Source organism: Peromyscus maniculatus, chromosome 1, assembly GCF_049852395.1.
Source record: "Peromyscus maniculatus bairdii isolate BWxNUB_F1_BW_parent chromosome 1, HU_Pman_BW_mat_3.1, whole genome shotgun sequence".
NCBI lineage: Eukaryota > Metazoa > Chordata > Mammalia > Rodentia > Cricetidae > Peromyscus > Peromyscus maniculatus.
Window position 1 is genome coordinate 192,005,962 of NC_134852.1, and position 54,081 is coordinate 192,060,042.

The following is a 54,081-nucleotide window of genomic DNA, read 5'->3' on the forward strand; positions in this document are numbered from 1 at the left end:
CAGATGACATGATAGTATACTTGAGTGACCCCAAAGATTCCACCCAGAAAATGATAAAGCTTATAAACACCTTCAGCAACATAGCAGGATACAAGATCAACTCAAAAAAATCAGTAGCCCTCCTATATACAATGGACAAAGAAGCTGAGAAGACAATTATAGATACATCACCCTTTACAATAGCCAAAAATGACATAAAATACCTTGGGGTAACACTAACCAAGCAAGTGAAGGACCTATATCTTTAAGTCCCTGAAAAAAGAAATTGAAGAAGATGTCAGAAAATGGAAAGATCTCCCATGCTCATGGATAGGCAGGGTTAACATAGTAAAAATGGCAATCTTACCAAAAGCAATCTACAGATTCAAAGCAATCCCCATCAAAATACCAACACAATTCTTCACAGACCTGGAAAGAATAATACTCAACTTCATATGGAAAAACAAAAAACCCAGGATAGCTAAAAGAAACCTATACAATAAAACAACTTCTGGAGGCATCACAATCCCTGACTTCAAGCTCTACTATAGAGCTACAGTAATAAAAACAGCTTGGTATTGGCATAAAAATCGACATGTGGACCAATGGAATCGAATTGAAGACCCTGACATTAACCCACACACCTATGGACATTTAATTTTTGACAAAGAAGCCAAAAGTGTACAATGGAAAAAAGAATGCATCTTCAACAAATGGTGCTGGCATAACTGGATATCAACGTGTAGAAGGCTGCAAATAGATCCATATCTGTCTCCGTGCACAAAACTTAAGTCCAAGTGGATCAAAGACCTCAACATAAATCCAGCTACTCTAAACCTGCTGGAAGAGAAAGTAGGAAGTAGTCTTGAACACATTGGCATAGGAGATCACTTCCTAAATATAACACCAGTAGCGCAGACACTGAGACAAACAATCAATCAATGGGATCTCTTGAAACTGAGAAGCTTTTGTAGAGCAGAAGATACGGTCAAAAAGGCAAAGCGACAGCCTACAGAATGGGAAAAGATCTTCACCAACCCCACAGGTGACAGAGGACTGATATCCAGAATATATAAGGAACTCAAGAAATTAGACATCAAAACGACCAAATGTCCAATTGAGAAATGGGCTTTAGAACTAAACAGAGAATTCTCAACAGAGGAAACCCAAATGGCTGAAAGACATTTAAGGAATTGCTCAACATCCCTAATCATCAGGGAAATGCAAATCAAAACAACTCTGAGATACCACCTTACGCCTGTCAGAGTGGCTAAGATCAAAAACACTGAAGACACTTTATGCTGGAGAGGTTGTAGAACTAGAGGAACTCTCCTCCACTGCTGGTGGGAATGCAAGCTTGTACAACCACTTTGGAAATCAATATGGCGCTTTCTTAGAAAATTGGGAATCAATCTCCCCCAAGATCCAGCTATACCACTTTTGGGCATATACCCAAGAAATGCTCAATCATACCACAAGAGCACTTGCTCAGCTATGTTCATATCAGCATTGTTTGTAAGAGCCAAAACCTGGAAACAACCTAGATGCCCTTCAACTGAAGAATGGATAAATAAATTGTGGCATATATACACAATGGAATACTACTCAGCAGAGAAAAAACAATGACATCATACGGTTTGCAGACAAATGGATGGATCTAGAAAAAATCATCCTGAGTGAGGTGACCCAGACTCAGAAAGACAAATATGGTATGTACTCACTCATAGGAAGATGCTAGATGTGGAACAAGGATGACTGGACTGCTACTCACATCACCAGTGAGGCTACCTAGAAAACGGGACCCCAAAATAGACATGGAGAAATGGATGAGATCTACATGAGCAGCCTGGTCATGAGTGGGAGCAGTGAGGTGCGACGGTCGAGGGAAAGAGAGTGGGAGATCCTGGCTGGATCAGGAAAAAAGAGGGAGAACATGGAATAGGAGACCATGGTAAATGAAGACCACATGAGAAGGGGAGGAATCAGAGAGCTAGGGAGGCCCACGGAGATCCACAGAGATACCCCCGCAGAAGACTGATGGCAATGGTCGAGAGACGGCAGGAACTGACCCACTCTGGTGATGGGATGGCCGGACGCCCTGTTAGTTGTGCCATAAACCCCATCCAAGGAAGGTCTGAGGAGTCTGGATGCAGACATCCATGGCTGGGCCCCTGGTGGAGCACTGGGAGTCTAATTAGTGAGAAATAAGAGGTTTTATATGATCGAGAATTGTTGAAACTAAGGTTGGATAAAGCACAGGGACAAATAACCAAATGAATGGAAGCACAGGATCTATGAACCAAAGGCTGAGGGGCCCCCAACGGGATCAGGCCCCCTGAACGGGTGAGACAGTCATTTTGCTTGATCTGTTTGGGAGGCAGCTGTGTGTTGGTGCCGGGTCCTGGGCTCGTTGCATGAGTTGGCTGTTTGAATCCTGGGACCTATGCAGAGACGCTTGGCTCGGTCTGGGAGGGGGGGACTGGACCTGCATGGACTGAGTCTACCAGGTTGATCCCGGTCCTCGGGGGAGACCTTGATCTGGAGGAGGTGGGAATGGGGGGTGGGGTGGGTGGAGGGGGAGGGGTCGAGAGTGGGAGAACATGGGAGTCTGTGGCTATTATGTTGAACTAAATGATGTTGTAAAATAAATTTACTAAAAAAAAAAAAAGAAAAGAAATAGGAAGAACATGCTCAAACTCCTTCTCTGAATTCAGTGTCACTTAGATAACAAAGTCAGGTAAACATAACAAAAATGTGAACAATATGGCAACATCCTTGATAAGCATTGATTTAAAGATGTTCAGCAAAAATATTTGCAGACAGAATATACATCACAAATATTGTCCACCATTTTCATGACTTTATCCCTGAAATTCAGGGATATGCATCAAAAAATATAATAAATCACATAAGTGGACTTACAGATAAAACTCACATAATCTCAATAGTTGCAGAAGTAGCCTTTGAGAAAATCCAGTATGTCTTCATGATAAAAGTCATAGTGTGTGTAGGGCTAAAGAGAACATACCTCAACAGAATAAAAGCTATAGACAAGAAACCCACAGCCAACATCACTCTAAATAGAGAAAAGCTTGAAGCAATCCCACTAAAGTTAGAAGTGAGGTAGCATTGTTCACTGTGCCCATTCCTTTCAATCATTGTGCTCAAAGCACTAGCTGGAGAAATATGGCAAAATAAGGAAATTAAAGACATACATATGGGAAGGGCACCTATATTTTCTATCTGGGGATGACATTATACCACACATTAGCAATCCTAATTTTTTTTTTACCAGAAAACATCTAGAAATGCTAAACAAATTCAGAAATGAGGCAAGTTACAAAATCACCTTACACAAATCAATAATTTTTTCATATACCATTAATAAACAGAAGGAGCTCAGGAGTTCACTCCCATTAACAGGAATATGAAAGAAAATAAATTATCTAGGAACAAACTTTACCAAGTGAAAACTTTAAATCTCTGCAGGAAGATAGGGAGAGAGATACTAGAAAACAGAAAGACATACCTGTTGGCATACTTTCTTTGGACTTCTAGCTTCCAAATAATGACAACACCAACATCCACCCCATCTATGATGGGCTGGAACATATGAAGGGATTAAGTGTCTTACAGACCAAAGTTGCAGGCTCCCAGGACACAGGGCAACAACAGGCTTTCCAAGAGGAGTCCCAGTGAGTGTCCAGCATCGTTAGTGTAGCAGAAACAAGGGGCTTGAGACCAGACCAATGACTTTGCCACAAACACATGTAAGTAAACATATATGGACACCAGGTCTACTGCACGATTCACTGTGTCACACTACAGCTTTCATGATGAGATTTTTACTTTTTCTTTCTCCTTAATTTTTATTTTTGGGGGCATTTGCAAGAGCAAAGGGTGGATACAAAACAATGGGGGGATGAATGGAATACAGATGCCTGATGTAAATGAGACAAAGAATAAATTACAAAAAAAATAAAATAAAACTTGACAATTTTGAAAGATTTTCAAATAAAAAAATAAAGTCAATTTATATAGTTGAAATTCATTTAATCAAATCTTTAACACTTATTTATAGTGAAAAAAACCAAAATTCTTTGCCTTGCTTTTGGAAATATAGAGTACATTATAATTATTAGTATTTATGCTGAAATTGCACAACAGAATTTTTACTTCTATGTAACTATTAATTGCTATCCATTGATCAACTTTTGTTCATCTCCTTCTTACTTCTATTTTCCTCAAACTCTGATAAATATCATTCTATTTTCAATTTCTGTGAGAAAAACCTTTTAAAATATATACTCCACATGAGTGAGAAGATGTCAACTGCTGTCCTGTGACCCCACATATTTTCATTTAGCATAATGATTTCCACCTCCATTCACACCACAAATAAGATTGTCATTTCCTGTGTAGAATAGTTAGCTGTTTTGTCTAAACACATCCTCCTGTGTGGTAAGATTTAAGAAAGAAATGAAACATATCAAATTCAGAAATTAAATAAAAAAAATACACAATATACTCTACTTTATTAAATAAATTGCAGCAATTGTTGAGATGAGATTTTGCAGTAGATCAATCTGCCTCTGGGAGTTGTTCAGGAAACTCTAGGACTGCAGTAGTCACCTATGCTGTGCTTGGCTTTTTGGTGATACAGCTACTTTGAGTCATGCATGTTACTCTAACAAATCTCTCTGTAATGCTCATGTAAGTAACCTGAATGAACGCCGTGGTTCACTATACTAGACCTGGATAGAATTATTTTCTTATTCTGCTGAACATGCATTGTTTGGGTTGGTTAGACTTTTGTTTATCTCTCCTCAAGAAAAGTCATACAAAACAATTGGTGGTGAAACATGGTATGTGTGGGGAGTAGTTCCGTTACCCCCAAAGAAGGTTGAATCATGCAGCTGAGGTTAAACCATGTGAAGGTGGAATGTCCTGCGGGGGGCAATCCCAATATGGCTACCTTTCCTCACATGGTGCAGGATGCTATGCCTCTTTACTACAGCTGTGACTACAGATTTACTGTTGTGGGTTATGAGACATGACACCAAATCCAAACCAGAGTAGTAGTATCTTTTGGGAGACTCCAAGGGTAGATGTCTTCTCTCTATGCAGTGGCATGCCTTGACATAAAGTATCCTTGTACATATAGAGACGCCCCAAAAAGTCTGATTGACAAGAGAAAAATATTACAATTCTTGAAGTTAGCACATACAGCATTGGGTTGTGAGCAGGTTGTATTATCGGTTATGAAGCTTTTCTTGTGGGTTATAAATCATGCACTTGAGGAGCTGTCATTCCTGAAAGAACTTGCCTACATCAGGAAGGATTATGATGAGGAAGGCATGCAGAGCTTATCTACTATGTCAGGAAGAGCTGGTAATAGAAGAATGAGGCAGATGTGTTGGTTTTTTTATTTCTTATAGCTGGCAGGATTTAAGGGAAATTGGGTACAAATTTCACCTTTGTCCAAGAGACCATACTGGGACCCCAAAACTTGGAATATACTGGCAGAATCAGTGATAAAGAGGAAGTGAATGGGGTAAATGCAATAGAATATAGTCGTCAGGCATGATCTCTAATGAGGGGAAAGGAGAATCTACGATTTAGCATCTAGGGGAGATAATAACAGCTCAATACCAGAAACTGATGTTTAGAAAAAACATATGAACTACTTGAACTAGGAAAGGCTTTCAAAGAAATGAAATAACTTATCACAGTCTAGCTCCCAAGAATATGTGACATGGGGATAGTGAACAGAATCAGTCTGTATGCCAAGTAAGCAGGAAAAAAAGGAATATAACTATTTACCCCTTCTTAAGACAAAGGCTGCGTAAGCTGAAGTGGTAGGAGGAAAACCAGTCCTTGACTGACTGAGTCAAAAGAACCATTAGTAACACTTATTTATAACCAGTGGTAGTCCCCAAGAGAATATTTATGTACTGGTTACTTTTTATTGTCATGATGACACAAATTTGAGTCACTTGGAAAGAGGGAACCTTAACTGGGGGAATTGGCTTGTGGCCATGCTTGTGAGGAATTGTCTTGATTACTGAGTGACACAGAGTTCCCAGATCATTGTAGCCAGCACCATGTCTAGGGAGATGGACCTTGGTTGTATAAAAATTCTAGCTAAGCATGAGCCAGTGGGGAAGTTACTAAGCAGTACTGCTCCATGACCTCTGCTTCAATTCGTGCCTCCAGTCTCCTTCCCTGACTTTGATGGACTGCTACCTGGAAGTGTAAGCTAAAATAAACCCTTTCCTCCTCAAAGTTGCAATGGTCATGGTGTTTATTATAGCAACAGAATTAAATTCCTAGCAGACAATAAAGGAAGGATAGGCATTGCAGAAGAGTTGGGAATGAGAATGTATTGTTCGTGCCCAGTTTACTGAGCCAGATAGTACCGTGTTCACAAAAGAATTAAGAAAGTTTTTCATCCAATAGGAACCTTTGGAATAGTACAGGGCTTTAGTGGCTTGCAATGTCCATGGTAGATGAGATCTTTATGTGGAAGGAGTGGCCTTCATAGATCTGAATGGCTTGAACTGGCATGTAAATTGCATTTCTAAAGTGCAAAAGAAAAAAAAACGGGTTATGAGAAAAGAATAGACAAGACAAAAGGAGTATGTTGGGGCTACTTGAAGGCAATGTATCATGCTATGTGTTGAGCTGGTGTTTCTAAGGGGATAAATGACAGGATGCTGAATGCTGTGTTATTGAGGCTCTAGAAGCCCTTCAAGACTTACCACCTGTTCATGAAAGACAAATATAATAAAACTGTACAGATATAGCCAGCATAGGTAGACTAAGCTCTACCTAGGTGTGGGATGTTATCCACTGAGAGTATGTAGTGTATATTTCTCCCCTGTAACTACGTAGTGAAGACTGTTCACCAAGTCAAAACCCCAAAAATCAGAAATCTATGTTCTGTGAAAGAACCATATGGATCTTGGAGAAATATTGTAAACCATGAAGAACTCAATAAGGTAAGGGCCCCATCCATGCTGCTGTATGAAACATTTTGTTTTTCACTGAAAAATGGATATAAATTATGAGACATTTTCATTGTTTTTGTTGATGTTTCTTTTTTTAAATTTTATTTTACAATACCATTTAGTTCTACATAACAGCCACAGATTCCCTTGTTCTCCCCCTTCCTGCCCCCCCTTCTCCCCAGCCTACCCCCATTCCCACCTCCTCCAGAGCAAAGCCCCCCCCAAGACTGAGATTGACCTGATAGACTCAGTACAGGCAGGTCCAGTCCCCTCCTCCCAGATTGAGCCAAGCGTCCCTACATAAGTCCCAGTTTTCAAACAGCCAACTCATGCAATGAATCCAGGACCTGGTACCACTGCCTAGATGCCTCCCAAACAGATCAAGCCAATCAACTGTCTCACCTATTCAGAGGGCCTGATCCAGTTGGGGGCCCCTCAGCCTTTGGTTCATAGTTCATGTGTTTCCATTCGTTTGGCTATTTGTCCCTGTGCTTTATCCAACCTTGGTTTCAACAATTCTCGCTCATATAAACCCTCCTCTTTCTCGCTAATTAGACTCCCGGCGCTCCACCCAGGGCCTAGCCCTGGATGTCTACATCCAGATTCCTCAGTTCTTGGATGGGGTTTCTGACACAACTACTAGAGTGTTTGGCCATCCCATCACCAGAGTAGGTCAGTCCCGGCTGTCTCTCGACCATTGCCAGCAGTCTTTTGTGGGGGTATCTTTGTGGATTTCTGTGGGCCTCTTTAGCACTTTGTTTCTTCCTTTTCTCATGTGGTCTTCATTTACCATGGTCTCCTATTCCTTGTTCTCCCTCTCTGTTCTTGATCCAGCTGGGATCTCCTGCTCTCTTTCCCTCCACCCTCGCCCTTCATTGCTCCCACTCATGTCCAGGCTGTTCATGTAGATCTCAGCCATTTCTCTGTCATTGGGTAATCCTCGTGTCTTTCTTGGGGTCCTGTTTTCCAGGTAGCCTCCCTGGTGATGTGAGTAGCAGTCCAGTCGTCCTTGTTCCACATCTAGCATCTTCCTATGAGTGAGTACATACCATATTTATCTTTCTGAGTCTGGGTTACCTCACTCAGGATGATTTTTTCTAGATCCATCCATTTGCCTGCAAACCTCATGATGTCATTGCTTTTCTCTGCTGGGTAGTATTCCACTGTGTATATGTGCCACAATTTATTTATCCATTCTTCAGTTGAAGGGCAACTAGGTTGTTTCCAGGGTTTGGCTATTACAAACAATGCTAATATGAACATAGCTGAGCAAGTGCTCTTGTGGTATGATTGAGCATTTCTTGGGTATATGCCCAAGAGTGGTATAGCTGGATCTTGGGGGAGATTGATTCCCAAATTTCTAAGAAAGTGCCATATTGGGTACAGGACGTGGAGAAATCTGACTTGAAGTGAGCTGGAAGTTTTCTCTTTTCTGGGCAGCTTTTATACTATTTGAAGGTATCAGACAGGATTTTGGTGGAAAAGGATCAACAGTCCTATTCAGTTAGGGACCCCATATGTACCAGCCCCACCATACCAGACAAGAGGTACCAATTGATATAATGATGAAGTAATGAGGACTACTACATACGAAGTAATTCCATTTGGCTGTATAAGCCAGTTCCTTCACCTGTTGCTAGGAATTTAGGTGTTAGGTCATGTCTAAAGGACAGTATTTCGCAACCTATGGGTCAACATGTTGACTTAAACTTTTTGTGTGATTTTGTTTTTGTACTGATACTTGTGTATCTGGTGTCATCTGGGTGGATGCAAAGTTGGGCCTCGAAGTGAGAGTTTGGGGACCTTTTACTGGTTAGTGCTGTGAGCTTAGGAGAGGTCAGGGGGGTGGGCCAGGGTCTGCAGTTATTAATGTAATTATTTTAGTAATTATTAACTAAACTCATGTTTGCTTTTAATGTCACTAAGTAAGGTCGATATTGAATCCTAGTACACGGTGAAGGCTTGTGGATGCACTAGAACTGAATGTCTTTGTGAAGTAAAGTTTGGGATGAGCCTCAAACCCTGGCTCTACTATCAGTAGTTCCTGTCTTGTCAAAGCACTGAATTTCCAAGGCTCAGCTTTATATTCCTAGAGGAAATAATTTTGGCTAGGATGAACAAAAGTATAAAGATTCAGAAGACATATGGGTGTAAACATTTCATGAAAATTTACAGAATCTGTGTAATATATGAAATATTATATAAACTATGATTTATGAAATATTATATAAATTTACCTTAAAAAACTATTTTTCCATGCTAAGAAAGCTTAGGAAATCTGCTTGGTCATTTTGGAACACATATGAAGACATCTCTGCAAATTAAGCTTTTTGCTTGTGATCTGGCTTTACAATTGGAATAATACATATCATTTCATGGATATAACATGCATTGTTTAGTTTTTTAATGCCTAGTTTTTTGAGTTCTTCATATATTTTGGATATTAGTTCTCTATCAGATATGAAAGTGATGAAAATATTTTCCAGTTTTGTAGACTGCCATTCTTTTTCCTATTGATGGTGTCCTTTGCCTTACAGAAGCTATTATGTTTCATGAAACCCTACTTGTTTATTTGTTCTGTTTTTTGTTTTTTGAGGCAGGGTTTCTCTGTGTAGCTTTGCGCCTTTCCTGGAACTCACTCTGTAGCCCAGGCTGCCTCAAATTCACAGAGATTCGCCTGGCTCTGCCTCCCGAGACCTGGGATTAATCTTGTTAGTGCCTGCACTATTGGTGTTCTGATCAGGAAGTTGTCTCCTGTGGCCATGCCCTACTAGCTCTTCTATTAGGTTCAGTGTTTCAGGTTTTATATTGATGTCTTTGATCTGTTTGGACTTAAGTTTTGTGCAAGGTTATAAATATGCATTCTTCCACATGCAGACAGCCAGTTAGACCAGCACAATTTGTTGAAGATATTGTCATTTTTCCATTGTGTATTTCTGGCTTCATTTTCAAGAATCAGGTGTTAATAAGTGTGTCAATATGTCTGGGACTTTGATTCTATTCCATTGAGCAACATGTCTATTCACAAGCCAATACAATCTGGTTTTTATTACTATAGCTCTGTAGCACAGTTTAAAATCAGAGGTGGTGATACCTCTGGAAATTCTTTTATTGTTCACCATTGCTTTATCTATCCTGTTTTTTTTTTCCAGATGAAACTGAGTATTGTCCTTTCTAGGTCTGTAAATAATTGTGATGGAATCTTGATTGCATTGAATCTGTAGATTGCTTTTGGTAGAATGGCCATTCTTACTATTGTTGATCTTACCAATCCAGGAGCATGCGAGATATTTCCATCTTCTGCTACCTTCTTCAGTTTTTTTTCTTCAAAGACTTGAAGTTTATGTCATACAAGACTTTCACTTGCTGGGTTATGTTTACTGGAAGATATTTCACATTGTTTGTCGCTATTGTGAAGTGTATTGTTTCCACAATTTATTTCTCAGTTAGTTTGCCATTGATTTTCTTGAGTTGATCTTGTATCAACCCACATCAGTGATGGTGTTTATCAGCTGTACTTGTTCCCTGATAGAATATTTTTGGGGTGCCTATGTATACTCCTATGACTGCTTTCTTTCCAATTTGTATCCCCTGATCTCCTTCAGTTGTCTTATTGTTTTAGCTAAAACTCCAAGTACTATATTGAATAGATATGAGAAGAGTGGATAGCTTTATCTTGTTCCTGATTTTGTGGAATTGCTTTGAGTTTCTCTCCATTTAATTTTTTGATGTTGGCTATAGGCTTTCTGTAAATTGCCTTTATTATGTTTAGGTATATCCCTTTTACTATTAATCTCTCCAAGAAATTTTCTATATTTTTAACATAATATGTTTATTGAGTATTTGGGAATTTCACCTAATGCACACCATCACCCTTATTTCCCCATCTTGCCAGGTCTACCCTCCACTCTTGTGGCTTCCCTTCAAAAAAGATTTTAAAATGTCCAGTTTGTGTTGTTCATATAGTCCATATATTGGAGCATGGTCAAAACTCTTGGTGGCCAGAGCCTTAAAGCAAAGTAAGTTCTTCTCTGCCCCACTACATTCAGTATCTATCTACTACTTTAAAAAAATTTAATTGTTTGATTTCAGTTGTTGGTGCTTCAGTGAAAGAGAAGCTCACGAAGATGCTAAGCCTTCATTTTCTGAAGGAACAGACCGTTTCAGCCTTCTTGGAAAAGACAGAGAGCTAGCTCAATAATTCTAGTTACTTTATTCAAACATATACAAGGTTAATTGTGGCTGGGAATGATTCTGACTACCAAAGTCATTATGAGGCAGAAAGCTCACACAAATCTCAGTCCCTTTTTACTATGGCAAGCCATAGTAAAAAATAAGAACTCCAGGTTTGTCAGAAGTGCCCTAGGACCAAGGTTGGTGCAACTGCAAACTCTCACATGGCACCAAGTGCAGATTCTACACAGAAACAACACTTCTTTAAGGTTCAAACAGCCTCAGAACAATTCTGAGCCTCTTCTGATTAAAAAAAACATAGCAGAGGCTCTGCTGAAACATTTCACTCAAAGCCTGACACAAAGGATTTATTATATATTTCACTTAAAACCAGACAAAAAGACTTTACTTTACATATCACAATATATATATATATATATATATATATATATATATATATATATATCACTATAAAAGACTTTACATATCACTATAGACCTTGGACATACACTTGGCCTCCAACATCAGCACAAGCTACAGACCTCAGGATGATCACCAGTAGCAGGACAATCCATGGACACCAACATGGTCCCCAGTGTCAGCCCAGACCATGGGCATCAGCATGGCTTCAGTTGGAGGCACAGACCATGAACACTTGCATGGCCTTTGTGGTAACACAGGCTATGGACATCAGCATGGCGCTGGCTGCAGCATGACTACAGACCCAGACATGGCCCTGATGGCAGTACAGACCACAGACATCAACATGGCCTTAGTTGACTATATAGGATCCTATTTCCACATCCATTTTGTTAGTCTGTGTCTTTTTAGTTGGGAATTGAGTTCATTGATATTGAGATTTGTCAGTCACCAACCATTGTTAATCCATGTTGTTTTGTTGTTGCTGTTGTTCTTGTTGGCAGGTGTGTGTGTGTGTGTGTGTGTGTGTGTGTGTGTGTGTGTGTGTGTGTGTTTCTCTTTGTTAGGTTATGCTGGTATGAGATTATTATTTCCCATGTTTTCATGGGTGAAGTTTACCTCCTTTTGTTGATTTTTGGTCTGATGTTTTTATTTTATTTTATTGACTTATTTCATGTATATCAATGTTTTGTTTGCATGTATGCCTGAATTCCAGAAGAGGGCACTGGATTCCATAGATCTACAATTATACCCAGATGTAGGCAACCACGTGGGTGCTGGGAATTGAAATCAAGGCCTCTGGAAGAGTAGCCAGTGCCCCTAACTTTTAGTCATCTTCTCATCCCCTAGTCACTATATTAGGGCCTATATCCAGACCCATATCTGTACATACATGAGCACAGAGACATATTATCACAAATATTATTCAACATACACAAAGGTTATATATAATAGAAAACATGGTTCTTCATAAAACTGGACTCTAAATACTTATATTTTTATAATTAGCTACTTCTTTACTAAAATATAATCCATAAAAGCCACCAAGATAACCAAACATGGGATGTGATTCTCTTATTTTTAACTGTACTTTAAACTGATATATAAAACAATCTGTAGAGAGGACTTGGCAGTTAAGAACTCTTGCAAAAGACCTGCGTTGGGTTCTCAGCTTCCACATGACTGCTCAAAATTGCCTATTCATTCTAATTCCAAGTAACCCCACACCCTTTCTGGCCTCTAATGGTATTGCATGAATGTAGTGAACACATGGACAAGCAGACCAACACACGTACACATAAATAAAATAAATAAGATAAAATTTCCATCTCAAGTTTATTATGAGCATATGAAATGATGTCATTAAGTTGAGATTGGTGCCCTGTTGAAGAGCTTCTTCAGAGCCTCTTTCACATCTTGGTTCCTTATGCTATAAATGAAGGGGTTCATCAATGGAGTGACCACTGTGTACATTACAGAAGCAGCTATGTCTTTGTCACTGGAAGAGCTGGATGAAGGTATAAGATAAAGTCCAGTAATTGCACCATAATACAGAGATACCACAGAGAGGTGGGAACCACATGTGGACAAGGCTTTGCAGATCCCTTTGATAGATGAGATTTTCAGGATGGTGGTCCCAATTCGGCCATAAGAGATTAAAATGCATATTAGTGGCAGAGTAATGACTGCCATGCCCGCTGTGAAAATGACCAGCTCATTGGGGGAGATGTCTGAGCATGAGAGCTGCAGCAAGGCATTGAGGTCACAGAAGAAATGAGGAATGGTATTGTTGGCACAGAAGGACAGCCAGGCAAGTAGGAGGGTGTGAGAGAGAGCACTAACACAGGACACAATCCAGGATATAGCTACCAGTGAGATACACAGCTCTTCCCTCATGATGGTGGTGTAGTGGAGGGGATGGCAGATGGTCACATACCGATCATATGCCATTGAAGTGAGAAGAAAATTGTCCAAATCAGTGAATAATATAAAAAAATACATCTGTGATATCCAATATGCAGAGGGAATGTATGGATCCTGAGTTTGCATGTTCCTTAGCATCTTGGGTACAGTGACAGATGAGAAAGAGATGTCCATGAATGCCAGGTTACTGAGGAAGAAGTACATGGGGGTGTGGAAGCGAGAGTTCAGCCTGATGAGCAGGATGATGAGCAGGTTCCCTAGCACTATGGTCAGGTACATGGCCAGGAATAGGGCATAGTATGTGCCTTGATCCTCTGGCTGGATGGGGAGCCCCAGGAGGATGAACTCAGACACAGTGCTCTGGTTCTCCCTCCTCATGTTATTCTTCTCTTTGCTATTCAGAAGGCCTGATCCAGTTGGGGGCCCCTCAGCCTTTGGTTCATAGTTCATGTGTTTCCATTCGTTTGGCTATTTGTCCCTGTGCTTTATCCCACCTTGGTTTCAACAATTTTTGCTCATATAAACCCTCCTCTTTCTCACTAATTAGACTACTAGCACTCCACCCAGGGCCTAGCTGTGGATGTCTGCATCCAGATTCCTCAGTCCTTGGATGAGCATTTCATATGCTCATAATAAACTTATGTATTCACATATCTCCCAATACTACAAACCCAACTGTGGTCGCATTTTGGAGCACATAGTACATATTTGATTACTTAAAAAAATTTCCATCTCAAAAGTTTAGTGTCTATTTGAAACAGTGAAAAAAATTTCTTCTTGTTTTGGAATAATACAATAACTTAATCACAAACACTTGAAATCCTGTTTCAGCTCTTATCAACTTTCCCCACAGCCTTCTCCGCTCTATTCTCTCAAAATTCAGTTAACTATCCTTTTACTCTAAATTTATATTAACATTAATCTCTAAAAATACTTTTTTCCTGTTCCCCTGGGGTCTACATTCATCATGGTATATTCCAACCCATTCTCCCACTCTGCTCCTAATCCAGCTAGGACCTCCCACTCCCCTAAGTTCTCTTTCTTACAGAATTGTGGCAAACACTGAGACCAAGGGAAGATTCTCTGTTGGCTCCACTTACCCTCTCTTCAGGTCACAGAGAGTTCGGGGGCGGGGTGGTGACAGTTCATGGCTGGTAGGCCAATGTTATTCCAGAAGGTAAATATGCAAACACGCAAAGGGGATGGGGCAATGGAGTGTTATCATGACTGGCTCAGTACTGGTTTAGAGTCCAAGGCATTGACTTTCACCTTCTTCCAAATTATCCACTGCTCCTGACTAAATACAGGGAAGTAGATGTGACGGAGAAAAACGTTGATTCTTACATTCTTTTTTATTATTTTTTATTTAAAGAAATTTTCTTTCCTTTTACATACCAAACCCTGTTCCCCCTCCCTCCCCTTCTCTCACTGCTCCTCACCCCCCATCCCACACACATCCCTTCCTCATAGGGGATAAGGCCTCCCTTAAGTAGTTAACATAGGCAAGCATGCCACATTGGGGACGGACCTAGCCCCTATGCCCTGCCTCAAGGCTGAGTAAGGCCTCTCACCATAGGAAATGAGCTCTAAAAATCCAGTTTATGTACCCAGGATAAGTGCTGGTCCCATTGCCAGGGAACCAACAAACTCATCAAGCCACACATCTTTCACTAACTTTCAGAAGGCCTAGTGTGGTCCCATGAAGGATCCCCAGCTCTCAAACCAGATTCCATGAGCTCCCACTGGCTTGAGTCTACTATCTCTATGGTTTTTCCTGTCATGCTCCTGACCTCCACTTGCTCCTAAAATCCTTCCTCCCTCTCTTCAACTGAACTCCAGAATCTTGGCTAAGAGTGTGGCTGTGGGTCTCTGCATCTGCTTCCATCAGTCACTGGATGTAGGTTCTATGATGACAATTAGGGTAGATACCAATCAGAGTGCAGGGGAAGGCTAGTTCACACATCTTCACCATTGCTATGAGTCTTAGCTAGGGACAATCTTGTGAATTCTTGAGGTTTTCCCTGGCTGTAGATTCCTCCCCATCCCCTTAATAGTACACGCTGTCATGATATCTCTTTCATTGAAAAAGATTCTTACCTTCTTGAATGTAATTTTTCTTTTTGTTATACCTAAGTTGGACATTATAGATTCTTTCTTGGATTCCTTCATTCATGAACTTGGTCTAAGGACACCTAATCAAGTAGTGTGTCTGTGGTTATACAACCACTGGAGTACTTTTTTCATCACTCTTTAAAAAGTTGTCTGAGTAAGTCACAAAAACTACCAACCATTGTATCACAGATTTATAAAATGATAAAAGTGTTATTTACAAACACAAATACACACCCACTTTAGAACATCCCTCTGAAATATTTGATCAAGTCTTGCATTCCTTCTACTCTTCCCACTTCTTCTCATTTTTAAAATGATGGATGCAAATTTCTCTATGAGTTAAAGGAAGGTAGATACTTATGATATTGGTAATACAACTGCTTTCTTTATTTTAGTTGTCAGAGGCCACCTTGTCAAAAAAAATGTATCTCTCTAGAGGATTCTGCTTATGAGTGCTACTTTCTTGAAAGTAGAGGTAATCAAGTGTTTGGAACCTGGGGCCTATTCAGGGACACTTTGCTCAGCCTGGGAGTAGGGGACTGGACCTGCCTGGACTGAATCTACCAGGTTAAGCTGAATCCCCAGGGGAGTCCTTGCCCTGGAGGAGATGGGAATGGGGGGAGGGTTGGGGGAAGGGTGGGAGGAGGGTGGGAGAAGGGAGGACAGGGGAATCCATGCCTGATATGTAAAATTAAATCAAATTATAAAATTAAAAAAAAAAAGAAAGGTGATTGCCTGGTTAGAGCAGACATGCCACCATCAAATCTGCCTTGCAAACCTCACAGCCTTGCATCCCACTTCACACTGCCATTTTAGGGAGGCAGCAGTTTTGCTCTGGTTGGTTATATGATATATACCATGACCTATGTGACTTAGGGAAGTGAGCAGGAGTCTTTGTGGCCCTCTTAGTCCACACAGGTCAGGCTCAAACCACCTTGGTGACCACAGGTCTTGTCAGATTGGGAGGAGGGTCTCACCATATGACTTTCTGTGGTAAAATGTGCCATACATATGGATGTGCCCTGCCCCATTGCTGGGCATCTGCTGGCTCACCTGAAATTTTAGTGTGGAATGAAAAACCTGTTTTTCATTTCTTATTTTCTCATCCTGTGGCACAATTAAAATCACTGTGATTTTTGTTTATAAGTATGTATACTTTTATATATTTGTCCAAGGAAAAAATTTCTACTCTCTAATTGAAAAAATAATAATATTGAGTCCAGGTTTGCTTAATAAATGTTCCTATGTTTTAAGGGGAAAAAAGTACTTCAGTACTGTGAAGTACCTAGAATGTTTTCAAGTCTAGAACCAAATGACCTCAGGCCATCTCAGCTTCCTTTGAAGCAATTTTTCCCAGCTCTTTATATAAGCTATCAACTTTGTGACTATTAGGTAATCTTTTTGAATATATAAATAGACCTCTAGCTTCTAAGGACCAAAATGCTAAGAATGTCAGAAAGAGTCTGAGGCCTGTACCTCAGATTTCTCCACATTTTATAATCGCCTTACCTAAAGCTTCTATTGATAAATTTGACAAAGAATTCATTTATAGTTTTTTTAAATTGTTCCCATGTTAGAACAAGGTATTGGGGGAAACATTATTCCAGTTTTTCAGCCATGGTCCTGCATATTTGACTCCAGAATAAACTATTTCCTTTTATTTGAGCAAGATCAATTTCTTAGACAAAGAAGAAGGAAAGATGATTGGGGGTCAGAATGAGGAGGCATCAACATGGTAAAGAAAGGATGTTCATGATGTCACAGTCATGCTATACTTGAATAAAAATGGCATTATGAAATCAATTCATGTGTATAATGAATATGCACTAGTATTTTTTATAAATACACCAAAATATTTTTAATTATGTGATATTGATGAAAGAGGAGACAAGTTAACAAACAAAATGTAATGAAGGTTCACTAAAAAGTTTAACCAAAAGTCAATTCATCTTAATCAAATTATAGTGATTGTTTATACTCCATACATCACCAACAGGTTTTTTATTAAAAAAGAAAGAAATGTAGAGCAGTTGAGCTCAGAGGCCTATCTCTCCTTAAGTTGGATTGGATTCTTGTAAGTTGGTCTAAAAGCATCATGCTGACTTAGAAATGTGCCAGATCAAGTATTACTCAGGCATTAAAAGAAATCTACTGAGACTGTTTTATTTGAATCTATTCTTTGGGACTTTAGAGCAATAAGATTTAGGCAACAAATTATTGCTTACTTCATTGTAAATAATGAGGATAACCATGACTTTGGGTTATTGAAGTTTATCTTAGATCATTTTGTAGCTATTTTTTTTTGTAATCTTTGAGCAAGATTACAAAACAAGCAAACTTTTCTGACTTCTATGTTAAAACAACGATGACATAATTATTAACTAGATTCATGTTTACTGTGAATGTTAGTGATTACTATCAGCATAGTGCCACAGTGCATAGTCAAGAAATTGAGATGGATATCATTAAACTGATTTTTTTTCAGGAAAGGGGCCAAAATGCAAAGAAAATTAGAAATGTCCCCTTAGGCTGAAGCATTTGAATACTTAGTACCCACTTGATGGTGCTGTTTGTGGAGGTTTAAGTCATAAAAATTATTGTTACTGTCTCTATGGACTATTTTGCTTATTCTCTTTACATCAGCACTGGTGGGACAAGGAGAATATAATACTTTTCTCTAAGAATCTGTGGTAAAGCCAGGGGAGTAAGTCCATTAGATAGTCACTCTGATTTCTAAATTCTTCCAACTATGAGCTGTGAGACACTGACAATTCCTTCCGTCCCATTACCTTTAAAAAGGTCTTTCATGGTTGAACTACATAACACTGAAAAAGAAACAACTTTCTTTAGCTAAAAGCTTAATATGTATCTTCTGATTCAAGATGTGTGACTGATAGGTTTGTTTTGTTATCTCAGTTTTATAAATGCCAAAGAGTGAAATAATGAGCTATAAAACTTACATTGTTGAGCAAAATATGTCCAAATGTTTAATATAGCAAATAAATATTTTAAATATGCATGACCATGGTGATACACAAATATATTTCTAGATATTGTGTCAATTTAGAAGAATTGTCAGTTTGAGGTAAATCTAAGCTACATAGTAAGATTTTGTCAAAAAAATAAATGTATTTTATAGAATATAGAAACTATCCATAAGTCATAAATTTCTAGTTGGTCACTAACCTGAGCATGTAAAGTTTGAGGAGATTCTTCCATCTCAAAATTAATCTATTGATTGTAAAGAATAGTTGCACATTATAAATATGTTTGTTTATTTTTTATTAGCAATAGTTGGATACCAATCAGTACCATTAAACCAGAAATTCAAATGGGTATCCTGTAAAGAAGGACAAAGGTAAAGAAGATCTTATTTTTCTCTATCAAAAGGACAAAGTCTACTAGAGAGAGAGACAGACAGACAGAGATAGACAGAGAGACAGAGAGAGATTGAAGGTTACCTGATTTAAATAAAAAAAAGTTATCTGATTGATCAGTCAATAATGTACCAAAGAGGAACATGTTGATTCAGCAGGTAGTGTTATAAAAGCTCCATGCTGGCTGATCATAGCTGTGTCAGTGAGAAGGGTCTCCATGGATCCAATTGTTGTCTTGGTGTTCAGTCTCTCCTGTCTGCTTCTCCTCTCACTCTGGAGACAGAGCTCTGAGAGAAGAAAGCTCCCTCCTGGCCCCACTCCTCTCCCAGTTATTGGCAATTTCCTCCAGATAGATGCAAAGAACATCAGCCAATCTTTGACCAATGTAAGTATTCTTTGTGCTCCTCAATAACTTGATAAGGAAAATAAATTCAAAGCTGCTTTAAATGAAAATCTAATATAAGAGGAAGTAATTGTTACAAATAATCATAAAGTCAAAACTCTACCAAAGTATTGCTTTGTGTACCTTATTACTTTTACAGTTGTCTCTTTTCGGGAATCCAGTAATGAGCAAGAATTCAGGTGAAAAGATATTTATTTAATTGTATTTTATAAAATAAGAAAAATTCCTACAAAATTGCAAAATTGGTGAATATTCTCTATCTTAAAAATAATCAGCCTTTTTTGTTATTTTTAGTTGAAGGTCAATAGTAAGTAATATTTTATTCAATAAGTCAGGTAGAACTTTAGACAAACATTTTTGCTGAGGTTATCTATTTGATGCTGGACTCTGAAGAACTAACTGATGCCTTATTTAATAAATACCAAGGGACATGAAATAACACAAGAAATAAGCCAAGCTTTCAGCATATCTGGTGATATTTATATACAATTTTAATTTTTGCAAAATCTACGTCTAGGGCTGAGAATGTTTCCAAAGGAGGAATGTTTTTCCAAGAAATATTGCATTCCTCTGTGCAGCTTCTGTGATGTTTGTAGTAGCAGTTATCAAATCTGGACTGCTCAACCGAATCATTTGATTCTGACTTACAATTTTACATTTCAAAAATAAGTGGGCCTGGGTTTGCTGCTGTATTTCTACATCATTTCATCTGTTCCATTGGTCTACTTGTATATTCTTGTGAGTACCAGACTATTTATATCACTGTAGCTCTATAATATAATTTGAGGTCAGATATTGTTACACTTCCAACCATGATTTTACTCCGTAGGAGTGCCTTGACTCTTCTTGGTTCTTTGTGGTCCCATATGAAGTCCTCTGTTGTTTTTCTAAAACTGTAAATATGGCATCAGAAGTTTGATGTATAGCATAAAATCTGTAAATATGGAATTATGGTTTTAGTAGTTTGGGTGTTTTGTTTCTTGGTTTCTGTTTCTTCTCTACTCTTCTTGTTGTAGTGTCCTATGTTTGAGTAGAGAGTCTCCATAACTGTAGGCTGGACTTCTGTAGGTCAGAGAGGACTGGCCTCAGAAACAGGGTGTTTATGCCTGAACTGGGAGACTGGGAAATAATGGGCAGAATAGGAGGGATGGTTGTGGGTATGGTTGTCAGGCACTAAGAGATTTTGGCAGTCATTAGGCTGATGGGTGGCCTACATGGAGTTCTGGTAGATAGTGTTCTGATGAATGCTCTGATGTAAAAATTTGTTGTAATCTTTGTGTAACAACTACCTGAGCTCTGAGCCATTACATGGTTCACTGTAGGTGGTCAAGAACTGATCATCACCATAATGTGATATAAATAGGCTTCAGGACCATTTGAAGCTGATTTTGCCAGAATAAAAATTATTAAAACACAGTAAATGATAATATCAGTGTGAATTAGGTTGACTCCATGGAGATTAAAGTGACCTTTTTTGGTTAATATTTACAATTTTCTTTCCCATTTCCAGCTTTCAAAAGTCTATGGCCCTGTGTTCACCCTGTACTTGGGCATGAAGCCTGCTGTTGTGTTGCATGGGTATGAAGCAGTGAAGGAAGCTCTGATTGACCATGGGGAGGAGTTTGCTGGAAGAGGAAACTTCCCAATGGCTGAAAGAATTAATAAAGGCCTTGGTAAGTAAGTGTACACATTCATGTGAGTGCTTCACAGTGTTTACAGTGAAAGTGAATACTGAAAGTGGGTCTGGATTTCTTCCTTAGATACAGGTTGGACCTCTCTATGGTTTCCACCTGTCAGATCTCTCATCTGTTCCTAGAATCTATGTCTAGTGTTTTATCATTTTTTAGGCATTGTTTTTAGCAATGGAAGCAGATGGAAAGAGATAAGACGCTTCTCACTCATGACTCTGCGGAATTTGGGCATGGGTAAAAGGACCATTGAGGACCGTGTTCAAGAGGAAGCACAGTGCCTTGTGGAGGAACTGAGGAAAACCAATGGTAAGTGTAGGTTTATGCACTTATATCTTAGTCTTGGTATGTGTGTATGTCATGTTGATCACATCCTATCTAAAATTTTTCTTCGTTTTTAAGTCAAAAACAATGAATTTCATGTTAATTTTCTGCTGAGCTGCAGGACTATGCATTTCCATTACCATAAGTGTAATTTCTCTTTATGGATCATTCCACCACAGAATAAATGCTATTGATAATGGTGACAGAGCCCAATCAGAATATTTGTTTTCATTTTCTTGGACTATAGAAATTAGGCAAATTAACTGGACTGTAGAAATTAGGCAAATTAACTGAGTAGTACAGGATTCTTATAAGTCAATGTTTATAGTCCTGGGTAACAATGATGTAATTTGTGGCTTTCATTTCTTAGCCAAGTGTAATAAAATATTTATCAATTATTGTGTCTGCAATAGCATGTTATCAAAATTGTATTGCTATTTGTTTAAAAAATATTTACTGCATTCAGAATCATACAATGTTTATTGATTGTGATCATCCACAAATGCCTCTGAGATACACCCCTACTTTACTATCTACCCTACCTTGTGTTGTCTCTTTATTTAATATCCACCAAACCTGATCTGTGCTTGACATATACAATTTTTTAGAAAATTTTTATTAGTGGTTTCAGTTTTTTTCTTGTTTAAAAATATGTTTTAATTGAAATAGTATTGTATGATTCCCACCCATTCTCTTTCCTTCTGTCCCTTCCCAGGTACCCTTCTTTGTTTCTTTCTCATGCTTTTCCCACTCTCAAAATGATAGACTCTATTTCTTTAATTATTAGTGTGCAAATGTCTGTAAGTGAACACATACATTTACAACCTTTTGAGTACTGTTTGTTATTGGATATCATATATATCTATAATTTCATTGCTGCCAATCTGCAAATGGACTGCAAATAATAGAGCTTAAGCTTTTTTTTTTTTTTTTTTTTTTTTTTGCTTTTTTTTTCGAGACAGGGTTTCTCTGTGTAGCTTTGCGCCTTTCCTGGAACTCACTTGGTAGCCCAGGCTGGCCTCGAACTCACAGAGATCCGCCTGCCTCTGCCTCCCGAGTGCTGGGATTAAAGGCGTGCGCAACCACCGCCCGGCGAGCTTAAGCTTTGGAGAGAATAATTATCCTTAATCCAGGAGTCATTAGTTGTTTGGAGTCGCCTGCCTAGTGGTAGAACTCTGTGAAAATTTTCCCTTTTCACATTAGCACATCTGACTTTGCCATTTTTCCAGTCTTGTTTTGTAGTCATTTATAGGAGAGACTGTTTTATTGGTGACTTCTTGATATTCTAATTCTTAGAATCTTGCTGCTTCCACTTCTGTGTTGATTACTGAGTCATAGATGCAGAAGTTGTGATGGTTTTGTTTATGTTGAGGCTGGAATTCCCAAAATCTGTTGGTGTCTGCATTATATCCAATAATGACTTTCCAGAATGGTCTCCAAATTCTGTAAAAAGAGATCTTTTTAGTAAGGGATGGTAGCTACACTTACCTACATCTACACAGATAAAATTTAGAATGTAGTAAAGAATTATGCTGGTCAAGAGGTAGTAGATTCTTTCCTATGGCTCATCACCTCACTAACCCTACAAAGTTATCTTACTTTTGATCATATTTATCCTCCCTCCTCAAATTCTTCCCACATCTATCCACCTTTTATTCCTAACCATTGTTTTAATAATTTTTCCCCAAATTCCAATTTGTGTTCATCAAGTATTCTTGTTTATGTGACCTTCCAATAAATCTTGGTCAATTTATCAGGGCCTACCCTCTTAGAGAAAATTGACCGTTCCTCATCCAGAAGCTAATAATTGCCATAAACACCTCCTTTCAGAGTATTACCTCAAGCCCAACTTCCATCTCCGTGCAAGGATTTTTCTGTCTTTGGCTTGCACAGGTCTTGTGCATACTGTCATATTTTCTGTGAGTTCATATGTGCATCTACCCTGCTGTGTCCAGAACATCATTTTCTTGTAGTCATCCACCACCTCTGGCTCTTACCCCCTTTCTGATTCCTCTTCTTCAATGATCCTTGAGTCTTCTGAGGAAAGGGTGCAGTACATAATATTTAGAGATGAACTCTTATTCTTTGCACCTTTGCCCTTTGTAGCCTCGGTGTTCATCACCATCTACTGTAAACAGATACTTCTTTGATGGTGGTTGAGAAATATCTTGTAAGTGTGGCTTTCTTCTGGATTATGTTTGACTTACTAGGAGCTACACTCTCAAAGAAAACTCACCACCTCTGGGGAGATAAGTAGTGCCAGTAGTTTCTTAACTATTGGTGGAACTTTGTACCCTCTCCATACCATGATTTGGCAGGCTTAAACTTACCTGGGTCTTGTGAATGTTGTCACAATTGCTTTAAACTGACATGTGCATGTTTTAAACTGACATGTGCAGCTGCCTTGCTGTGTTCATGAGACACTGTCTCCTTTTTGTCACCCATCACCTCTGTCTTTTTCTGTCCTCTCTTCCATAATGATCCCTTAGCCTTAGGAAGAAGCATTGAGATATAGCTCTCCTATTTATGGCTGAGCATACCATTGTCTCTTTTTGCTCTGTGCCTTGAGTAGCTGTGGGTCTCTGTGTTAATCATCATTTACTGCAAATCAGAGTTTCTCTGATATGGGTTGAGAGATGCATTAATCAATAGACACCATGATAATTTATTTGGAGTTGATAAATACTTTGCCCATTTAGCAGAGTGATAAAAGATTCTTCCCTAAGGTTGATGATAAGTCTAGGCACAGGGCATTGACCTGATAATGGTGCCAAGTATGCAATTTATCTCATGAAACAGGTCTTAAACCAAAACAGAATGTTGTTTGCAACTTCAGTGATGTTCATGTTTACTGTGGCACCAGCTGATATGTCTTGCCAGGCAAATTGTTGTTGTAACTTACAGAGTTTATAGGTGGGTGATACTGATCATTACTTTTCTCTTCTGATAGCCCACATAGCATATTCCAGCACTATGAGAGCTAGTGTATATCAAAAATTTTAGAGATCTAAAATTAAGAACTTAATGATGCACCTAAAATATTCAAAAAACGAACAAATAATACCATAAAAAGCAGATAGGAAGAAGGCTGAGTATGGTGGTGAATGCTTTTAATCCTAGCACTCGGGAGTCAGAGACACAGGTAGATATCTATGAGTTTGAGGCCAGCCTGGTCTACACAATAAATTCCTGGACAATTATGTTCTCAAAAACAAAACAACAAAAAGTAAACAGAAAGAAATAATAAAAATCAAGCCTGAAATAAATTTGCAATGTAAAAACAAACAAAAATGCAGAGAATCAATGAAGAGTTATTACGTTGAAAAGATTTGCTAGATTGATAAAAAAAAAATTCAGGGCCTGGAGAGATTGCTCAGTGGTTAAGAGCACTGTTTGCTCTTCTAGAGGATCCAGATTCAATTATCAGCAATCACATGGCAGCTCAAAACTGTCTGTAACTTCAGATCCAGGGATTCTATAATTCATGAAGACATAGATGCAGGCAAATCACAAATGCACACAAAATAAAAATACATAAAAGGAAAAATGTTAAACAAAATTAACCAAAAGAGAGAGATGAACCAAACTGCAGATGAAATACAAGGCATTACAAATATATATATATAGTTGTAATTGGATCATTGGAATATATATATATATATATATCATGGTTTCTCTGTGTAGTCCTAGCTGTCATGGAACTCACTTTGTAGACCAAGTTGACCTCAAACTCACAGAGATCCATCTGTCTCTGCCTCTCAAATGCTGGGATTAAAGTTGTGTGTCATCATTGCCCAGCCTGAAATTCGGACAATATTGAGGATGGACTAGAAAGTCATACCCACCAAACTGAAAAATCTGAAAGAAAAAGATACATGTTTAGATATATATGACTTGCCAAATCCAAATCAAGATGAAATAAATAATTCAAATAGACCCATAACATCCAATGAGATAGAAGTAATTAAAAATTTCTCAACTACGATACTCTAGGACCAGTTGGATTCAGTGAAAAGTTCTACCAAATCTTTAAAAAAGAACCAACACCAATACTCCTCAAATTATTTGGTAAAACAGAAAATGATGAAACATTTCTAAAAATCTTTCTACAACATTGGTATTACAACAATTCCAAAACTAGGCAAAGAAAAAAATAAAAGAAGAAAGAAAAAAAACAAGAAATAAATTAAGGAAGGAAGGAAGGAAGGAACGAAGGAAGGAACGAAGGAAGGAACGAAGGAAGGAAGGAAGGAGAAAATATTGGCTAATATCTTTGATGAATATGAAGAAAAATATTTTTCAATAAAAGATTTGTAACCAAATTCATAATGCATGAAAAAGATTATCCACTGTAATCTAATTGGATTCATTATAGAATTTCAGTGATGGTTCAAATATTTAAATAAATAAATGTAAACTTCATTACTTTTTCTTACATGGAACTTATCATTTTGGCTTATGCTCTATTAAAACATATGACAGCACAAATCTGCAAAATGAACAAAGAGAAATCAAAGGAATTATTTCTTAATTAAATTATGTACTTAATTAAACAAGAACCATTTTTGTTAACTTTTTGACTCTTTGGTGATTTGGGGAAATGTTTACAAACCTACAAACCTCACTTTTGCGCAGATATGCTGGTTAGAGTTTATTGAACATAGTCATCGTGTACTTCTTTTAAAAAATGAACATTATTGCCCCTAATACTGCATATAGTGTGGGCTTCATAAAGACATTTCATAGCAGGGTAACATGTGTTTTGAACATGCTCAATTACCCACCCAGTTCCCATTTTTCCTATTGCATCCACCCCCTTCTTCTTTGCTAGACTTAAAAAAGATAATTTATTTCTATTTTATGTGTATAAATGTTGTCCTGTACATCCATGTGTGTACCACTTGTGTGCCTGGTACCACAGAAGTCAAAAAGTTGTATCAGATTCCCCTGGAACTAAGGTTACAGAAAGTTATGAGCCACCAGGTGGGTGCTCAGAACTGAAATTTCTTCCTCTACAGCAGTAAGTACTCTGAACACAGAGCTATCTGTCTAGCACTGACCTTGTGTCTACTTTTCAAATACTGCATTTACTTCTTACGGAGCAAAATGCATTGTTTTAAATGATCAAATGAGAAAAGGGAAATCTCATGTTGTTTCCCCTTTTTGGAATTTAACTGTACAATAAAAGTTTTCCTTTTATTTAGTGATGCAAACAAATCTACATGGAAGTGGCTGTTCCTGAGATTACACATTATTGTCCTGTGAAGAGTGTAATCTCAAATGTTGCCACCTGCAATGTTGACATTTCCTCCTTCCTGGGATCAGTACTTGCTTCCTTGGTTACTCATTGTGGCTTCAGATCTTCCAGGTGTACACTCCTCCATTTAAATCACATATATGACAATCAAGATTCCTGTAAGAAACAATTCTGTAGCAGGAATCTTCATGGTTCTTATTAATAAAATCAAATCTGAGGCCAGTTATTGGGGTGAAATGCTGGTTGGTCAGAGAGACAGAACAAGCCACAGCTAACCTCACCTGGCCACTTCTCAGCTGGTCTTGTTACCTCAAACTGGAAGCTTCTATGTCCTCAGCTGAATTGCTGCTCGAAAGCCTGAAGCTTAACCAGCTAAAAGCTTAACCAGACAAATGCTTCTGGTTCCTGGTCCTCACGCCTTATATATCTTTCTGCTTTCTACCACCACTCCCTGTGATTAAAGGCGTGAGTCACCAAGCTTGGCTGTATTCTTGAACAGGTGGATTTCTGCCTCTAGAACACTAGGATTAAAGGTGTGTGCTACCACTGCCTATCCTCATGTTTAATATTGTGGCTGTCCTATTCAATGACCCCAGATAAGTTTATAAGGATACACAATATTTTGGGGAACACAAAACCACCACACAATTCTCTTCTAAAAACAATAAATTTTAGGTTTATAAAATCTTTTATTTTATTTCAAGTATCAGGTAGATAAAGGTATAAAAATTTGTGTAACAGATTTGATCTGTTCTTACTTAAGTATTAAGTTTGAGCCACCTCAAGGCTAAGTTTAAAGAGATATTTTACTTCTATATATAACAAATGCTTAGCTGTTAGTAAAATTGTAATTAGGTATGGTTTAAAACTTATACAGACTCTTTACTTGCTAACAAAAACAAAATGTCTTTTTATATTTTAACGATATTTTTCTAATTGTTTCTAATTATCCAGGCTCACCCTGTGATCCCACCTTCATCCTGAGCTGTGCTCCATGCAATGTCATCTGCTCCATTATCTTCCAGAATCGTTTTGATTATAAGGATCAGGATTTTCTTACCTTCTTGGAAAAAATACATGAGAATGTCAGGATTCTCAGCTCCCCCTGGTTTCAGGTGAAGTCAAGAGCTTTTCCTTCTGAGAACATACTTACAGTCTTTCATTTTCATAGGTCAAACTCAATATGGACCAAGAAGTGAGGTGACAGGACACCACAGTTTGGAATAACATATTATGGAAAGAATATCTGGAAGGTGGTTCTAAGTCCTTTGCTGTACAAATAGCAAAACTCAAAGGCAAAAGCTAGATTGCTTCAAACCTGCTAGTTCTCTATCCATTGATTTTCTAATTGTTGTCCACGAGGTGTCTGTATAAAGTGTTATTGCATTCACATCTAGAAGTGTGTCCATTTGTTCACAGAACATTATTCTATGCATACTTCTTGCCCTCTTTTCAATTTTGTATACATCCTCATCATATTATTAGTCAGGGATATTTTAGTTTAGAACACACATGTTCTCAGAGTTGTCCTAGGCTGAACTGGCATCTCCTGAAATTTCCATAAAGAATGGTTGTGATCTGGGCTGCCCAGCGCAACAAAGCATAGCAGTCAGGCACTACTATGGTGAGAAAATGTATGGGGTGATATTGGAGAGAGAGAGAGAGAGAGAGAGAGAGAGAGAGAGAGAGAGAGAGAGAGACAGAGAGAGAGAGAGAGAGAGAGAGAGAGAGAGAGAGAGACAGAGAGACAGAGACAGAGAGAGAGAGAGAGAGAGAGAGAGAGAGAGAGAGAGAGAGAGAGAGAGAGAGAGAGAGAGAGAGAGATAGTTCATGTCCTGTGGACAGAGGCACATCTGAAGAGGTGAAGCAGTGAGAAGGGGACTGAGGTGAGTGGCTAGATTGCCAACAGGGACAAGGGGATGTTTGGGCTTTGGCTGCTGCAAGGGCACATGTTTGGGTTCATGGCCATGTTGCAGCCATGGTCTGTGTGATGTCTATGGCTCCTGATACCACCATAGGCCAAGAGGAAAGGTTTGTGGGGAGTTGGTCCTGTCCCTCACTGGCTGCAACACTAGGGAGAGTGGGCCCTGCACCTCTTCTGGGCAGCACAGTGAACCTGATTTTGTTGACAATGGGTGAGCTAACCCTAAGAATGTGAGTTTGGTAGGTTTGACCCTTCCCCTCACTTGCTATATGGTGGCATGGGTGGGGTAGATGTGCCCCCCAAGTGCCTTTGGCAGCTGGGAGAGTTGACTCTGAAGTCATAAGTGTGGGAGAGCTGCCCATGATCCCCCCACCAGCTACAGCAGTCAGGAGAGCACACCTTGCTCCTTGCCTGTGCAGCACAGTAGAGCCAGTGCTGTTGGCAGGGGTGTAGGTGAGTCAGCCCTGACGCTGTGAGTGTGGGAGAGCTGACCCCACTACTTGTCTGTCATGTGGTGGTGTGGTTGGGGAAGAGAGGTCCCTTTTACCCTTAGCCGCTGCTGCCTGAGGCAGATGAGGGCGCTGACCCTCCCCTTTACCAGCTACACCACTTAAGAAAGCAGGCCCTGGTCCTAACCTGGGCAGCATAGTAGAGCTGGATCCTGTTGGCAGAGGCTCGGGTGAGCCATCTCTGAGGTTGTGAGAGTGGGAGAACTGGCCATATCCTGTCTTCTGCCACGTGATGGTAAAGTCAAGGGAAAGAGGCCCTCCTCCATTGCACCTCACACCTGTGGTGGTTGAGGGAGCTGGCCTTCCTCCTTACCAGCTTGCGCACCTGAAAAAGTGGGCCCTGCACCTTCCCTGGACAGTACATCAGAACTGACCCTAGTGACGCTATTAATTGCAGGGGCTGCAGGTGAATCAGGCCAGAGAATGTAGGGTGGGAGATCCGGCCCCTCCCCTCATCTGTCTTATGGTGGTATTGGTGGAGGAGAGATTTCCTCTCCTTCCTTGCAGCCTGTGGCAGTTGGAAAGGCTGGCCCTGAGGTTATAGGAGTGGGAGGATTGTTTCTGCTCTTCACCAGCCTCAGCTCTTGGGAGAGTGGCCCCAACACCTTCCCTAGGTAACACAGTAGATTTGGCCCTGATGATGTGGGTGTGAAAGAGCCAACTTAGAGGGCGTGAAAGGGGTGAACTAGCCAGGGCTGTGCAGACAGATTACTGTGGTTCCGAGGACAGGGGATATGGCACATAGATGGCACACACATGTATGCATGAATACACACACCACACACATGATTAAAAGCAAAACAATACATCTTAACAAGAAATTTATTTTTTAATTTTGTAGGTCTGCAATAATTTCCCTTCACTAATTGAGTATTGTCCAGGAAGTCATCACAAGATAAAGAAAAATATTGATTATATCACAAGTTACGTTTTGGAGAAAATAAAAGAGCATCAGAAATCACTGAATGTTGCAAGCCCTCGGGACTTTATTGATTATTACCTGATTAAACAAAAACAGGTAAAATGTTAATATTAATTTATTTTATTGCTCCAGTCTTTTGTGGTTTTTTGAACATTGAAATGTTTGTCAGGGATGGTTTAAAGTCAGTAGCATTTGAAAAACAGGTTTAGTATTTATTATCTGTTGGGATGAACCATATTGATACTGATAAAAATAAAGGGAATTTGTTAACTGGAATACATTCCCTCTGTTTTTTAAAAATATGGCAGCAAGAAAAATAATACAAAGGGCAGGTAAGATGGGAAAAAATCTAATAAAGAAGAAAATAACCAACTATCATGGCAGTGTGAAAATTAGCATCATAAATGCACATAGTTAGCTAGATTTCCTGCATGTCTAGTGGATTAAAATTGATCTGGCCATAGTGTTTCTTTTAAAAATGAGAGATCCAAAAGTTAATTTCAGAATTACTGAGGGGTGTATGGAGAGATATGAGGTGGGAAAGAGTAGGTGTATGGAAGAGTAAGGTTTGAGTATAAGTTCAAGTTACTTTTCCCCAAAATGAATTAAAGACTGGTATCTATTAGGTACCCTTCCATCATGATATGCATTGGCATTGTGTACTTTATTCAAAAGAAAATTTTCCATTGTGTTTCCTAGGGAATCAATAAAAGCCAGTTGACTATAGATGTTTTGGTTTGGTTGTGGACATAGATTCTACTCCACTGACCTTAGTTTGTCCTTTGCTAGTACTCCACTAACCTGAGTTCTTCATTACTGCATCTGAATAACAGTACTTAATATCCTGGCATCTGAGTCCCCTGATGTTGCTGCTTTCTTTTGACAGATTTTTTATCTAGTTTGTGTCTTTTAAATATGTATTCTTGTAAGATATAGTTCACAAAGTCCACTGAATGCAAAGTGACGTCTCTAGGCTGTAACCATGTTTCACTTATATTATGGTGGTTCTTCATGTGATTACAAAACACTGCATCTACCACCTCTTTCGAGTTGGAAAGTATGCCATTACTTTGCAAAAACACACTCCACCCACTACTGATCACTCCTTTGCATCCACACCATCTGTAGTAGTTTTTATTGTGATTTCTGTATATATATATATATATTTGCCTATGATGAATGGATCATCTAAACTGACTAGTGTATGTGTCTTTCAATTTCTGCCTTGCACTTGCCTAGAAATTGGACTAAGTACTTCTTCCTTTCTTTGCAGCAAATTTCATTTTCTTGCATTAAGAGCACAATGCACTTATTATCATAGATGGATATTTGTGTTATTTCTATATGTGGTTCGCCTAAGCTATACATATGAACATTGGACATCTTTGCCCATAGCTTTTTTTTTTAATTTCTCTCTCTATATCCCCAGGATTGGTGTTTCTGAGTCAAATGATAATGTTTTTCTTTTTAGAGCAACTGCTAAAAACTTTCACATTAATACACTATTTCATATCTTGTGATTTTTTATTTCCCAAATAGCTGCCAAAAGGTGTAATTTTGAAACTTTATTATTAACATCAACTCAGTTAGTGTGAAGTGGTTTCTTAGGGCAGATTTAATGGGTATTTTCTTCATAACAGTGGAAATGAAAATCTTTTTAGGTGCCATTTTGCCTTTCTGTGTCTTCAGAGAATTTTTATTCAAATGTTTTGCTTATGACATTCCTTACTGTGTGGATTTGTGGAATTGTGTATGTATCTAGATATAAACATCTCCATATAAATGGTATGGAAACATATTTCCATCCAGTAGTGGTCATTTTCATATTCTTAATTATGTCCTGAATGCATTAGCATTTTGTCATGGATGAAGTCTGGTTTATCTGGGTTTTGGGTGGTTTGTTCTGAAATCTATCAGTCCAAACCATAGGGAACAAGGTTTATCCCTAGTTTACCTCTCCAGCATCCTTCTTCATGTAGTTATCCTGCTTTTCCATCATCATGCTGAAGTCTCTTCCGTTAGGTAGAGCAGGCTTGGAACTCAGTTGTAAATGACTTGGCCTTAGATGTTTAGGTTAACTCTGGCTACCAAGGCTCTACTGGTATTGATGTTGATTGTGTTCAAAAATTCACTACTTTCACTACTGTAGCTCTGCAATAAGATTTTTAAACAATTGTTCTATGGTTGATATATTTGTTTTATTTTATTTTTGCAATATTTTATTAATTATTTGAGAACTTCATGTGATGTAATTTGAACATTACCCTCAACTTTTATTATCCTCCTCTACATCCTCTCATCTCTTCCTACCATACTTTGTGATTTCTTTTTTCCCTCTCTTCCCCATTGAGTCCAGTTTCTGTTGCTCACCTAGCCTTAGGCCTGATATGTAATCATCCCATCAGGGTCTCATCATTGAAGGAAATTGACTCTCCCCTTTCCAGGAGCTTATCAGCTAGACTTGGTACTTCATATTTCCTCTCCTCACTTTGTGCTGGGTTTTTATCTGGTGATGCCTATGTAGTTTTTGTGTAGGCTGTCACAGTTACTCTAAGTTCTTATGTTCATCTCTCTTTTTGTCTCCAGAAAACACTGCTTCCTTGATCTTATTAATCATTGAAGGCTCTTACAACATTTCTGCTTCCTCTTCCACATGATACTTAAACCCTCTGGGAAGGAGTGTGTTATGATTTAAGGGTGAGCATGTCACAATGCTTTATTCTCTGCGCATCAAACAGTTGAGTGTCTCTGCATTAATTGCCATCTCCTGTGGGAGAAATTTCTCTGATGAAAAGTAAGACAGTTCTGGACTGTGGAAATAGTAGTAAGTCATTAGGAATCATTGTATCACTCTACTGTTAGTCCATTAGACTGATAGATTTGACCACAGAATCTTAGCCCTTTAACAGTTGTAGATATGGTTGCTCTCTAACAAAATGGGCCTTAGACTCCATCAGAAAGCCGTTGTTGCTCTCAGGACATTGGTGTAACTATTGCACTACTGGGCGTGACTTATCAGGCCAGGCATTGTTGTAACTTGCTGGGTCACAGCTGGGTGAAACTGAGAAGAACTTTTCTCCCCCAGTACCATGGATATCACATCACAGCACAACAAATGCTAGCCAATAGGAATGAAGCTTCTAGATGAGTAGCAGCTTCATTTCTTCATGTTCTGTGACTCAAAAATATGTCATCAAAATACTGATTTTCTATAGAGTTCTGGAGAGTGACCTGGAATATGGACAATAACCTATCATAGCTAAGGATCCATGTAAATCTATTGGCCAATCACTCAATGTAATCTTTGACTGGTCCTGAGGCATGTATATGATGTATGTGTATTTGCATGTTTAAAGCTACTAGAGTAGTAGTTTCTCATAAGTTTTTCAAAGGGCCTTTTGTGTACTTATTTATCTCTTCTCATTCACTCTTTTACCTACTAACTCATGTTCCTTTCATCTGTGATTTTATTTATTTGGTCTTTTCTCTTTTCTTTGATTATTTTGGCTAAAATTTGCCAATCTTATTAACCAAGTTTGTTAACAAAGTTCCTACTATTTGATTTTGTTTGTTTGTTTCTATTTTAATATTTTCAGCCCTGACTTCTGTTATCTCTTTCTGTCTAACCTTTTAGGTGTTGTTTGTTCTTATTTTTACTAGTCTTTCACATGCACTTTTAAATTATTATTATTATTATTATTATTATTATTATTATTATTATGTGAAGTTTCCAATTTTTATGTAGATCTTAGTGCTACAAATAATCTTCATAGCAGCTTTTCAATTGTGCCCCATAGGTTTTCATGTGTTGTGTTTTTAATTTCATTCAAGGTTAGGAATGTTTTAATTTCCTTCTTTATTTCTTTCTTAACCCAGTATCCATTCACTAGTATGCTATTAAATTTCCATGAGTTTGTGTCCTTTCTGATATTTCTATTGTTAGCAATGTCTATCTTTATCTTTTTATGGTCAGATAATATGCAGGATACAATTTCAATTTTCTTAAATTCTTCAAGATTTGTTTTGTGTCCTATTATGTTTTCAATTCTGGATAAAGTTCTATGGATTTCTGTGAAGAAATTATATTCTTCTGAGCTTGAATGGAAGGTTCTGTAATATATTTTAGGTCCATTTGATTGATGATGTCATTTAGCATCATAGTTTTTCTAGTTTTTGTCTAGATGGCTTATCCGTTGATGGAAGTGGGGTATTTAAGTCATCTGCTGTCACTATGTTTGAGTCATTCTGTGATTTTATATTTAATAATGTTTGTTTTATGCGACTGAGTGCCCATGTGTTTGGTGCATAAATGTTTAGAAATGTAATGTCTTCTTAGTGGAGTTTTTCCTTTAATGAGTATGGGATGTCCTTACTCATCTCTTTTGGTTAATTTCATTTTTGAAGTTTGTGTGTGGGCTCAGAATTTCCTCACAGTCCCACTTGAATTTGTTTTTGCATTAGAATATTTAAGCATATGAAAGTGACTCATTAGATTATTCTGAGTAATATTATTACTTTTATCCTGATTTCATTTCAGATCATTTTTGTATAAAGTCACAACTGGACTTATTTTTTTTGTCCTGAAATTGTACTACAATCATTTATTAGCTTGGATTGATTTTACACAAATTGATATTACATGTGATTTTCTACATATTTTATCATACTTCATTAATATTATTGTACTTTATCCTTCCTAATTTAGGTTCCCCTATTTTATTTATTTGTTTAATTTTTTCAGACTAAGATTTCTATTATTATGTTATATTATTATGTGAAATAATTCAAAAGTACATGCTTTTAGATTTTATTTCCATACGAAATTTAGAATAAAATTTTGAACTTTTGTAACACAGTGTACTTTATATTTGTAATTTTCCTAGATGTTTCTTGTGGCACATACCTTATCTTCTAGCCATACTTTTTAAGTATTTATACCATGAAAATTTGTATCCACAATTGTCAACTGATTTTCTTAGTCAACTGTAGTGACTATGTACCCTTGTTTCCTTTGTTCTAATAATGTGCTGTATTGTGGTGACTGATATTTTTAAGTAACTATAGATTTTGGGGGTAATTGCCACTTGGTCATAGATTGTAGTCCTTAAAGTATTTTAAACTAGGTCATTTTAATATCTTTTGGTTACTCATTTTTTAAGTTCTCTTATAGTTTTAGATATTATCTTCCAAAGAATAAATTCAAATGAGCAACACAATTGTGGATATCATTTTCCATCAGGAAGGACAAATAATATCACAATGAGATTTAATGCTACAATTGTTAACTGTAGAACTTTTTCAAAGAAAAAAAAACTGCTAGTAATCATATAATGAGGTGGACACTAATATAAAGTTAATGAGAATGTCGATTATTAGAGCCATTGTGTAAAACCATGTCATGGGTCCTCTAGAATCTCTTTCTCTATCATAGGACCCAAGTACTTTACTTCTGAGATTATATTCAAAGTATATCAGCATATGGAAAAGGCACCTGCACGTTCATGTTTTTCTCTTACTGTATCTCTCAGAGTCGCTGAGATAATCAATATAGAAATCATCAATTGATGGATGAATGGATAAGAAATGTGGCTACACATGTAAAGATATATTACTTTTATTTTATTTTATTTTACAATACTATTCAGTTCTACATAACAGCCACAGATTTCCTTGTTTTCCCCCTTCCTGCCCCCCTCCCCTTCCCCCAGCCAAACCCCCTTTCCCACCACTTCCAGAGCAAGGCCTCTGCCAAGGACTATCGACCTGATAGACTCAGTCCAGGCAGGGATATATTAATTTTTAAAAGTAAGAGGGAATCAAGTTATTAATGCACTAAGAAAGAATGGGTTTATTTAACACAAGGACAAAGAATCTCATTACAAACCCCTCTTAGTTTAATAGAGAATTCCCAGAGACAGAGTCAAATGTCCTCCACTGTTCTTTACCATATGGAGACACAGACTCTCATTTTTATGTATGAATCTGCATATCTGAAGATTAGACATAACACATTCTTCTTCATATGGTTTTGATGGGAGAATATAATTAATTAACAAAATGTTTTGCTTATGTTTTTAGGGCATAAAAGTACAAAACTATACACACTATTGTGCACATAATCACACAACTGCAAGAGTTAGGCTAGTAAGGAATCAAGGTGATGTCAAAAATTATAAAAATCTGTGCCATAATCTTTGAAATAATATGTTAATTTCTCCTCTACATTCCAGGATCCTTATTGGCAACAATATAAAACAAATATTCTGTAGAAGTCTTATTATAAAAAACTTACAATTAAATAAATATTCATGTCAAATTAACTAGACCCCAAGACTACACAACTCAGTAAACTTCTATGAAGTTAGAATAACCATTTGGAAAGGGAGCTATGGTTTTTTATTTTAAATTTTCTACTTTCAGTAACAAATACATAAACTTGCATAAAACTGTAGAGCCATTGTAATCAGATGTGCTGGTAAACAACTTATCAGATTATTGCATCAAATTATTCTTAGGCACACAACAATCAACTATCGGAATTTACACTTGAAAATCTGGCAACCACAGTGACTGATCTGTTTGGTGCTGGGACAGAGACAACAAGCACAACGCTGAGGTATGCTCTCCTGCTCCTGCTGAAGCACCCACATGTCACAGGTAAAGACTCAGGTGGTGACCCATAGCAGGCCTATAAGATGCTGGAAAGACTCTGCTAGTGTCTGTGTGCCATTCTTAGAGAAGTCTCAGTCCCTCACTGGATGTAAAGAACAGCATGACTAAGAGAAACACTCTGACTGTAGTAAAAGCAATCAAATTCTGGTCACTGTGTGAGTTCTCTGGAAGGTAAACTATGACAGGAGTGGCCAGGATACATTGTCCTGTGGATACATGTTCTTTAATTTTCAAAAATCATGTCTTCAAATCAGCTAAAACCTTTCAGTTTCCTTTCCTCATTCTGATGAAGCTAACTTTAGGGTGGAGAAAAGAAAACTCACCTCATGGAAGCATAAGCAGAAAGCCTAGACTGTACTGAGTATGGCTGAGATAATGTTCATTCTGAGAAGTGTTCAAAATATTTAGGTTCTACAGAAAAAAATTTCCATTAACACATAAAATACAGATAAAGAAATCTTATCACATCAATAGTCCATTTCCTTAAATTTGTTGAACAATGATTTTTTTCAACTGTACAAATACCACTTTCTTTTACATTATTATTTAAAACAGATTCAGTGGTTCAGCATGTACAAAGCACATTCTTCCTCCTGTGCCCAACATATACTACAGGATAAAAACACAAATGTGAATCAAAATTTATATTTTTAGGATAGGAAGAGATAACAATAAGCAGACAAGGAGGCTTCACCAATTTATGGAACCAATAATATGAGGAATGAGAAAAAATATAGAGCAGGAAAAGATGATATTGAAGCATAAATGTTAGATCACCATGCATGTAGCAAGACAAACAAGCTGTGGATCGACATCTACAGACCAGTGAAGACTCCTGCTCCAAAGCAATAGAAGTTTAAGTAGAGAACAAAGCTGTGTGTAGGATGCTGACCTTGCTAAGGATCTCTTCCTATTCCCATTCAGCAGGTGACCCCCTTCAGAAAAATAAAATCTTTAAAGAAACTGAGTATAAGAAGCCCTTTACCTGAGACATTGGTGATTGACAGGGAATGGGCTCTCAGAGACCTTTCAGTGCCTTGTTCCAGGGTCTATACTCCAGACAAAAGGAATAAATCAGCACTCCATATTTTACCACCTTGATATAAAATATTTTCCATGTATTAATCAGAATAGATTCTAAACATCCATTCAAGACACAGACTCATGGAGTTTCTGGAGTGAATAGAATCATGGACCCCTTCAAGGAGATCCTTGGGTCACATGTTAACTATTCTTATTGAAACTACACCAGGATTCTCAAGATCAGCTGGCTTCTGATGAGTTTCTAAAACAAAAGGCAGATGAGACCTCTAGGTTAGCCATAATTTTTGTCCAATTTTCCATTTCTTCATGAAATTTGTGAGAATGTTTTTCATGCTATTATCTGAAGTAGAGTCATAGGAAGCCATGGGCTCCAGGAGCCTGAATACCTCTTGTGGGAGGGTAAGTGTGTCAGAGATTTTGCTATGTACCAGGTCTGGAGCGCTCCCAGTTCCATATTTACCATGTGGTTCCTATAGGTGTTTGACAGAAAATGAGGGATGAAAGAGAAACAATTTTGAGTCTAATACTTCTTTTAAATGAATATATATTCCCAGCACTTTAAAATATTTACTTAAATTTCCAGTATAATTCTAACACAAGATATGCAAAATTACAAATGAAATACATCCATTTATCAAAAAGACTGCTAATAATGGAAAATAATCATAATTTTCATGATAATGGATATTTATGTATTTACAATTAATCTATCAGTAAACATTGGTTTAACACAATGTTATTATCAAATCTACTGTTTTTCCCTTTTATTAAACATCTATTTTTCTCACATATCATGATTATGACTTCTCCTCCTCTACTTCGTCCTGTTCCTCCCCACCTCCTCTCACTCCAGATATCATTTTCTGCCTCTCATTAGAATACAAGCAGGCTTCTAAAAATTATATATAATATAATACAATGTAATAAATATAATACAACATAACAAAAATAGCACAACAGAATTGGACAAACAAACAAAGGAAAAGAACACAAGAGAAGGCACAGGAAACAGAGACCCATTCATTTGTACATCAAAGAATCTCATAAAAACACTAAACTGGAAGCCATAGTAGATATGCAAAGACCTGGTGTAGACCTGTGCAGGCCCTGTGCGTGCTGCCTCAGCCTCTGTGAGTTCATATATCCTTTATTTTGATTTTACAGGACCTTTTTTCCTTAGTATCCTCCATCCTGTCTTGTTCTTACAATCTTTCTGCCTCCGATTCCACAGAGGTTCCTGATCCCTGATGGGAGGTATTTGATGGAGATATTCCATTTAGTGCTAAGTACTTCAAGGTCTCTCATTGTCTGCATATTGTCTATTTGGGGGTTTCTATATTTGTTGCCATCTGCTGCAAGATAAAGATAAAGATGGCTGAGCAAGGCACTGAAGGATTAGTATAGCAGAATGTCATTAGGAGTAATTTTATTGCTATATTTTTGTTTTGTGTTTTGTTGATTTTTTTTGTTTTTAGAACAGAAATATTTGCTTTTACCATAGGCCTCTGGATAATCAGACTCCCATTATTGGCCATCAAACAAGTTTCAGGACTAGTTTTCATTTCATGGAGTGAACCTTAAGTAAAATCAGTTTTTGGTTGGTTACACCCACAAGTATTGTAACACCATTGCCCTAGCATATCTTGCAGGCAAGGCAATATTGTTAATGAAAGGGTTCGTGGCTGGGTTGGTGTTTATATGTCTCTTTTGATAGTATGTAGAGTACATTCCAGTACCATAGATGCTGGAACATAGGGATGAAGGTTCTATGTAGGCATCAGCTTGACTTCTCCATGATCACACAGCTGTATAGGTGTTGCTTCAGCAATGGGGCCTTGATGTCAGTTTGTGGAGAGCAATCTATTGTCTTGGCTACAGCCTGGGTTATTTGGAGATGTCCATCAAGCTCCTTTGACCAATAAGACGCAACCTAACCCTGGTGTTGGAAGTTTCATTTGGTGACAAGGGATGTTCAGTTGGGGCTCTTGGATATTTCATTTAGATCACTTTCGTATGTTTCATATAGAAAATTTGTACTGTATTGAGATTCCATACTATCACTCAAATGGCCCTGAATTTTATCTGTCTCTCCTTATATTCCTTCCCTCACCCCTGCTCCCCTGCCCAGTCAAGCCTCCCCACAACATATTGATAACTATCTATTCTATCTCCCCTTCCTAACAAAATCTATCTGTCCTTCATAGTCCCTTACTTTATATTTAACCTCTGTGGTTCTACAGATTGTAGCTTAGTTACCATTAATTTAGCAGCTAATATCGACATATAAGTGAATACATAACATATTTCTCTTTCTGGTTCTGTATTACATCACTCAGGTTGAGTTTTTTAAATTCCATTCATTTACTTGAGAATTTCATGATATTATTATTTTTTAATTGCTGAATGATATTCCATTGTATAAATATACCATATTTAAAAACAATCTATTCCTCTGTTTAGGGATATACACTTTGTTTCCAATTTCTGTCTATTATGAATAAAGGAGCAATGAACATTGTAGTAGAATATTATTTTAACGTGTGTTACTTTTGTTTATGTTGCATTTGTTTAACTCTGTGAAGCTTTGTTGCTGTGCCTGTCTGAAACACTTGATGGTCTAATAAAGAGATGAATGGCCAATAGTGAGGCAGGAGAGAAAAATAGGAGAGGCTGGCAGGCAGAAAGGATAAATAATAATAAGGAGTGAGAAAAGAGATGGAGGAGTGATAAATCAAGGAGCCAGAGAAGGAGGAGGACTCCAGGGGCCAGCTGCCCAGCAACACAGCAAGTCATGGAGTAAGAAACAAAGAAAGGTATACAGGAATAGAAAAAAATCCTTTAGACAAAAGGTAGATGGGATAATTTAAAGTTAAGAAAAGCTCGCCAGGTGGTGGTGGTGGTGCATGCCTTTAATACCAGCACTCGGGAGGCAGAAGCAGGCAGATCTCTGTGAGTTCAAGGACAGCCTGGGCTACCAAGTGAGTTCCAGGAAAGGCAGAAAGCTACACAGAGAAACCATGTCTCGAACCCCACCCCCCAAAAAAATAAAATAGAAAAAAGAAAATCTGGCAAGTAACTAAGCTAATCTAAGGCTGGACATTCATAAGTAATAATAAGCCTTGGTGTGTGAATTTATTTGGTAGCTGGGTAGCAGGCCCCTTCGAAAAAAGCAAAAACAAGCAACAACATGGTTGAGCAAGTCTTTCCATGATCAGATGAAACAATTGTTAGGTGTGCCCAAGAGTAGTATAGCGGTATCTTGAGGTAGATTGGTTCCCATCTTCCTGAAGTATTGTCACACTGATAACCGTAGTGGCTGTACAGGTTTGCACTCCCATCAACAATGCATAAGTGTTCCCCTTGAGCCACATCATTACCAGCATGATCTATCACTTTTTTTAAATTGATCTTCACCATTCTGATGGGTGTAAAATGAAATTTCAAAGTAGTTTTGATTTGCATTTCCCTGATGACTACGGTTTTTGAGCATTTTTCTAAGTTTCTGAAATTTTTTCTCAGCCATTTGAGTTTCATCTTTTGAGGATTTTCTTCTTTGATCTGTACCCATTTATTATTTGGGTTATTTGTTTTCTTGATATCTCATTCTTTGAATTCCTTATATATTTTGGATCTTAGCCCTATATTGGATGTGTTGGATAAAATCTTTTCTCATTGTGTATTTTGTCATTTCGTCTTATTGATGGTGTCTTTTTCCATACAGAAGCTTTTCAGTTTCATGAGGTTTCAATGTGATATTGCTAATGAACTGAGGGGAAAGAGGAAGTGTGCATGTGTGTGTATATTTAGCATGTATTTGTTTATGTAGATGATGTAGATGTAATTGAAATTTCATTTCCCATAAAGAGGAAGTGTGCATGTGTGTGTATGTTTAGCATGTATTTGTTTATGTAGATGATGTAGATGTAACTGAAATTTCATTTCCCATATCTGAAAGTCAATGTTGTGCATATATAGGCATATAAGAAACAGTCATTTTATAAATGTGAATATATTTCAGAAGTTGCTGAAGAGGTTAAACTTCTTCATTACTACATGTGGGAATAAAAAATAAGAACCTTTCAAAATTGTACATATGCAACACAACACATTCATAAATACACATATCTTAGAATGTGATTTTAAAAGAATATTGTCTTTGAATACAGATTTAGTATTTGAGTTCCAATATTCTTTACCACAGACTAAACCATGTTGACTAATTATATTCTGTTTTGATTGATACTTTTAATTACTTATATTTTATTTGCAATTATGGCTGTATTATATTATATTATTTTATATTATATTACATTATATTATACTATATAATAAGTGTATGCTGATATATCATGATATCTGTATAGGATAGTGATATAAATCCACAGCACTGCATTTCTCCATAAATATATGTATAAATACTTTTATCTCTGAATGAAAAATGCACATTTTCAATTGTTTTACAAAACCTACATCATGCTGTGTATGGCCTGACATTGTGCCAAACATGTCACTTTTCTCCTATTCCCCCATTTCTCTCTGTGACCAACCAGCTAAAGTCCAGGAAGAGATTGATTGTGTGGTTGGCAGAAACCGCAGCCCCTGCATGCAGGACAGGAGCCGCATGCCCTACACTGACGCCATGATTCATGAGGTCCAGAGATTCATTGACCTCATCCCAACCAACCTTCCCCATATGGTAACCTGTGACATTAAATTCAGGAACTACCTTATCCCCAAGGTAAGCTTGTCTCCTCTCTGCTGTACCTCTGTGCTCCTGATATTCCCAGATCACAGTGAGGTTCAAGGCCCTGTTAGCCAATGCTGCTGAAGGCTTATACTGCTTCACAATCAGGAGGGCAGCTCTCTTCTGCAGGTACAGATACATCTGGTAATGATACTTCCACATTTGCTCTCACTTTCATATACTGTTTGGCAAAGCTTAGGTATTTCTGTTGGAATGTTCAAACACTTTGTCAAATTTCCAAAAGTCTTTTCTAGATTTTTATCATTATGAGAAAAAAAAATCTTCAAATTGTAAAGAATTGATATCCTGTATTCTTTCAAATCATCAGTAGGGTTATGTCATTCAATCATTTATTTGTTATGTTGATTTCTCTGCCATGTTTCTTTCCAATAATGTAGCCTGCAAATATCTTTTTGTAGGTTATCTAAGTGATGATTATCAGTTATTATTTCTCTAGTGCCTCTGCTATTCATTCGATCTGCATAATGGAAACAGTTAATGTAATCCTTCTGTTGGTCTTATTTTTATCTAAACATGTGAATTTTACTATTTCTAACAGGTATCTGTAAATGTATGTGGAATTTGAAGTTGTTATGTGGGCTAATACTTTTCAATGTGCTTTTTGTATTGCTTTATTCCTGGTTTCTCTTCAGTTAGATGAATTGCAGCATAGTGATGATCAGACCTGGTTGCAGTGGGCATCACTTGTCTCATTTCTGATTAGGATGAAGGATTGTAACATTAATATCTCTGTATCAAGTTTGATATTTTGGGAATACATTGATAGTTGTGTATATCAGATGTTATTTTTTAGTCTGATTTATTTAAGGGTATAAGAGAAACGTTATTGTAGAGTCAATTATGTATGAGCATGACCCAGGAACACAGATTTTTTTTTCTTTGAGATGACTTTTATTCACAAATGTCTGTACAGTATTTTCAAAATTGTTCTCTGCTTCCATTTTAAGGTTCTGTGTATTGTTTACCCTTTAATCACTGACTATATATGTAGATGGAATTTTCTTCAGTCCTGACTTGACCAGTGGTCTGGATGAATCTCCCCAACCTGTGGTCCCACAATTGATTATTGAAAAAATTACTCATAGGGTTATATTATTTACAAACTGTATGGCTAATGCTTATATTAGCTAGCTTTCTCAACTTAATTCAACACATTCCTATTAATCTATGTCTTGATATGGGGCTTCTTGGCTTACCAGTACTTTCACATCTTCCTTCTTGGGTGACTGGATCACACCTCCCCTGACTCTGCCCTCTTCTCGCTAAAACTCTCTTGCATTTTCCACCAATCCATATGGCTGTTTTTCTAGCCATAGAGCAAAACAGATTCTTTATTAACCAATAAAAGCAACACACATTCTCAGCATGTAAAAAGACATCCCACAGCACTGTATATGTTATCAATACATATGTATGTTGAATTTTCTCTACTACACATTGCTTATGACTTCTATGTAAAGAAATTTCTGTCCATAATTTTTCTCCTCCAGACTTCTTAGAATTCTTATATTAAAACTGAGCTGGTGGCTTAAAACTAAATTAAAAATGTTCCCTGATGTGGTTCTGTTTGTACTTAGTTCATTCTGTGGCCACTTAGTTCATTTTGAAGACCCCAACTCTTCTGATTGAGTTCCAGATACTATAGATGACAAATGCAGAATTTTTATAGCAATACCTTCATCCAAAAAGGATGAAGTTGCTCTCTACTGGGTAGTTCTGTAGTTTTTCAGGGTAGGGGGCAAAAAGAGATTGGTAAGTTTCCAATAACTAATATCATGTGCAGATGATGGAACTAGATTTGCCAGTGGCATTGGGCTTTGTTGTGTGATAACAGACTTAGTATATGGGTGAGGTTGCCAGTCTGCTTTGGCTAAAGGACACTCCTGAGGTAAGACTGTCGAGGTCTATGCTAATATACATAACTTGTTTATGTTCGTGTCCTTAGACCCAAGTAAATGGTAAATAGGACAAAGGACAAGATAGGAGTGACATATCTTCTCATGGCTTCCTTGGGTTTAGACCCTAGTTTGAGGCAAGTGTTGCATCAACTAAACTTATATCCCTTCATCGCTCTGCTGCTGGATCATGATATGACTGGTCTCTTTGGGTCCACTCAAGCAGATTATCCCATTTATTTCCCTTTGTGGAACAACCTGGTCTAGAAATAAGCATGACTTCACAGCTGATTTTCCCTTCTGACAAGTAGGAAAAGTGATTTCTTTGATCAGACTAGAGCCACTGATCTCAGCAGAAGTAATAGGAAAGGACCCAATGATCTTTGCCATAATTGTTCTGGTAGATTTCAGAGTTTCTAGCCCAAGGGGATTGTGCTGCCTCTTCAGAAACTCTGTCATTGTAGCAGAGAAGCAGTCGTGGGCAATGTGTAAAGAAGTGGTTATGAATATACTTTCAATGTCTATTGACACTAGAACTTAATTTTCACACAATTTACATATGCCAATAATGTTCTTTTTAGCTTTATAAATTTAAACATATTCAGTTAAGCTGCAAATTAATATGTGTTTCAGCCTTGTAAAAGCTTTGTAGAGCACATTGCTAGAAACTTTGAAATGATTCGAGATTAGTTTATGTACTATTTAAAGAAAGCTAGTCAGCTCCTGTTCCCAGCAATTTCTGTATATCCCTAGAAGTTTTATTGATTTAGCTGTCAGCAGATCATCTTACTTTGATCTTATTTTGTTTAATTTTATTTTCCCCTCTCCTCCTCATTCCAACACTTCCTTTCCTTCTCCCAAAGAGTCCTCATCTTGCTTTTCTGACACATATACATAGAAGTATTTCTGTGTTTGTGCCTGTGCATTTATATAAATACATTACATACAAGACTGTACACCTCTACTCTGGCACATAGCCCTGCATTTACTTTTCTGTCATATAAATACAGATACACAGATAGAGAGATTCTGTAAATGAGAAAAAAAAGAGTGGTAATTATCTTTCCAAATCTTCCCTATTTTACTTAATGAATGGTCTCCTATTCTGTTCAAAATACTCAATGAATAATTCTACTTGGAAACTGATTCACATGAGGGGTGCACAGAAGTGATGAGCTAGAGCAGCCAGTGGTCAGAGAAGCACAAGTCCAATCTGAAGGAAAGGAAGAAGAGATTGAGAAGTTTTAGGCCAAGCACTCATGTGAAATGTCACTAGATGGCACTTTAGCCACATCTGTGCCTGGCCTCAACCTTCTCCCTGCTCCTTACCTGCTCTCTGTGTTGAAATGTCCCTGCTGTCCTTTGTTCTTAACCCCTACTATGGAGTGGAAGGTGAACTAGGTTATTTTCCAAATGTGTTTTAGCTCTATGCTTTCATTGCAACTTGATTTCTCTCTGTGTGTTGTTATAGGGAACAACAATAATAACATCACTGTCATCAGTGCTGCATGACAGCAAGGAATTCCCCAACCCAGAGGTATTTGACCCTGGACACTTTCTAGATAAGAATGGAAACTTCAAGAAAAGTGACTACTTCATGCCTTTCTCAACAGGTAATAGAAACCCATTTCCATAGCTCTAGTGACATGAGAGTCCCTAAAGATTTACACAGTGGCTCCCTAATGGCCAGTAGACTTGCAAAAATCAGAAGTATGAACTCTCAATGACCATTCACTGTCATGATAAATAGATTTCTTCCCTTTCAGGTTATGAAAGTGAGGCTTTGATTGTTCATCCACTGTTAAAAATTTAGAAAGCTAGAGTATAGGGTGTTTGTATTCTTCCTTTAGCTACATCACAGAAATATCAAAGAAAGCAAACTTCATTTACACTTTATTCACTCACTATGAAAATGGAGACACCATAGTTTATATTCAGGTCTTTTTGCTGTGTCACTCACCCCCATGCTCAACTATGCACTTACAAGTCTCCAAAATACAGAAAATTACCAAAGAGCCTCAAGTGCACTTGGTAAACACATGAATGAACAATACTTGATAGATTTCAGTTGGACAAGGGCAATGAGAAAGATTCCCAGATCTCTGGGTTATTGGGGATAAATCAGCACATTTATATCTCAAACCTTATTAATTAATGCCCAAGATGGAGCATCATTCTAATAAATGACTGACTCCCTAGCTGCCTCAAAAGACATAGGTAATGGAGGATTATAAAAAGAAATCCTGTATCATTAAAAGAAGGTTTTAAACCATTAGGTCAGAGCATTTTTACTCAGTTCAGAGTTCCAGGGACTTCAAGATCATCATGAGATGATGGAGACATTGTAGATGTGGCAGAGCATTCTGCAAAGATGATCTGGAACCCTGTTCCTTCTCATTCAGTATGAGAACAATGGATATTGAGTCCACACCTACAAGGTGTATGCTGTCTTTGGATATGCAGTTTCTGTCTTTGGTTTTGTTATTTTTTATAATGAAAACAGAGACTCTTCCTCAGTTTCCCAGCCAGTCTGCTTACAAATGTGAACAAACACACTTAGCTAAAAGGTATTTTTGAAATTTTTATTTCTTAATGGTATAGGTAATTAAGAAAAAATAATTCAGCTTATTCTATTTGCCCAATTAGATGTCCTTTCATGCAGCTATCCATCTACCCACCCATCCAATAACTGCTGCAGGCCATGGAATAATACAACAGAGGGCCATTAATAATTCAGGTGTCAACCCACCAGATGAATAATTCCCTGGTGGAGGAATGTCATTTTAGCAAGGCTTATAAGGCCACATACTCTGACATTGTTTGCTCTTGTCTGTAATTTCACATGTGCATAAATAGCTGAGGAATCTCATCACTACAGTGCATTCTCATGTAATATGTGCATGTAATCTCATGATCACATCTCAATCTTATGAGCACTTATATCTGTGGACTGTCAAAACATGATTCATTTTAAGCTGTATAATTTTAATAAATTGAAAATATACTAGGATGTGCATCATAACTATATCTATTGTTCTATGAGGCCTATAGAAACTTAGAAATCTATTTTATATAATTTTCTCAGGCTCAAATAGGAGAATGCCATATCTCCCCAGTTCAAGACAGCTACATACAATTAGCTGATTTAAAACCTCACAAAAAATTCAAGGTTGACTAGTTGCCCCTGCAAATGAATCACACAAGGTCAAGATCACAGGCATAAAGCAACATTGGTAGCAGTCTTGCTAAAATCTGGCTGATAATTTAAGATATATCTCCCTACACAAATTCCTATCACCTTATCTCATGAGCACTGTGCCCTCAGCCTCTACTTTGTAGCCTTCACAGCTAAGTGTTGCCATGGTTACTCACTCCCAGCTGTACTGGCTGCTTCATGTCTGAGCTGCCTCCAAGTCTGAGAAAAACTGACACTTTTAAATGTTAGTTTAGAATGTTATTCACACTTATAAATACAGGATACAATGCATAATTTCTCTATTTCCTAGGCTGCCAAATAGTTTAACTTTATAACCCCCTTTATAGGCTATCTCCTTAATAGATACTGAAGCAGCTGTGCATTTCTTCAGAGCCACAGTTGCCCCACTAATGAGAAAGCTGAAGTTTATTTCATGTGTGTTATCAGAATGGCTCTGCTCCTTATAGTTTACCTAAGTAATGAAATATGACCCTCCTCAGATGTAACTTTTTATTCCCTTCCCTATGATGTATATAAGGGGTGCAGAAAAAAAAGAGAGGAAGAAGAGAACTTGAGAGAAATAAAGAGAATAACCAACACAACCTGTATGAGTCTTTTTCCCTCAGATAGATAGATAGATAAGAATTATTCTTAAGTCCTGCTATACTGGGGCATTCTCTTTGCAACCCTGGAGCAGTCCTGGGATCTGGTCTCATGGACTACAATAAATAACTTACCATTCATTAATAATCTCCTATGTCAGGTACAAGTACAGTGATTCTCACATTTACAAATGAGAATAGTAATCTTCTTTGGCTTTCTACCCCTAGGAAAACGGATTTGTGCAGGAGAGGGCTTGGCACGCATGGAGCTGTTTCTATTACTGACCACCATTTTACAGAACTTTAAGCTGAAATCACTGGTTCACCCTAAAGACATCGATATAACCCCAGTGGCCAATGGATTTGCCTCTCTGCCACCCCCTTACCAGATCTGCTTCATTCCTGTTTAAAGAAGAACAGACTTTCTGGCCTAAGCTGTGTTGTTTTTTGCAATCATGTCTACACCTTCATCCAGCTCCTTCCTCATCAGGGACAAAGTGTCCTGTTTTCCCTTTCAGGTATTCACATTGTGTCAAGACCAAGGAAACACCTGTCAACCATTTTGCAGTTTCTGAAACCACTGCACAAATATATTGCTATTTTCTCTTCTCTGCAACAGTGTGATTATCCCTTGTGCTAATGTGTATCTGATCTTGAGTTAAAATAGAACTTCACTGTAACACAACAAATATAATAAAATAATTCATGATCATTTTTTCTTCTGTATGTTTTCACTAATTAATATATTTGATTTGTGTATCTGTTCTTAGACTTGCTTACAACTCAGGTAAAAAAAAATAAATAAAAGAAAATGGCGTTCCCAAAACATCATGCTGGTCCACATATTGTGAAGCATAGAGAATGCAGGAGAGAATGCTAGAGAGATATTTCATTCACTAAAGTGCTTGACACACAAACCGGAAGACTAAATCCAATCTTTGGCATATATATAATGGCCAGGTGTGTGTGCTTGTTATACCAACACTGGGATGACAGACAAGAGATCCTGAAAGCTTGCTGGATACCCAACCCAGCCTAATTAATGAGCCTTGTGTCCCAGTGAAATACCCTATCTCAAAAAACAAGCATATCACCTTCCAAAAAACAACACTCAAGGTTCACCTGTGACTTCCACATATGTGTATGTACATGTACACACATTCTCTCATATAATCACCTGAATATGCACACACATTTACACACCCACGTATATACATGTAAAACAGAATGGGAAGAGGTGATACCAAATCCCTTTGGTGAGCATCACTTAGAGTCACTTCAAGTATTTGTATTTGAAACACATAAACACTGTCCTGGAGTAGCTCCACCATGTAGAGAACAAGTCACAGAGAGGAACACACATGTAGTATTAGGTCATGCCCTGCTTTACTATTATTGTCAATAAAAATTTAAACTTTAAAACATGCTTCTGATTTTATGTTCTCAGGTTGGACCTAAGCATGCATTTTGCTTTCTAATTGTTAATGATATGCTCCACGTGCCTCACTCCTTTTCCCAGAATAATAATGGTCCCAGGAAGAGTCACATTTCTGTAATTTCTAGATGCTACATTCTCTTCCCACTGCATTACACGTAATCAAATGAGAAGTAACAGTCCTGATTATCCCTTCCTGTCTTAGTCTCAAATGAGCTACTTTTTCTGGCATTGCTAAGTTCTGATCTTGGCACCTGCTGCAGAGATATATCTACATATGCATTAGTGCACAAGCATACATTTGCACATGCTATTCGATGTATATGCAGATTGTTGTGATAGAAAATGTGGCCTACGCAGCCTGTATTCAATCCCAACCTGCTCTGTCTATATCAGACATAAAAAAAAGAAGTTAACATGCTCAGATCTGATTGCAAAGCACAAACAATATGAAATATAAAGGCAGTATTTCCTCTACAAAATCCACCAGACCTATAGAACTGTTTGCCAAAGAAAATTGCCTAAAATGAACCCCAAACATAGAATTTAAAAGAACACTCATAAATTTCATTTTAAAAAATCAAGGAGTGATTAGAGAGATGACTCAGTGTTTAAGAATATGGTTGCTGTGTACTTATAGAGATCTTGAGTTCAGTTCCCAGCAGTTACATGGTGGCTTACAACTATCTATAATGGGATCTGATGCAGACAAAAAACACTTGTATACATAAAATATAACAACAAAAAAATCAAGTTTAAAAAAGTTTAAGAAAAAGCCTGATGAACTTAAAGAGAAGAAAAAAATCCAACACCTGTATGATACCCAAGAAAACCCAAGCAGCAGGCCAGTAAAAATGATAAATACAATATAGGGTTTGAAAATATAATTCAATCAGGAGACAGAAACACTGAAGAGTAACTAAGAAGAAATGAAGGTGGAATTGAAAAGCCCAAAATTTGAAGTAGAAAACTCAACGGAAAGTCTAACAAATAGATGAACAAAGCAGAAAATAGAATGACAGGACACAAAGATACAGTAGAGGATCAACACAAAATAAGAAATAAATATGAAAATATAAAAATACATGAAATGAACATGAAGGGAATGTGACACCCCATGAAAAGATGAGACCTTTGAATTACAGGAATAGATGAGGGAGAATATTCAGAGGTCAGTGGCATAGATCAGATCTTCAACACAATCATGGAAGAAAACTTCCCTAATAATACAAGAACCATACAGAACACCAAAAATACAAGACCAGAAACAAAATTTCTCACAGCATATCATGGTAGGAAAAACTGAGTGTGTGTGTGTTTGTTGGTGGGGGGTATTGAAATCTATCAGAGAAAAGCACATATCCATCATATACAAAGAAAAACCCATCAAAATAATGGCTGTTTTGTCAATAGAAATCTTGAAAGCCAGAATAGACCTTAGCCTTGCATTCCACACCCTAAAAGACCATGACCACCAATCTAGAGTAATGTATGTAACAAAACTATCTGTCACAGATGAAGAAAGAAAAAAGCTCATGATTTGAACAGCCTAGAAAAGTTTATCTTCCCACTTTCTGCTTTCTTTCCAGAAAGCCTCCTGGCTGGCTTTGTGGCCAATAGCCAGCTACTGCTGTGTTTAATGTGTTCTACCTCTCCCAGCTCAACCAAGTGAGGTGCACCAGGAACAGGGTTGATGTCCAATATTCCCACTGCCCTGCATCTTGTCTCCAATGCAAGTCTGACATCTCTTGGAGGGTGCTCACAACTGTATTTCTGAGTTGGAAATTGAGACAGCTGTGTCTTGTGTCTATGATAGGCATGTAGGGGAAGATGTTGTCTTGTATGTGCCAGATATCTTCCTGATAACATCAAAGAACTGTAGATTATCAAGGAAGGGAGCTACAGATGGGTTTAGATGATGCCTTCCTTGCTATTGATGCCAAATTGACCATGGAGGAAGTCCTTAAGGAGCTGGCACAGATTTCCATGAGACAACCCTGGACATCAAGGATAGAATCATCGGTAGAATCTGGTATGCTCCAAGAGGAAAAAGTACAATGCAACATTTAGGGTGGATTGATTGATCTTTACCATACATAGAAGCTTATATTGGTGTAAGAAACATGGTATAGTGAGATGGGAAAAGAGTATTGTATGAAGACCTGTCTTTTACAGAGAGATTGAGACATGGGACCCTCTTATAGAAAGGGGAACTGTATGAAAGTATATCTTGCAGACATGAAAGAATTGTTTGGGCTTGAACATTGTTGTCCTTCAAGTACTTTGCCCATGTCTATTACTTTTTAACTTGGTAACAGCAAGTAGCTGCCAGCTGTCAAAAGTGCTGCAGAGCAGGATGTGTGTGGCTCAATATTTAGTTAAGCCTGCAAAAATGCTGACCTCCGTGTCTACAATAAGATTATGAAGGGGGTGGGAAGGTGTATTAGGGAAGCATAAAGGGAAACAATTGGGGCTTTTATAATGATTACAATGTATTCCTTAAATTGTGATTTTTTCTTAAGTTAAAAAATAGAAACCAATAATAAAGTTGTGAATGTAGCCCTGCTAAGAAAAACTTTAAGTATAAATAAAGATGGCCTGAGATATTTGGGGCCACTTGAGTGCAATGAACTTGGTGGTCAGAAGTTTTCTTTGCACCAACACCTCTTCCCCATCTCCAGACCTGAACCTGAGCTGAAACTGGGCCCCAGAACATATCACTTTTCATCATTGAAGAAAGTCAGGCATGAACTCAAACAGGGCAGGAACCTGCAGGCAGAAGCTAATGCAGAGGCCATGAAGGGGTGCTGCTTACTGGCTTGGTCTTCATGACTTTCTCTGCCTGCCTTCTTATAGAACCCAGCCAGTCCTGGGGTACCTCTGCAAAAATTGACTGAGCCCTTCCCTCTTGAACACCATTAAGAAAATGCCACACAGGCTTGTCTGCTTACAGCCCAATCTGCTGGAGGCATTTACTATTTTGAGTTTCCCTCCTCTCAGATGACTAAACTTGTGTCAAGTTTACACAAAAGTACATAGCATACACTTTGGGTAAGAAAAATAAAATATGATTTAAGCTAGTATTAAGAAGACAGTTTCAAATACTGAGGAAATTTATTAGTAACTGTTTAGTTAAATGAGAAAAAATATGACATGTTCACAGAAGGAATCTTTGCTTAAGCAACATCATTTCTACCCAAATAATAAATTTCCTTTTTCTAGTATTCCAGTCCCTTTGATAAGTGTCTCCACTGTTCCAACTCTTCATACTCTGTTAATTTTATAGTAATATTTTAGTATTCATAGCACCCATGCTTTCTTACAGTAAATGCAATTGTTCAGACATTACCCAACCATTTCTATTGTAACCAACTGTTTATAAATAACAATTAGAGATAAAGCAAAGGCAATGCTTCTGAAGGTCTTGCAATATTGAGAATCCAAACTTCCTCAAGTTCTACATGACATTCTCTCATGTGTTCAGTTATACTGAACCAGGCTCACTTCTGAATGAAGGAAAGAAGAAATCCTAACGCTTTGAGATGCTGCGGTAAAAGCAGAGTGAATAACTGTAACTTTGACATAATCACATTGAATTCTAACTTCTTTCTGCAACGAGCTGTGAGACACTGGCAGTTCTGTTAAACTTTTGCAAATAGAAAACACAAAAACAAAAATAAAACAATAGTGAAAAAAAGAAACAAAAAACATAAAAAAAAGAACAATAGTGCAGATCTTCCATGTTTGGGTTGCACAGTGGTAAAATCCATACATCTTTCTCTAACTAACAATTTAATGTTTTTTGATGTGAATTGTGTGACTGACATTAGGTTATTTTTATCTTAGTGGTATTGCTCAAAATATTATTGTGGAGTTGTAAGGTTTCCACCATTAACATATGCCTAAATGTTTTGTATAATATAGAAACATTTAAAACACAATTAGTATGGTTATCCTCTACTTACAGCTAATATTCACTTTTGAATGAGCGCCCAAAGGTGGACACATGGATCTCCCTGGGAAGGGGAAATGGAAGAGATCTCCTGGGTAGACTAGGGGGTGGGCTGGGCTGGGAACATGAGGGATCAGGTTGAAGAATGGGCAGATGGCAAGAATAATGAGATATCTTGATGGTAGGGGTACATTTCAGGGTCAAGTAGAAACCTGATATAAGGGGAACTCCCACAAATCTACAAGGTGACTCAAGCTAAGACTGCTAGCAATAGTTGATAGGTAGCCTGAACTGACCTGACCATCTCCTGTAATCAGATTAGTAACTACCCCAATTGTCATTGGAGAGCCTTCATCCAGTAACTGTTGGAAACTGGTGCAGAGATTCACAGCCAAGCTTGGGGCCAAGCCCAGGTAATCCTGTTGAGAAGAGGGAGAAAGGATTGTATAAGCCATGAGGTGAGGATCACCAGAAGTGAACCCACAGATGCAACTGGCCT

At 37.8% G+C, this 54,081-nt stretch overlaps 2 protein-coding genes across 3 annotated transcripts; one reads left to right on the forward strand and one right to left on the reverse strand.

Moving 5' to 3' along the window:
- Positions 1 to 12,880: 12,880 nt before the first annotated feature.
- LOC143272486 (olfactory receptor 1J4-like) lies at positions 12,881 to 14,038 on the reverse strand. The gene has a single exon (XM_076567721.1). The coding sequence runs from the start codon at positions 13,953 to 13,955 to the stop codon at positions 12,945 to 12,947; it is 1,011 nt and encodes a 336-aa protein (XP_076423836.1). The 5' UTR covers positions 13,956 to 14,038; the 3' UTR covers positions 12,881 to 12,944.
- Positions 14,039 to 19,010: 4,972 nt separating this feature from the next.
- On the forward strand, positions 19,011 to 48,909 carry LOC102902896 (cytochrome P450 2C25-like). 2 transcript variants are annotated; one of them, XM_076563023.1, is made up of 9 exons: positions 19,011 to 19,379; positions 20,908 to 21,070; positions 21,245 to 21,394; positions 27,621 to 27,781; positions 29,941 to 30,117; positions 36,537 to 36,678; positions 42,288 to 42,475; positions 45,869 to 46,010; positions 48,424 to 48,909. In XM_076563023.1, the coding sequence occupies exons 1-9, from the start codon at positions 19,212 to 19,214 to the stop codon at positions 48,603 to 48,605; spliced, it is 1,473 nt and encodes a 490-aa protein (XP_076419138.1). In that variant the 5' UTR covers positions 19,011 to 19,211; the 3' UTR covers positions 48,606 to 48,909. The 2 variants fall into 2 exon arrangements, with proteins under 2 accessions (XP_076419138.1, XP_076419139.1); XM_076563024.1 differs by lacking the exon at positions 19,011 to 19,379 and adding an exon at positions 19,989 to 20,135.
- Positions 48,910 to 54,081: the final 5,172 nt, after the last annotated feature.

Coding starts and splice junctions, on each gene's coding strand:
- LOC143272486 (XM_076567721.1), bottom strand. CDS start 13,955: ATGAACTATGAACCAAAGGCTGAGGGGCCCCCAACTGGATCAGGCCTT.
- LOC102902896 (XM_076563023.1), top strand. CDS start 19,212: ATGGATCCAATTGTTGTCTTGGTGTTCAGTCTCTCCTGTCTGCTTCTC. Junction 21,071..21,244: donor AAGAATTAATAAAGGCCTTG/GTAAGTAAGTGT, acceptor ATCATTTTTTAG/GCATTGTTTTTAGCAATGGA. Junction 36,679..42,287: donor GAAGCACCCACATGTCACAG/GTAAAGACTCAG, acceptor GTGACCAACCAG/CTAAAGTCCAGGAAGAGATT.